The sequence below is a fragment of the Cyclospora cayetanensis genome, unplaced genomic scaffold (genome assembly GCF_002999335.1).
Source record: "Cyclospora cayetanensis isolate NF1_C8 unplaced genomic scaffold, CcayRef3 CcayRef3_contig_166, whole genome shotgun sequence".
Lineage (NCBI taxonomy): Eukaryota > Apicomplexa > Conoidasida > Eucoccidiorida > Eimeriidae > Cyclospora > Cyclospora cayetanensis.
Window position 1 is genome coordinate 15,839 of NW_020312110.1, and position 66,583 is coordinate 82,421.

The following is a 66,583-nucleotide window of genomic DNA, read 5'->3' on the forward strand; positions in this document are numbered from 1 at the left end:
AGGCAGCAGTTGAGGAGCCACCAAAATCGAAGGCAGTACGTGACGGGGAGCTTGGAAGGAGCGCAGTGCGCTGGTAGCAGCAACGGCTGCGGTCGTTGAGGCTGCAGCAGAAAACTGTATTCTAAAGACCGCTCCCCGTACAGCGGCTGACCAACAGCCTAGCCTCAACGGCTCAGTCCCCTATAGCCACAGTTTGGATATTACGCTTCTATTCGCAGCAGTTGCAGAGACTACTGTGGTCGCTGCTGGTACTGCAGGGATGGCCAACACCCCCAGGCCTCTTACTGACACACCACTCTCCATTCCAGTGCAGGGGGAGCATACACCCCGTCCTACCACCCCCCGCGTACCCCCCCCGCAGCAGCAACTGGCTCTGCTAGAGCGGCTGCAAAGGCGCAACAAGGATGAGGGGCAGTGCGCAGCACGCGATGGCGTGCGTGCCTGAAAGCTACGAACGAGGGGGCTCTAATCGCCAGGCCAAACAATAGCACTCCCCGCAAACCTCACACCCGCCATACCAGCGCCGCGAAAACTGTCTTTTGTTCGCTTGGCTGCCGAATCGGCTACTGGTGCACCACATGCAACGAACTGAAGGGATTCGCAGTCTCCAGAGATACGCTTCGGAAGTCTAGCCTGGCTGCTGCACGCCAGCAGACCGCAAGGCTCTTCTCCTCCGGCTCGCTTGGTCACTGCATCCGCTTCCGCTGCTGGTGCGGCTGCCTACTTGCGACACAGCCCAAGGAGGCCCCTCTTAACGCTTGGCTCGGCAAAGCGTAATTGCGAAACCGGCACTCCCCGCTGCGTCATGGATGGGCATGTTTCGCTCATTCGGAAAGCAGTGCGCCAACGTCTGCCCTCCCCTCTTTCGGTGGCACCGCAACTCTTAGCAAAGCCCAGGAAAGGACGAAATGCCAGTAAAATGCAGTGTGTCGCTCTAAGACCAAACTCCTCGAGAAACTACATGGTCTAAGCTGTATTAGAAAAAGAAACAGTTGAATAGGCTCACTCTGCAGTCCCTGTTTCGAAGCGTACGAGCGTCGTCCTACGAGGAAATAACCCTAGCAGTGAACCTACTACGGCAATATCTAGCCCACTGCCAAACGCCTAGAGGGACGGCGGAGTATGCTAAACTAGAAAAAAGTGCAATTCGAGTCGCAGCAGGTGCGACGGCCTTACAGATCTACTCAGCAACATACTCTAAAATTTGATAATTCTAGTGAACGCCCACAGAATGCTCGAGCGGCATCACGCAAACGCAAACAAGGATCGCCAAAAAAAGTTTTTTCTAGAAAAGCCTCTCTATCCTCATTTTGTGTTGCCTCCCCACTACCCAGCCAGCATCTCAAGAAAAACGCTGCACGCATGCATGCAAGGCGTAGTTAGGCACAAGAGGCCTCTGTCAAATCTTCTCGAGAACTAACGGGCTCCTCCCGTAATGCACAGTGCGCCGCCAAGCGTCCCGCTGCCTCTGTGTTGGCTTTGCTGCTGCTGCGGGAAGCTGCCAAGACGTTTCGCAACACTGCTAGCGGCGCTGCTGTGATTGAGAGAACGCTGCTTTCCCTGTCCGTCAGCATCCGCATTGCTTGCGAGACCACGTAACAGACCCTGCAGCAGCAGCAGCAGCAGCAGCAGCAGCAGCAGCTGACGTCAGAACCGCTGCCATCGATCGAGCACGTTTCGAAGCATGCAAGCAAATAGCACCAACACCAGCAATCTGTTGTTGCGGACAGAAAGGAGCCCGCCGCACTGGCGAGTCCGCAAAGGCAGGTGACTAGTGCGCGCATAAGTAGCCTTCAAAAACGGAAGTCTACGAGGCGATTTTCACAAAAACGAGGCGCCAGCAGCCGCTGCACACAGACTGACCATGATCCGTAAAGATCCTCTCCTCCCTAGCGTCCTTCACAGGCACAGCGGCCTCGCCAATCGAAAGGGCGGAGACAGACACCGCAGAAGCAGCTGCAGCAAGAAACAAGAGAGAGCGCAACAGCAAAGCCACTGCCACCCCTCACAGGCACTGAGAAGCTTCACCATAAAAGAGCAGTAGCAGCAGCAGCAGGAGTACTAGCAGCAGTAGTAGCAGTAGTAGTAGTAGCAGTAGCAGTAGTAGCAGTAGCAGTAGTAGCAGCAGTAGTAGTAGCAGCAGTAGCAGTAGTAGCAGCAGTAGTAGTAGTAGCAAGAAACAAGAGAGACCGCCACAGCAAAGCCACTGCCACCCCTCACAGGCACTGAGAAGCTTCACCATAAAAGAGCAGTAGTAGTAGTAGTAGTAGTAGTAGTAGTAGTAGTAGTAGTAGTAGCAGCAGCAGTAGTAGTAGTAGTAGCAGCAGAAGCAGTAGTAGCAGCAGTAGTAGTAGCAGCAGTAGCAGTAGCAGCTGCAGCAAGAAACAAGAGAGACCGCCACAGCAAAGCCACTGCCACCCCTCACAGGCACTGAGAAGCTTCACCATAAAAGAGCAGCAGCAGCAGCAGTAGTAGCAGACGCGCAAGCCTCTCCCCGTGTCTTAGGAGGAGGGGGCAGACTTGAGTGTGCCAAGCTACAGCAGAGCGAAAAAATAGCAGCACCAACAACAACACACTACCTGGAGAGGCTTTAAGTTCTGCTTGCCAGACGGCGATTTGTTGTGCCTCGCTGTCGTTGAAAATGTCTCTGCAGACACAAGCACGGTGCCGAATCGCAGCCTTCTACCTCAGCCCCCTCCATACACACAGCATGCCCTCTCTGCCGCTGCTGAGAAGTCGCATGCAGACAGCGCTCAAGCGGCAGCAGCAGTAGCCGTTGCAGGAACCCCTCAGAAAAAGCAGAGCCAACAAATGCGCAGTTACACTTGCCGGTGTCTGTACGCCAACTGGAAAAGCTGCTCGACTGACGCGCGTGCCCATGGTATCTACAGGCAAAACAAGGAGGCAAAAAGACTCGAAAAAACTCAAAGACACGCGCACAACAACTCTGCAACGGCAGGAGGTTTTCTCAGGCCAGAGACTCCGCAACAACAACCGACCCAGCGCTTAAAAGATATCCCCCTATCCACCTCCGTATCCACGCCAATCTAAATATAAAGCCTCTAAGCTGCTGTGCTGTAGACTCTAGAGGCAGCGCACCGTGCGAAACGAAAAAACTGTGGAGAGCGCATCAAGAAAGAAGCACTTGCTAAGCACCAAGAGCGACTGCCTCCTGTATGACGCATGCACCCACAGACACATACACGTGCACATACACACACACACACACACACACACACACACACACACACACACACACACAGACACACACACACACACAGACACACACACACACATACATACACAGACACACATCCGATGCCGTTTGCATCCGAATCTACTTCCTTCACGCACAATTAGAGTCACAAGCAACCTGCAGCTGCAGCAGAATCTTTCTCTCTCCCTCCCTCAAGTCCGCTGCAACGTTCAATCAAAGCGACTCAAAGGATTGCGAATTCTGCGGGGTTAAGGAAAGGAAACGCTGCTGTACCCCGTAGGCATAGGCCATGCCTCTTCTGCTCCTTCTGCTTCTACAGACGCTTCACAGGCACCATCGGCTACTGCTCCTTCTGCTTCTCCAGACACTTCAGAGGAAGCAGCACCATCGGCTACTGCTCCTTCTGCTTCTCCAGACACTTCAGAGGAAGCAGCACCATCGGCTACTGCTCCTTCTGCTTCTCCAGACACTTCAGAGAAAGCAGCACCATCGGCTACTGCTCCTTCTGCTTTTACAGACGCTTCAGAGGAAGCAGCACCATCGGCTACTGCTCCTTCTGCTTGGTTAGCGCCTTGAGCTGTGCTCGAATCTGACAGAGCACAATTGGCTGATGAGGCTGCTTGGTCTGCAGGAGCGCTTGAGGATTCTGTCCTCTCGATTTTGAGCGGAAAGAGCCTCGCATCGCTGCTGCGAAGGCTACGTTCTGCACAAGGGGGTGTTGCTTCTGCACAGTGCTGCTGCTGCTGCTGTAGCGGCTGCTCCCCCTGCGGCTGCTCTGGCAGCCTGGGGTGTTTTGGAAATCTGTCGTCTTCTGCGTCCATGTCTTCCTCTTCCTCTTCGTCGAAGTCATCGTCTTCTTCATCCTCCTCTTCGTCTTGCTGCTGCTGCTGCTGCTGCAGCTGCAGCAGCAGGTTCCGCAGCTCCGCAACGGCAGCGTTAAACTCGAAGGCGTCATCGGTCTGCAATTGTGGATGTATTACGCAGCGGATTCGAATGAGCTGCAGCAACTTCACTGTTTCAGCACTCAGTTGGACTGCACTGGAGCTGTGCTTGCTGCTGCCGGCTCCTAAGAAGGAATCCTCCCCAGAAGCATGCGTTGCAGCGGCAGCAGCAGCAGCAACAGCCGCTGATTGCTGCTGAGAGGCTGCTAGTTCAGCTCGCATCAGAGCAGAAGCAGCTGCTCCAGCAACATCCGCCGCAGCGGCTGCATTCGCACGAGACTGCAGCATTCCTCTTGCGCTGTTGCTGCAGTTGCTGCAGTTTCTGCAGTTGCTGCAGTTGCTGCTCGTGAGAGAAGGAAAGGCGGATGCGGCGAGCTGCTCCTGAATGCGATGCTGCTGGTGCTGCTTTCTAGCCTCTGCGAGGCGTCTGAAGGCTTCTGCCTTCTCGCCTTCTCGCTGCTCGTGCTGCTGCAGCAAGGGCATAACTCGCGTCTTGAAGAGCATCGACACAGCCTGCCTTCCCTGCGGATCTGTGTAAGCGAAGTCTGAAGAAGCAGCGGCTAGCAACGCAGACACGAACGGACGCCAGTTGCTGCAGCAGAAGTAAGCCTCCCACATCTGATGTAACAGCCGCACAGCTTTGCCGAATTTGCTCTTATTTCGAAAGTGCTTTTCCATGAGATCCTTTAGAGCAGTCTCAAGAGACAGGGGACCGCTCTTTGCTGCTGCTGCTGCTGCCTTCTGCTGCTGCAGCTGCTGCTGCTGCTTCTGCTTTTCCCTCTCCGACGGAAGGCGAATCAGCAGACGCTGCCGAGCTGCGCGTTCCTCAGGCAGCAGAATTTCACGCCGTTGCTGCTGCAGCATCTGTCGTCTCCGCTTTCGCAGTTGGAGGCGCTGACGGGCGTACACCCCATCCAGCAGCCTCTCTGCACGGGAGCGGCCTAGCAGCTGCGCTGAGTTGCTGTCTTGCAAAACGCGCGTAGACATCTTCAGAATCTAAAGCCGTAAGGGATCTTTTTCTGCCCATGCGCGTGATATACGACGAGGAGGGAGAAGGAGAAAAAAATCGCTTCTCAAAAAACGCAGAGGACTGACCCATGAAGCGGCTGCGTGTCTGATGGCGCTGACTGTAGGCTAGGGGAAGCAGCGACTGCAGCCAATCTTGCATAGAATGCAGAGGCGTAGCAGGAAAGGAGGGAGCGCTCGTATGCGCGTGCAGAAGAGACATGCAGGGGGGGGTGGGGGGGGGATACACAGCCGATGAAATGGTACCCGCTATGAAAGAAACGCTTCCCAGCACTTCTCTGCGGAGGGAGAAAGGCTTCGTTTGCCATTCAGACTTGGCAGCTGAGTCCTCTTTTACTGCGCATCTACAGCACACGCGCATGCTCCTCGTGAGAAGGTGTTGGTGCCAGTTATCACCGATCAGCGGCAGTGCATGCTTTTGCGCGCTGATGGCGACGGCAGCGAAGACTTGGAGGCTCCGATCTTCCAATATAAGCGCTTCTGCTCATTCTGCCCTGAGAATTCTCTTTTTTGGGAATATTTCTTGAAACTCAGCGACATCTGCGGCGGAAGGCGCGAGTGCGAGGCTCCTGAAAAAGCCCCACACGGAAGGCGTAGCAGCAGCGGCGGCTGCATGAGCAGGAGCAGTCGCCGCGTATAGGAGGGATTTTTAAGCGGATTTTTTTGCTGATAAATCGCAGATGCAGAGAGGCGACGGGAGCTGCTAGGTCCTAGCTGGCCACGCCGTCGCTACGTTGCCTCAGCTGTGTCGAGGCGGCGCGAGGTAGAGAGGCAGGCCCTCCCCGCGGAGTGTATGTACATATAACATTGGAAGATGGCGAAAAAGGTGAAAAGCCGGTCGAAGGGCTTTCGGGGGAAGCGGAAGAAGGGCGGAGGCATGTCTCTGCTGAGTCGGTACGAGGCTGCAGTGGAGTTGCAGCAGCAGCAGCAGGCACAGCAGAAGCAGCTCAAGAAGGAGCGCAAGAAGCAGGAGAAGGAGCAGCAGAAGCTGGAGCGGAAGCGACTGAAGAGGCAGCTGAAGGATCTTGAGCTGCAGCAGGAGCTGCTGCGGCGCCAACAGAAGAAACAGCAGCGGGAGGTTATTGCTCTGACCAAGCAGCAGCCGCAAGCGCGACTGCAAAGGCTGCTGCAGGTGATGTCTGCTGCCCCTTCAGGAGGAGGCTCTGCAGCAGCCTTCGCTGCTGCTGCCAAAGCGGCAGCTGCAGGAATTTGCGCTTCGGAATTTACGGCGCCAAGAGAGGAGCTGCTTAGCGACGCAAGCGAGTACGAGACACGTCAGAGTCTTGCCTCCGAAGAACAAGAAGAAGAACAAGAAGAACCCGATGGCGAAGATGAAGAGGACGCCAGTGATGCAGATGCGTCTAGATCGGAGGGAGGAAGAAGAACGATGGCGGCTGGAGAAGAGGCTCCAGCGTGTGTTTATGTTGATCCGCCTCAAGAAGAAGAGCCGGCAGGAGGCTGCGACACTTTCTCGGATGTGTCTGCAGAAGATCTTGGAGCAAAAGAAGACGATGCTGCAGCTGCTGCCGAACAAGCACCCAGAAGACGCAAGACGCAATCCTGGTTCGACATGGAGTCTTTTGGCCTTGCAGTGGCTGCAACTCGCCTCGCAGCTACAACGGGAGCAGCAGCAGCTGCTGCTTCTGCCGCTGCAGCCTCGTTGCTTCCGCCTTTCGACTTTGCCTGCACGTTCGATGAGGCTGTAGACGACGAAGTCGCCACAGCAGCCCGTAGGCTGTTTATCCAGCAGAAGCGCAGCGCTGCTGCGCGAAACAAAGGCAAAGGATCTGCGCCGAGCGATGGCAACAGCAGCAGCCTAAAAGACAGCACGAACGGCGCTGGATTGAGCCATTTAGATGCATGCATTGAAAGCCTCGCGGGAACGGCCTTTTGCCCCGTGTCTCTACGGCAGCAGCAACAGCAGAATCAAGTACAGCAGCAGCTTGAGGAAGTCACGTTGCAGCCTCCAGGCTGCGCATCATACTTCGTTCGCCTTTCCCGCATTACCCCCCGACCAGCTCTTGCGATGCCTGCTGCCTCTGCTGCCTCTGCTGCTTCTGCTGGTTCTGCTGCTGCCATACCTGGCGCACGCAGCACCAACAGCAGCACCAACAGCAGCACCACCAACAGCAGCACCACCAACAGCAGCAGCAACAGCAGCAATCACACCGCAAGCGGCAGCAAGACGTTCCTGGAAGGCGTTCTCGAACGGCAGTTCCCCACCGACCCTCTTGCGGTGTATGGACACCTTGGCTCCTTCCCAGTCGATGCCTATGGGGCTCCTGCATGCGTGGCAAGGGGCCTTCGGCGTTGTTTGGAGGCTGTGAGATCTCCTTTGTCAGAAGCAGACTTCCCGAGTTTGAGGATGGAGTGTGCAGATGGTCGCTGGAGCCTGCCACAGAGCTTGGCTTCGCTGTACCACTTGCTGCACAGCTACGCGGATGTGTGCTTCCCGCACGAGAACTGCTTCGCCACGCCGCAAGTGCGCTGTCTGCTCGCGGCGCATGCGATGCAGCACCTCCTGAAGGCCAGAGGCAGAGCGGCTGCTGCAGCGAGGCTTGCTGCAGTGCTCGGCGCCTTGCCGGATGCCTCGTCGAGGCAAGCGAGCCTCACCAGGGCAGCCTGCAAGGCCTCTTTCGACGATCTCCTGCTGCAGCACGACAAGCAGCAGCTGCAGCAGCAGCTGCAGACGCGCGAGTCACCCGTCCTAGCAGAAGGCGCCACAGCCGATGCAGCAGACACCTCGGAGGGAGACGCAAGCCTCGCTGCGGCTGCAGGCACTGCAGACGAACCCAGCAGCGCTGCCACAACAGAAGCAGCAGCAGCAGCAGGGGAGGAGCAGCAGCAGCCTCTGAGCGAGGCTGTCTGTGAGCAGTGGCTAGCAGAAATACAACAGGATAGCGGCTACACTCGGCCTCGTGTGCTCCTGCTTGCCCCCTTCCGATCCGCCGCAAAACAAGTCGTGGATGCTCTGTTACAAATGCTGCCAGAAAACTTCCAGGTTAGCAGAGCAGCAGCAAAAAATCAATTCTCGATGTTCATGAAAAAACGAGAAAAAGGGGGGTTGTTGCTGCTGCTTGCTTGCTCTCAAGAAGAGAGATGCGGCCCGCTGGGAAAATCTCTCAGTGCTGCATCCATGCGGCATCATCGCTGCTGCAGCGATGATGCTGCGCAACACTCTTTGCGTCTTTGATGGACCGTTTCTTCTTGGCAGTGATGCGCTTACGCTCTTGGCAGTGATGCGCTTACGCTCTTGGCAGTGATGCACTTACGCTCTTGGCAAGGATATGCTTACTCTCTTGGCGAGGATATACTTACTCTCTTGGCAGTGATGCACCTACTCTCTTGGCAGCGATGCACTTTCTCTCTTGGCAGTGATGCACTTCCTCTCTTGGCAGTGATGCACTTACGCTCTTGGCAAGGATATGCTTACTCTCTTGGCAATGATGCACTTTCTCTCTTGGCAGTGATGCACTTACGCTCTTGGCAAGGATGCACTTCCTCTCTTGGCAGCGATGCAGTACGGCTGGTGAGCGTGCGACTGCAGGTGCTCAATCGAAAGAGGTATACTGACGAATTCGGCGCAGCCGCTGGCGAGACAATACAGCAGCAACAACACACCTTCGCTAAAGCCCGTCGACCTCGCGATTTCATCGAAACTTTCAAAGGGGATAGCAGCGACAGTTTCCGTCTGGGTTTGCGGCTCTCAAACAAGGCGCTTGCCTTGTATTCTCCGTTGATTGAAAGTGACCTCATCGTGGCATCGCCTCTTGGCTTGCGTACTCTGACTGGCGCGAAGGTGGGGAGCCGTGTGTGGAGAGTGGTCATCTTCATTGCTGTGGAATTCCATGCTGCCCCCTCTTGAGGTGTTCGTGCTGTTGCGCTGTTGTGGGATTTATTTGGTGTGGACCCTGACCTTTGCGTGCTGTGTGACGCGCTGCTTCTGAGTTGACTCTTGCTTGCTTTTGTGTGTATGGCAGCGGGGGGAGAAAGGGGGAAATAAAAAAGCCTCTCGCTTGCGTTCCCGTGGCTGGAGTTCGGCTTTTGTGTAGAAATATTTGATGTTCGTCCTAGCCATGGAGTTGCCTATACATGGCCTTTGCGGAGTGTATGTATGTTTAGTGTGTGTGTATATATGTATACATAATTACAGGGGTGTGTGTTTGCGTATATATATATATATATGTGAGTGTGCGTGCGTATCTGTGCGCTTTAGGGAGAAAGCAACCGGAATTTCGACTTTTTGTCGTCTCTTGAGGTAGTGATGATTGACAGAGCCGATATCATCGCTCTGCAGAATTGGCAACTCCTTAAAGAACTTCTCGAGGTCAGCAAGTGATCCTGGTGCTTCCGAAATTCCTTAAGAAGCTGCGCACGCTGTTTTCCCTCTGTTGTGTATGTGCTTAGTGTGTGTGTATGTATACGTGCTTAGTGTGTGTGTGTATGTGTATGTATGTATATGTGCTTAATATGTGTGTGTATGTATATGTGCTCAATATGTGTGTGTATGTATATGTGCTCAATATGTGTGTATATGTATATGTGCTCAATATGTGTATGTATGTATATGTGCTCAATATGTGTGTGTATGTATATGTGCTCAATATGTGTGTGTATGTATATGTGCTCAATATGTGTGTGTATGTATATGTGCTCAATATGTGTGTATATGTATATGTGCTCAATATGTGTGTGTATGTATATGTGCTCAATATGTGTGTGTATGTATATGTGCTCAATATGTGTGTGTATGTATATGTGCTTAATATGTGTGTGTACGTATGTATGTATGTGTGTATGTGCTTAATATGTGTGTGTGCATGTATGTGTGTGCATGTGCCTCGTTTGTTGGTTTTGATGCTGTATGTTGATTGTTTAGGTCGCGAATTTGCCGCCTCAGGACTATACGTCCTTCGACATTCGGCGATTGCGGCCCTCAATGGCTGCCGCGTTGGGCTGTACAGACCGTCAGTTGGTGATATGCAGCAGCGGCAGAAGCCCGCGTTTGGGGGCTTTGCTGCATGCCTTCTCGTCGAATCGGCGAGGACGCATTGAGCTCTTTGATCCGCGACTTGCTGCTGCGTGCATGCCTTTGGATATCCCTTCCGCGGACTGTGTGGCTGCTGCAGCAGCAGCGGCAGCAGCAGCGCAGGAGGGCAAGCAGGGAGCAGCGTGGAAGGCAGCCGTCGCTGCTCTTGATGCTGCAGCAGCTGCTGCGTTGGAAGTTGCGAAAGCAGAAGCAGCCAAGGGGAAGCCGCGCGGCCTGGTGCCAGCAACGTTGCGTTGTAGCAGGGCAGGCGTCCAGCAGCTCTTCTGCCGCGTTGCATGCAGGGAATTCAAGCACGTGCAGCGTGTGAGACTCTTTGCGCATTTTCCCTTCTGACTTCTGCTCCTTCTAAGGACGTGTCTCTTAGCCGCTGCGTTCAGAGGCTTCTGCTTGGCTGAGCGCTTCCGTGCAAAAAAACTCTGTTTATGCCGGAAAAGTCTCTGACGATGGCAGGGGGAAGCGGGGGGAAGCGGGAAGGGAGGGTCGATCATGTGCGGTAGGAGCCCCCTTCCCCCAGCCTTCTGAGTCGAGGAAACAGGTTTGTCGAGTTGTTCACCGGAAGCTGCACGTCACAGGAGCTGCGGTTTGGACGTGGGGGTGTTTTGCATTCAGGCACTGATAGAGTACTTCTCAACTCAGGTTCTACCTGCCCTTGGAGGGGCCTCACGCCTTCTTATTGTGGTCCCTACCTTCTTGGAGCTCTGCAGGTAAGGATCTCGCGTTTGCGATTCGCGGAATGTTTGTTGAGCTGTTCTTTCCCCACTTGCATTGACGATTTGGGAACGCTCGCTGGCTCCTTTTCCCCCATTCTCCGTGATCTTTTGCAGTAGTGTTTATCAGCGGCGGGTGTGGCTGCCTATGCCGAGACGTTCCAGGGGAAGTTCCCATCGCCGCAGTAGGCATTAGCAGCTCGCGCAAGCTGCTAATGCCTACTCTCGGTGATGACGCAGCCTCAGTTCTACTGTCCATCCTCAAATGTGTGCGCAGACTGCGGGTGGCTCTGAAGGAGCAACGCGTCAGTTACAGCGTCTGCCACGAATATACGGCGAATGCCAAGCTTTCACGCGCACGCCAGCAGTTCCTCAAAGGTGCAGCAATCCGCTGGCGATGCTGCTGCTGCTTATGCTGCTGCTGTGCCGATGCTTGGAAGGCGAGCAGAATGAGGGACCAGACGGTGGACGAGGCACAATACCTCGCGTTGTCTAAGGGTAGCATGGAGATGCAAGACACAGCAAGGAGTGTACGCCGTTCAGATGCGCTGTGATGGTGATGGTGCTTCTGCTGCCGCTGCTTGTGCTGCAGGAGACGTGCCCCTGCTGCTGACAACAAGCCGCTTCTGCTTTTATCGGCGCTATCGCCTCTCCGGATGCCAGCGCATCATCTTTGTGGGGCCTCCATGCAGCCCTGAGGTGTACCTGCACCTGCTGACTGAGTCGTTACCGGCTGCCACTGAGGCTGCAGGAGCAGCGGCAGGTGCGACCAGCCTAGACTGCTCGGCGGAGAGACGCGTGGATGGCTCGGCATTGTGTTACTTCACCGGCTTTCAGCTGCAAGCGCTCGAAAGCCTCATGCCTATGCGTCAAGCTCTACAACTGCTGCAGGCCCCCCAAGGCCGAGTCGTATCTCTTTGCTAAGAAGCAAGCCAATGCAGCTCTTCGCGCACACATAGTCTGATTCTAGGCGTGTCGTCAGTCACCAGCTGAGCTGAGTGGTGCCACGTTCTGAGACACTTTTTTATGCGCTTGGTGGCTGTCGTGTCGCGAGCGGCAGCAGAGCATTCTCGCTGCCGTCAGGTGTTCAGAAGGACTTTTGATTGTTATTTGGAGTAGCTGTATTATCTGAGGTCGCCTCCCTCGGCAAGAGCGGAGGGTTTGCCTCTTCTGCTACAGTTCGTGCAGTCTTTTGCAGTGCAGCCGCAACGGGGAGGGGCGCCTCTTTACGAGGTGCCGCCTGCCGGGTTTGTTCGCTAGTGCGCTTTCTTCTAGGGGTAGTAGTCCTGATACGCTCGCTGTCCACACAGTGTAGCATCTTTTTCGCGCATGAGGCGGAGCTGCTGTTTGAGAGTTTTGCTGAGCTGCTGCAACTGCTTGTAGGAGGAAACTGCGTGTCGCCTCCAGGCTGCAGCCCGCCCCTGCCACCAGGCAGCATCTGCGTCCGCAAAGGCTTTCGTGCTGTTACTGCTGCTGCGATCGCCGCTGCTGCTACTCGCTGCTGTTGAAACTGATGGCTCGCTGTGACACTCCAGCAGCAGCTCCTGCTGCTGCTGCTCCTGGCCTGGTTGTAGGTGCTTCCACTCCTGCTGGAAGATCGTCTCCTCGGGATGCGCCTGCACCTCTGCTTTAGAAGATGCAGCTTGACATGATGGCGCCAGCATCTCCCACAGCAGGTCATCAACAGCGAAGCTGTGCTGCCTGAGTTGCGGCATCTGCATCGGCTGCTGCCCTTGCTTATAAGGCTGCGTCAACTCTTGTTGCTGCACCTGTTGGCTGGCACTTCGTGTTGGGTTCGGTGCCACGGAGTAAGCACACGCCGCATCAATTCTTGCTGCAGCAGATCCTCTAGCCGCCACTGACCTGCCGGCAGCAGCAGCACCTGCTGCTGCCTCGATGGAGGCACATGTCCTAAGGAGGCCCCTTCTGCTGCAGGGGAGCAACGAAGAAGTCGAAGCACTGCCGCTTTCGATGTTGCACGTCTGGCCGCGGTTGCGGTTGCCGCTGTACTCAGCGCACTCAGGCTCGTTTTCTGAAGTCATGTTGCTGCAGCTGCCGCAAGCTGCCCAGCAGTAGCAACATGCACAAGAACAAGTTCGTGGTTGTGCACTGGTAGGCTTCTCGAGACCGCAACTGCGTGGCTGTACCCCAACAACAGGGCTGCCACACCTGGAAACCTCTGGCGTACAGCAGCTGCAACAGGTGCTGCAAAGGCATAGGGTGCTGCGCCTCACTTCGCAGCAGCAGCAGCTTACACGGCTGCAGTTGCACTGCAAGGGTGCACTGGCGCTGCAACGGCATATTTGGAGGTTGCTGCGTGGGCGTGCTGCTGCTGGAGGTTCTTGGCGGTCATCTTTGTCTCTGGAGGGTCTTTTGGGGTGCTTGTTTAGCCGTGCAGCCTTTGCAGCTGCAGCAGCTCTGGTTGCTGCAGCTGCTGCCTGACGTGCCGTTGCTACTGCCGCCGATCTTGCTTCTGCTGCCGCCGCTGCACTAGCGTTACCACTGCTGACTAGGTGGGTTTTAAACTTTGTTTGTTCGACTCTCACTTTGGGCTGCCCTCTGCTCACGAGCGCCCTTTTGGCTGTTGTCTGCGGCCTCCTCCCGCAGCATCTACTGCTTTCCCTGCTGCACGCTGCTCCGCAGTGGTCCTTGCACTGTCTACGTTCCATGGTGTCAGTATCATAGAGGGGCATTTGGTGGTGTATCTGCACCTCCCTCTGTGGCAAGGCCCAAACTCATTAAGTGTAAAATACTACTGGCGCTTCTAGTGTCACAGCTAGCTTTTCACCGCCCATACACCTGAAGCAAATGCTACTGAACTCGCTTCTGCATTACCCCCGTCTTGTTAAAACAGTAGCCCCATACGCCGCTTCGACAGTGGCCTGTGCTACACAGCAGCACTGATGTCGTCTATTCAAGACCGCTATGTTAGTCAACTGCCAATGAGGATTTCAGGATGTCTCTTGTGCTTTCGGTGATTCTGGTTCTGCGGATGCGGCAACGGAAACTGATGGAATCCGTGCAGTCCAGCATGCACGCAAGCAAGACCTGCGTGGGGAGGCTTCTCGTTAAGAGTAGGAGCCAGGGAATATTCAACAATGTATGCGTATGTACCTCTCTGAGACTTTGGTAGAGTCTGGGCTTCAGGGCATTCTGCTACCTAGGGGGGAGCGGCAGTAACAACAACGCGCAGTGATGGAGGACGCAACAACAGGTTCTGTAGTATGTCGCGCTGGATCCACTTAAATATGAATATTTTGACTAGTTTTGAGCATACATATGATGTCTAATATAGATTGAGAGACGGAGCCACAAGGCCGACAATAGAAGCAGGATTAATAGTAGCACAGCCACACCGGCCCTCCAGCCACGGTGACCTGAGCAGCAGTAGCAGCACCCATAGAGCCTTATCAGCAGCGCTTAGAGGAAGTCGAAAATTCACAGATCATAAGGTCTGCTTAGGCAACTCTCTTGTTTCGAGCGGTATTGTCCGTTCTCGATGGTGTCGAACCCGTTGGAAGAATCCAGCTGCGTGTGCCTGCAAAACGGAAGATCTCACGGCCCCAAGGAACCTAGATCACTAACAGTGCGGAAAGCCGATTAAGATCAAGACAACCATCCTTAGCGGCAGTAGCGGGGCTCCTAGGAGACTTCCATAAATATCCCGTTGAGTGCACTCAACTCATGCTGCAGTCGAGACTCGTTTTACCCAATAGCTGTTGTTGCTAGCCCGTCGGAAGATCCTAGTGCGGCTGTTGCAACTATTGTGCTGAATTCTACACTGTACATACTCCTACCACGCCGCATACATCTACAGGATATGTTAGTGGCCATGCAACACCCATAGCAGCAGCAGAAAGAACAGAGCCAGCAGGGGTATCAGAAGCACCAGGACAAACGGCATACAGGCCGATGGAAGAGGGGATTCCGCAGCTGTGCATCCCAGCGAGGAACCCCATGAAAAGAAAAAGTGTATCAGAACTATGGACAGGTCCGGGGTAGCGCAAAGCGCTTGAGGGAGAAGGCTGTGTGACAGCTCCCAAGTTTTAACGGGGGGAAAGCCAGAGACAACGCGAGAGAAAGAAGAACTGAAGTGCATGGGAAGCATCAGAGATACGAATAGGTGGGGGGCGTAGGTGTACTGTTACTTCTTAGCCAAGACACTTGAACCTAAATTCAATTCCAGCTTGTTTGGTAACGCGTGAGTCTTAAAAAAGCTCCCTCGCTTTTCCCGCAGCCATCAAAGATCCCGAGAGGGGTAGCGAGGTTTAGTATAGCTGCCCTGTTCAAGCACTCCGAGCACTAACAGCTAGTTGCACATAGAATCTAGCGCACGCGAACGCAACATTGTCTCGTGAAATCGAGCGAACAGTGCTCTGCAATAAGTAAGTATACGAGCACCCACAGCAACTAGCTAGTTTTTTTCCAATTCTTTATAAGCTATTACTAACTTAGTAGAAAGTGCTTCAAGTGCAGCCTGGCCCACTACAGTAGGGCGGCGCTGGCAACTGATAGGAGTGGGCGGGTGCAGGAAGCACTGCTAGAGCGTGCAAGGAGATGGTAGAGACGATGGCGGTGGCTGACAGTCACCAGCTGTGTTGCCGACGCAACATGCGATTTGAGGACCAGCAACCACACACATAGACCTGCAAAATTGGTGGGTAGAGTTATTGGGGGGCTGCTGCAGCAAATCCAGCAGCGGCCACAAACCTGCATGTTGATTAAAAAAGTCCTTTTCGGGTGCACTACACAGGCATACGGGGAAGGACCTATCAGATCGGCAAACAAACGGCAGAACGCGTGTTTAGCAGATAACCCGAATCAGAAGCAAGACGAACGGCAGAGTGACGGACTGAAGACGTGAGGGAGAGCCCCTGGGAGGCGAACCTCCCTGCCTTCTTGTCATTTATAGCTCGCGGTCCTTGCAGCTTGCCCGTATTATATCTGAGGCTCTCTCTGCCCCCTCCCGCACAAGCGTTTGCCTATTGAAAGACTCATTTAGGGGGAGGTGCTGGGGATCCACGGGCTGTTGGTTCCTCCATGGTTGATGGCATTAGGCCCAACATTGAGAAATCTCGTGCACAGTTCTTCATTCTGATAGATCGCCATGCACTGGCCAAAGACAAGCGCCTTCCACTCGAGCATAGCAAGGGGGTTGATAGCGGCCCACTTCAGCAAGTATAAGTTATCAGCGAGCGGCTGGAGATATCCCAGTGGATTTGTCCGACTCCAGAACCGAAGAGGTGAAGAACCCTGCTCACCTGACTCTTGGGGCTGTTTTGTTTCAGAGGCTTCTTCTACAGTATCAGTCAACCCAACCTGTTCATCAGCCTCGGCGACCCCGTCATGCTGCTCCTCTTGCTTTCCCTCTTCCTGTTGCTGCTCCTCACTCTCTTCCTGCTGCTGTTCGTCGCTCTCTTCCTGCTGCTGCTCCTCGCTCTCTTCCTGCTGCTTCTCGCCCTTTTCTTGTCTTTGGGAGTCCCCTTCAGCCTGTTGCTGCAGCTGTAGAAAATTCAGGGGGTCCAACAGCTGTGCAACTGCTGCTGCTGGCGATGGTGCTTCCAGCTTAACGTTCTTGGCGGCAGCCGCAGCAGCAAGCAAAGGATTCCCAGCTCTAAACCCATACACGGTGCTGTTAGCCACACCCTCCGCGATCGCTTCAGCGAGGGCCTCCAGCTGTGCCTGATCCATGACTGGTACGCCCCTCAGGGGAAAGCTTGTTCCCCTGCTCCCACTGCTGCTGCGGCTGTTGCTAGTTTGGCTGCCGTTGGCGTTGCCCCTGTCATCGCTACTGCCGCTTCCGTTCTTGTCTTTGTTGGTCCTGCCTGTGCTACCGCTGGATGTTTCGGCGCGCTGCTCAAGAAACGCGGTGACGAGGCGGGGGAGGGCTTGAGCTTCTTGCGGAGACGTGCCGAAGGGCGAGAGGAAGAAGGCATGTGACATTTCTGCATGTTCATGCTGTTCTGGAGTTAGTTGTTGCCACCTCTCTGGGTTAAGGGATGCCAGGGAGGCGAGCGATTCTCCACCTGTAACTAGCATGTGCGGGATGTCAGCCGCTGCGGTGACCACTGACCCCCCCATATCATCCAACAGTCCTGCACCGAGGGTCATATCCCCGAGAGTACTCAGGAATTCGGCTGACTCCGCATAGTGAAGAGCCAGAGAGGGGCACACTGCCAAGACTGCTACCACACGAACTGCCCGAGACATCTTCGCTTCTACTACTGGTTCTGGCCTGCTGGTTTACCCGCTAGCGATTGCAACTGAGTACGAGGAAAGTACCCACTCAGTCGCTCCTACTGGATGAACCGGTGTAAGTAGATCAGGCCCTCAGAGGCAGACAGTGAAACCAACCGCAAGAGACAGAGGGCGCGTGAAAATCCGCAGAGAACGCTACCTGGACGAAGGAAACTTACCCTAACCCAGACCCTCGCTACTTGCGAGAATCGAAGCACAGATGGTACCTGCTGCAACCTAAAGAAGAGGTAGTTCTGTCGCACACAATCCAAATCTGCAAACAGCTTGATAGGCTCATGGTTACCTGACCTATCGTGAGGGGCGAGTCCGATGCCGCCTACAGTCACTGCTATTGCGGACTTCCTGCTGTGCCCACTTCTTTTCGACTCAGCTATAGACAAAAATCGTTCTTTTTAAAGCGGAATTTTATCGGTCACTGCAGAAAGGAAAGAGAGAAGGGCACTCTGTTTCTGCTTAGTGCTATGTTTGGGAAGGACCACCCATTGGCACGCTGAACAGCTGTCCATCTACATTTTACTCGCAGGCTCTGTCTAACTAAACTCAGTATAAGAATGCTCTGTTCACTTATATAAAGCTTATGGGGAGAGACTCTGCTTCAGATCTCTTCTCTAGATACATAGAGGTGCAGGTTCTAGGGTAGCCTGAGGTGGATCTCTCGCGAAGAGTTCGTCGCATAGCGCCATGTTGGCATTTAGAACAAAAAAAAGTACCACCGTCGGTTCAGGCCAACAAAGGTTTTTTGGCCCTTGTTTTATTGTTTTGCTGTCACCTTCTCCAACCCCGCCGCGTGTCTCCCATGTCCACCACCCCTTGCGGTTCCTGCGATCTATAGGGAGGGAGCTTCCACAGTGTGGGGCAAGCTTTCTCCAAGTGCAGCCGCACAATTAAACCTTTTAAAGCTTATTGGATAGTCGCGGGAACTGAAGATCTCCGTGTTGGTCTGTGCTGTGAGGCAAAAGCAGTTCCGCAGGCAGCAGCTGCACACGCCGTTGAGAGGAGCGACACAGCTCTGTGTTGAAAAAAGGCGTCTTTCCTCTCCAAGTTGCATACAGTTACCTAAACTAGGATTTAAATTACTTCTAGACCAATAACCGTGGAGTATGTACCTGCTTTCACTGCAAATGCATGTGAGGGGGACGTTGCACAATTGAAGTAACTCTGTCCATGCTAGTGCCTTTTCCTCCGACATTTCGGCATCTTTAAGTCAAAGTATCAGTCAAAATACTCAAAGCCTTTCAATCCAGGGATCCTGCAGAAAGTGGCCGTCGGCACTCCAGCGGAGATAGCGGACGAAGGGGAAGTGACCCTTGGGAACGTGCAGCAGCACGAGAGCGTTCACACTCTGTAATTCATCATGGCGTGTGGGGTAGTTCGGTTCCAAAATTGGTTAAAGAAAACTGCATGCGCTAAAATGCAAATGCATTTCTAGGCTCTTGCGTGTATCTGGCAATGTGCTTTGGGTCGGGGAAAGTTTACGGTGAAGACCTAGGCAGGAACGATCCCCGACAATGCGGGTGCACGGCTTGTCTGTTCTTCATACTTTGGAAAGATTCTTATTTTTTTTAGTAAATATGTAGAATGACTTTATGCCTCCAACACCTAACCAGATGATAGACTGCCGAGTTTATAGGGCAGGTAATACCGGCATATGCTTACTGCGAGGTGACTGGCACGCTGCCATTGCAGAAGTACATCATGTTGCTGCAAGCGCTTCAATTCACTTTTTCATTAAATCAGGTAAAAGTCTCTCTGCTCTCAGATTCGAGGTAATATCTTGTAAACTGGTATCTAAGCCCCCTTTAAGAGTCTATAATAAGGAAATCCTGAGCAAATTCCAATGTCGCCTCCGTCAGCTATACTCTTTGCTGCAGCTCTCTCTGCTGCAGCAGCAGCAAACGCCTTTACCCAATCACCCCTCCTCCAACTTCCAAACTTTCTGACTGGCCAACCGGAGCCGCCGCAACAGCATCCACCTAAGCAGGAACCTGAACAGCAAAGCCTACAGGATGTCGTCACACGCCAGCTGCCACAACAGCTACAACAGCTGCCGCAACAGCTGCAACAGCTACAACAGCTGCCGCAACAACTACAACAGCTGCCGCAACAACTACAACAGCTGACGCAACAGCTGCAGCGGCTTCCTGGCCCATTGCAAGAGCTGAGGCTTGGGCAGTTACCGACGCTGCCACACTCTATCCCTGGCGTGAACTTGGGCAACTTGCAGCAGCTGCAGCAAATTCCTCAGCAGCTGAGAGAGGTTCCTCAGCAGCTGCAGGAGATTCCTCAGCAGCTGCAACAAATTCCTCAGCAGCTACAAAAGATTCCTCAGCAACTGCGAGAGGTTCCTCAGCAACTGCAGGATATTCCTCAGCAGCTGCAACAGATTCCTCAGCAGCTGAGAGAGGTTCCTCAGCAAGTGCAGGATATTCCTCAGCAGCTGCAACAGATTCCTCAGCAGCTGAGAGATATTCCTCAGCAACTGCAGGATATTCCTCAGCAGCTGCAACAGATTCCTCAGCAACTGCAACAGATTCCTCAGCACCTGAGAGATATTCCTCAGCACCTGCAACAGATTCCTCAGCAACTGCAGGATATTCCTCAACAGCTGCAACAGATTCCTCAGCACCTGAGAGACATTCCTCAGCACCTGCAACAGATTCCTCAGCACCTGCAACAGATTCCTCAGCACCTGCAACAGATTCCTCAGCACCTGCAACAGATTCCTCAACAGCTGCAACAGATTCCTCAGCACCTGAGAGACATTCCTCAGCACCTGCAACAGATTCCTCAGCAGCTGCAACAGATTCCTCAGCAGCTGCAACAGATTCCTCAACAGCTAGCCGGTACCGCGCTGCAGCCGCGGAACCAGAAGCCTCAGGATACGGATGCGAACTCGCTGCAGCGGCTTCCTCTGGACCTGGATCTTCTTCCACCACTGGAGGCGATTCCTCAACAAGTGCAGCAGATGGCTACGCAGCTAGAGCAACTTGCTCAGCAAACGCAGCAAACTCCTCTGCAACCTCAGCAAAATCCTCAGCAGGCAGACCAAGCTCCTCAACAGGTGGAGCAAAATCCTCAGCAGGTAGACCAAGCTCCTCAACAGGTGGAGCAAAATCCTCAGCAGGTAGACCAAGCTCCTCAACAGGTGGAGCAAAATCCTCAGCGGGTAGATCAAGCTCCTCAACAGGTGGAGCAAAATCCTCAGCAGGTAGATCAAGCTCCTCAACAGGTGGAGCAGAATCCTCAGCAGTCACAGAGAATGATGTTTGTCCCATTCGAGCCGCTGCAGCTGCCACTGCCCCTCACCAATCTCGACATTAATCAGTTGCCTAGTTTCATGAACCCTATATCTCTTGCTGGAGGCGCAGTAGGTCTTCGATCGGACGCTCAAGACCATGGCTCTTTGCTAGGAGCACTAGGGCTTCCTGATAGTGCTGAAAAGCTTACAGGCTTCCTGTCGCCAAGGGATGGTTCCGCAGAAGGTTCTGCAAAAGATTTTGCAGAAGAAGATGGACAAAGGCCTCCAGCTTCGCCAGAAGAATCGCCGGAAGCGCTGGCCGTTAGAGGTATCGTACCCTTCTTCCCCGAAGAGACGGCAGAACAGCTGGCCAGCGCATTTATGCTGGGATGGCCACTAAGTATTGCCAAGACTGCACTGATGCTGAAGCAGGCAGCAGAAACAGCAGCGATATCAGCAGTAGCAACAGCGGCAACAACAGCGGCACAGGGATTTCCCGCTGTGCCTTTTTTTCCTGAAGAAGTTAGGCAGTTACCTCAGATAATAGCTTTTTTGTCTCCTAGTGCTTCTTCTGGTGCTTCACAGGAAACTCCGACGACTGACTCCGGGCAAGCCTCTACAGACGACCCCGTAGACAACACTGTGGATGACCCTGACGATGCAGTGGATGATGGAATAGACGACATTATTGATGATGCAGAGTCGGCTATTGACGACATAGTAGACGACGTTACTGATGTCGTAGAATCGATCACTGATACCGCAGAATCGGCTGTTGACGACATAGTAGACGACGTTACTGATGTCGTAGAATCGATCACTGATACAGCAGAATCGGCTATTGACGACATAGTAGACACCGCTACCGACGCCTTGGAATCAGTCACTGATGCTGCAGAATCAGCCACTGACGGCATAGTTGATGCCGCAACCGATGCTGCAGACACCGTTACCGATACGGCAGAGTCGGCTATTGGAGGTATAGTAGACGCTGCAACTGATGCCGCAGACACCGCTACCGATACGGCAGATTCGGCTATTGGAGGTATAGTAGACGCTGCAACTGATGCCGCAGACACCGCTACCGATACGGCAGATTCGGCTATTGGAACTATTGTAGACGCTGCAACTGATGCCGCAGACACCGTTACCGATACGGCAGATTCGGCTATTGGAGGTATAGTAGACGCTGCAACTGATGCCGCAGACACCATTACCGACACGGCAGATTCGGCTATTGGAAGTATTGTAGACGCTGCAACTGATGCCGCAGACACCATTACCGATACGGCAGATTCGGCTATTGGAACTGTTGTAGACCCTACAACTGATGCCGCAGACACCGCTACCGATACGGCAGATTCGGCTACTGGAACTGTTGTAGACGCTGCAACTGATGCCGCAGACACCGCTACCGATACGGCAGATTCGGCTATTGGAAGTATTGTGGACGCTGCAACTGATGCCGTAGACACCATTACCGATACGGCAGAGTCGGCTATTGGAGGCATAGTAGGCGGAATTACTGGTATTCCGTAGAATTGTCTGCAAAAGGCCCTTCCCGGGATACGGGGGATGCACGCAGTACCCTTCCTCCCTCTGATGCCACTGAGGCATCAGTCATGCAGCTTAGCATTAAAACTGTGGGCCCTATTCTGAACGCTATATATTCAGGCGAATATATGAATGTTGGCTTATGCTCTGCAGCACAGCCAGGACGGGAAGAGTCCCCGCCTGTAGCAGCTCGAGTGTCCGTCTGTGTTTTCGGTGTGATTTTTGCTGCTGATCTTGCTGCTGCTTCCATTGTGCTTAAGCCCTTGGGCGTGTATTTCTACACTCCGAAGCAGAATCAGTCAAACTCTATCCTTTTGGGTTTAAAGGCTGTTGGGTACTCTGATGGAAGAGCTTGCGAAAATTCGTGTATATCGCTTCTGCTGCTCCTGTTGTTTAACTGTGTTGAGCATGTCACTTCTGCTATGGGGAGCTTCTGGGCTTTTGCCTTTGCTTTCTCTTTGTCTTCCTTGCTTTGGCCTGAGCCTACGCAAGGAGGGCAGTCCACAGAATCGTGCCTTAGACTGTAGACCCTCGACCGTGGACTCCCACCAAGGGAGTTGAACTGGCGAGACGTCCCCCGACGGAGGACTAGAGATGTAGAAAGAGCGACTGGCGGAGAGCCACAAGACTGCCAAGCAACCGGAAAGGAGGAGTGGATAAGCGCGAGAGGTAATAAAGCTTCTGAGTGTCCTTACATTCAGCCTGGCTTCCTCCTGTGTGCGTTTCGCGTCGATTAGCAAAAATTCCATGTGATGGCAAAGGCTCCTGTGTGCAGCACACCCCTTAGTCCCGAACAGACAGACTCGTTGCAAAGGCTCTGCCCCTCCTAGCACTGTGTATACCGCCTAGATAGCAGCAGCAGAGAAACGGCTGGGAGTAGCAGTCCTTCAGGGCAAATCGTGCGAGGGGAGCGCATCCACACCGGTTTAGCACCTTGGTGCTGAATTTATGGCCTACTCTGCTGCCTGCAGCGTGTTGAGAGGCACCCCCGCCTCTCGAGCAGCGTATATTACTTCCTGAGGTAGCGAGAAAAGATTGGCAGGCAAACAGAAAGAGTGCCGACGAGGCTAAAATGACCCTGGAGGGCACGACGCGCATCATGGATCCGAACAGAAGAGAGCAGGATCAAGCAAACGCGATAGTAGTAGAGAGAGGCGAGAAACACATACGAGTTCAGAATACGAAACAGACGCAGGAAAAGGGAAATCAAGAGGTCTCAGGAGGGAGGCTTCGGTCCCAGCTCAAGACGAACAACAGGAAGAGAGACTGGTCAGAACATGTATAAATATTTCAGAAAATGTAAGCAACGGCTCCCCAGCGCTCTACCCTGCTTCTCTCTAGCCCTATGCGCCACCGTTCGTACCTGTAAGGTGAGAAGCTGACTTTCAAAGAACTCTGTTGCTGCTGTTTCGAAAGCTACAGCCATGGGGAACGCACAGAAGATGGGAGATGCCCTGCAGTCTGTCCAGTTGGTGAAGCCCCTCAGAGGCTCCAGGGGCACACAGAGTTCTTGCAAGAGGCTGCAACAGCGCGGCAGCGCACAAAGTTGCGCAGTGCATTAGCTGCAGCTTGTTACACTGGTGGAGTAGCCGCAGGGGATGTGAACTTTTCATAGGCATCCAGTGCTCACATCGTCAGTAGCAAGTGCAGGAAAAAACTATAAAGCTGCTGCTGAGGAGCGGTGCTGCAGGCTGCGACAGCAGCAGGTTAGTCACAAGAGGAGATCAAGCAGGAAGAATGCATACATGTGGCGTGCCGCTCTGGAGGCCTCTGCTGCCGCCTCCTCCAGCAGTTCCGGCTCTGAACTGATGGCTCGAGTCTCCTCCCAAGATAGGCACAGCCTCCTGCCCATTTCGAGTAGCACACCACAGCAGTTGCCGAAGCTGTCTAGACCTCACGCACAGCAGCAGCACCACCATCTGAACCAGCACCAACGGACCAAACAAGCTGCACTGCTAGGGCAGCATGGACGAAGCAGGGAAGGCACTGCTGCGACGACAGTAGCACAAACCAACAGAAGATAGGACCCTGGCCTTACTCATAAAAAGAAGGCTCAGGGCATTCATTGGAGCGCCGGAGACACCGCAGAAGGTCTTTAAGGTTTTTCTCAGCTACCAGCAAACGGCGGCAATGCTGCAGCTGCTGCATTAGTGTACTATTGCAGCATGCCGCAACCCCCTCGATAACCAAGCTTGCCAGCTCATCCATCAACTGAGAATCATCCTGCAAGTCCAGCTGCAGCATATGCTGCGGGTCATGCTTGTTTGAGGGTTCTCCTGTTTCGGGAGGCAGCTCATTTTCCTCGCGCTGCCCTCCTTCGCCCTCCAGCGGTTTAGAAAGCCTGTCTGGCTTCAATTTGAGTGCGGCGTCCTCCTGCACATCCTGTGGATTCTCTTGTTGTCGCTGGTGCTGCTTCTCTGCCTCCTGAATTGCACCAACAAGCGCTCCATTTCGCTGATCAAGTGATGCTTTAAAGCCCCCACAGCAGCCAAAAGTCTGCGGAAGCCAAAGATGCTCTACTACTCACAACTAGTTTTAGAATCCTCCTGATTTGTGCCTCAATGGCGAGCCTCTTTGTCTCAGTTTTCAATAGCTTTCCCAAGCGGCAGTCCAAGGGGTAGTCCTCTGTATCTCGTGCAGCCTGATACAGGGCGAGTGAAGCATCACAGTGTGACGGGCAGCAGCCAGGCCCGAAAATGCTGAACTGAGCTTTACGAGGACCAGCTAGCACCCGCGTAGCCCCCTCACAACGGCAGCAGCAGTAGCAGTAGATGAAAGAGCACAACTAGCAAGGTGCGGCACCACCGCAGCAATCTACACCACACGATCCACCAACTCGCTGTCATATACCTGCTGGAGTGCCTCGAGAGACCGCTCTTCCAAGGCAGCTAGCAATCGCTTTTCTGCTGCTAGAGATGCTCGTTGGGCGACGTTGCACCTGTGTGCGGGGGCGGCAGATATGACAGCAGTAGATGCAGCAATCACTGCAATTACAGTTAAGTGCTACAAGGAGCAACTAAAGGGGCTCCGGGATATGGCGTCTCCGGGCTTTTTAACGTGATTGACATTCGCTGAGAGAAGCCTCAACGTATGGTAGCAGGCTAGGCTTCAAGGCTTGGCCTTCGGAAATGGGCTTTGACTTGCCAGGTGACGAGCTGCTCGCACTCAGTGGCTTCTGGGGAAGTATATACCCAAAAGTGTTGCACTGCTTCCTGCAGCTCGGAGCAAGACAGCAGCTTCAATAATTTTGGGTCGTTTCGGAGTGAGTTGAATGCGCGGTTCAGTGTACTGCTGAAGCCATTTGCACAGAGATATCTAAAGCCTTGTAGGCGTCTTCAGGTCTCTCTGCCACTGGATCTACAGGGCATAGGAATTGTTGGGCTCTTCACCTTGGAGTAGAAGTCTAGGGTGAAAGAGCAAAAGAATCGGGGGTGCCTAGAAGAGAAGGCGATGCCTGTGAGCGGACAACTCTCGGCCGCTGTTGCTGCATCCAGCAATGCGCGGCAGTCTTCTTCCTGCAGTCAGAGCCGCAGATACAAAGCACGCAGCCCTCGTTCGCAGCATGTGCGGATGGCCTTCTGTCGGCAAGCTTTTGTAGCAGCAGCACCCTGACCAGCAGCAGACACTGCTAATGACAGTGCAACTGATGGCATGAAAAACGGCCGAGTTCCTTGAGGACCCTCGTAGGTGGGCCGTAGCAGCAAATTCAGCAGCAACAGCGGCAGCAGAAGCAGCTCAACTGACAGCAGCAATAGCTGCTGCAGTATGGCCTCTAGCATTCCTTTTTTCGACTGGGATCCCGAGACTGAGCACCGCCTTTACCATCTCCAGAGAGCCGCCAGCAGCAGCTGCAGCAGCAGAGAAAGCAGGCACCGCAGAGATGCACTGCCACTATCGTTTCTTGTGTGCCGTCTTTTAATGGCGCATGCACCCAGTACCAATCGTGCAAGTAAGGAAAGCAGCAAGCACAGCAGACAGCAGACCCTGATGCAGCACCGTGTTGCCTAATGAGTCCATCACGTGGGGAGAAAATCCGGCCTTAAGCAGAACATGAAAGATGCGCGTCGCTCCCTTATAGGCAGCCCAATGCCTGCAGCGGCCAAACCAAGCTTTAAGCCGCGAATGCGAAGCCACCAGTATCCTGAATTCACGCTAGGAACGTGTCAATAAACAGTGGAGGGGTTGCGTACTTGCGCTCTGAACCGAGCCTGCCTACTGCGGCACTGTGCCGTTAAGGTTAAAAATCTTACAGCGGGGAATACTTTCTCGTTGCCTGCAGAATTGGCAGAGGTTGCTCTTTGGAGTCTGCCGAGGCTTCCTTAGTTGCTATCACGTCGCTTAATGCCGAGGGTGCCGGCAGGGGCTCCAGCTCAAGAGGCTGGGCCGCTTGGTGCGGCTCTGCCTCCTGCTGCTGTTGCTGGGGAGCAGCAGCTTCTGTAGCTGCAAGGGACTGTGCTGCTGGCCTTTCTACAGCACCTCCCTCAGTAGTGGCACCATCAACGGGTGTTACGCGGGTTGGAGAAGAGGTGTTTTCCTGGGGAAGTTCTGCGGAGGAATATTTCCCTTGGTATTTCTCAGACTGACTGCGGTGTTGCTCTTGCAGCAGGCGTTGCTGCAGCTGCGGCAGAACTTGCCAAGGCAGCGCCTCAACAGGCGGCTGTTGCTGCTGCTGCTCCTGTAGAAGCAGTGGTGCTGCTGCTCCATACCGCAACAATTCCCGGATGAGTTCCTCGTTGCCATGGAGGACAGCCCACTGCAGGGCGCTCCACTGACCGGCGTCCTACAACTCACACAGTCGACGCCCGAGGTATGAACTGAGGCTCTACTGTATAAACAAGGCTGGCGGCTCAGAGAGCTAGAGTGTGCAGCGCTGCATAAACCAACAGTCTGCCCTTAGGCTTCAAATTTGCCGGAAAGCTGAAGTGTGACTGTGATGGCTCCGGGTTGTGGGATGGATGCACCTCTGCTGTAGGGTCAGCTTCATCCTTCAGAAGTGTGAGAACTCTTTGTGTGTTGTTTGCCTCGGCGGCTTCGAGGAGACGCCGTGCGGCTCTTGCGCGCTTCTCGGTTCGCGTCAGCAGCCGCTCCTCCAGACCCCCAATATCTGGGACACATATCAGGTCGTCCATTGTATTCCCTCAACCACCTGCTGGACGGTGAGATTAGAGGGCGTCAGCAGTTGTCGGAGTTTTTTTTTCCCAGTGCTGGCCCTATTAGGGGTCTCTCCTCCGTGACGTGACAGGGCAACTGCGCCTACGGGACCGTGGCCCCTGTGGGGAACCTCTTCTTTTGCTAGGAAGAAGGGCGCTTCCAGGAAAGTGCTTTTTAGTTTGTGGCGATTCAACACATTCCTGTGACTCTTCCCATTCTCTCTCTAGATTTTCTACTGCGCCGTTTCCTTTCTCGCAGTAGCTGTCACGTGGCCTTTGCGAAAAAAACACTTCCTGCCCCCCTCAAGCTGCCCTGGCCTTTGTCCTTCTATGTTCCTGCCCCTCTTCGTAGCTCGGGTGGCTCGCACGGAGCCGGCCTAGCGCCTGTTTCCCTGTGTTTCCAACTGTACGGCAACCACCGGTGCAGAGAGGGCCCCTAGTAAAGAGCTTGTCTGCCGCCTGCCCCCCTTGTGGCCAGCTATTCGATGGCTGGCTGGCGGCGGCTTCTTAGGAAGCGGCGAGCCACCAGGGCTAAATCGTGCCGGACATGGAGTGACGGAACAAGCGCAGTGTGCCCAGCAGCAGTCCCGTATCCTTGCGGGAATGAAGGCTTGTGGAGCATGTATTCACCCCTTCTCGCTTGAGTGTGCGTATTTCAGCGGCTCCTAGCTACTGAGATGCAGACTTTGACAACATCGATTGCGGCCGGAATGTAGCAACAGCAATACGACGTCGGGGACCTACAGCAGTCTGGTGCCGGCGACCCTCGACAAGCACTACAGGTTGAGCCCAATAGGCCGAACTCAGAGAGCGACAAACGCATTATTTTTATCTTTAAGGTATTTATGAAGCTCGGATGGAGGCAGCCTACCTCTGCAGGGTGCAGGGATTAGGCGTTTCACGCTGTCGACAGCCGCAGCAGCATGTGCAGCCCATGCGGCCTCAAGCAGGGATCGTGCCTTCTGGGAGTTTCAGCTCTACACAGAGGCCCTCGACCTATACCCTCGCTTTTTAAACACGAGCTGAAGTGTGAAATTCGACAACGATTACGCAAAGGATATCTCGTGAAAAGGCGGTGGTGCTGTGCAGGGTCACCTGGTGGGCTCTTACGCAGATCGAGAGACATCGCTGGCTTCCTGCCGCAGCGGCTGCTGCTGCCGATGCTGATGAGGGTGTTAGGCAGCTACAACCGTCACACCTTCGATCAACCGTACCACCTTCTCCGTTGGTGTTCCTTGGATTCGAGCGGCTGCTGAGTCACTAGCCGTGAACTCGACGGAATCCCACGTCCAAACACCCGTGGCACCAGCTAGCGACGCCCGGAAGAAACACGACGTAACCAGGTAACCAACCGTTTTTCCTTGTCGCCCCTAGAATTCAGAGTGTATGATGTTCCGCTCGGGGAGTGAGGCCAAACGCTTCGGGTCGTAAGGCCGGAACCTTGTCTTCCTTGTGCACGAGTCGGCTGAGGGGATTCCCAGCACTCCAGGGCCCTGCAGTGGCATACGAGACCAGGTGCCCTCGAGCTCTGTGTCTGTGTGCGCAGCCGCGGTTTTTCATTAGCATGTAGGTGTACTGGAGGCCTGACAATCGCCAACGCCTGCAACATCTCCCGTACCAGGAGCCCAAGGAGCAGCCAGTCCAAGGATTAGAGCACCGGCATCCTCCTCCTCCGCAGCAACAGCAGCAGCATATCACAGAGAGAGAGAATCAGGATGACTGAAATGACCACTGAAGGCACTCGCCAGGCGGCTGCCTTAAGTTGTGAGGCGGCCGAATGGCTGTACGCGCTTAGAAGACTTCATCGCGGTGTTCAAAGAAACCAAAGCAAAATCCAAGAGCTCCATACCGCCGTCAGAACAATCAGGCAAAAATTCGGAACCTCATTTCCTAATCCCTGGCCGTTTTTAATGTAGAGTGTGCAGAAGAAGGTCGTCTGGCCTTGCGCTCGCAGTCAGCACCCAAAGCGCCATTCGGGCCCCTGCAGTGCTCGGAGCTTCCCTACTACACTTGGGCTTCGAAATTCTGCCTTTGTTTACGCTCAGAAATGAGCTGACGGCGAGCATCGATGAATGCCAGTCCCTTGATTCGCACTCAAGCGCTGGGAGGAACGAAATCGATAGGCTCTCGGCAATCCTCGCCGAAGGTAAGGAACAATGCACCCAAAATTCCACGCCCTTCAGTCTGGGCCACACCGATCAGGGTGCGATGGCTTCTGGATACGCTAAAATATAATGCTAAGGCAGTCCGGAATGCGCTGTGAGCTTTGCGAATTTCCCCCAGAGCAACGGGAAAAGCAGGAGGCAGAGACTCGCGTCATTCTGGCAAAGCGCCACAGGGATAAATTGTAAGGCATTTTAAATCGCGAAATGCGCACTAGGAACAGCGGCAAAATTGAGGGCAGCAGAGCAGTGAGGGTGTATATAGCTCGCATCAAAAGGCAGGGATTTCTCCAACTCCCCATGTGATTCGCCCCGCCCGTATATCTCTTCTTGTTGCAACCCCCTTTCCGTGGAATGCAGCTGCTGTTTACCATGCCGCTTTGGGCGGTGCCTTTTTTGAGTTGTTCAGACGGAAACACAACACTCTTGTTGTTAAAGAAATCGAAAGCCTCGGCGCTGCCACCAGACACATTGTAGGTCTTAGACATCGAACTCTCAAAGTTATCTCAAGATCCTGGTTGTGAGATTGCTCTCTTCTTTGAAATTGTTCAGCCTCTGTTTGCAGTCCCCTAAAGCTCACATCCTTGCAGCCTGCAGGCTGCGTAGGCCCTCGGGGAGGCTACAAGTTATTTGATCGAATTGAGCGTCCATATGGTTCCTCTGCAGCGCGCGGACGTGGCCAAGAGACGCGTATCCTGGGAGGTGAATGGCGCTATCTGTATCGGCCGCAACAACTCCAGCAGCAACGACAGCACAAGAATGCTCTTTCCCTATGTGCATGTGTGCTTGTGCAGCTGGCAACATTAGAGACCAGCAAGCTCATTCTTGAGAAAGAGTGGTTTCTCAGAGAACGAAGCCTCCTAGAGGTGAGTGGTGGCATCCCTGTCTGTCGTGGGATTCTATTTGGTGATTGAGAGGGTGGCATTGAGGCATAAAGGGAGGCAAGGCCGAAAGGTCTTGGCTGCCGTTTTCTGCTCCTGCCTCCACTGTTTACGACTATCAAACCCGAGCTCGTCCCATTGTTGCTATTGTTACTTCTCTTCTCGCGCTGTGCGTAGAGGTCAACACAAACGGAAATCCAAAACATCCTGCAGAGCAAGGCAAGGCATACACCCTGAGTAAAGCCCTAAAATGTCAAAAATATTGCGTGCTACACTTCGACTCCCTGAAGGGATGCTGTCTAGCTGCTGGACACGCCGCCAGGCTGCGATTGTTGTGCCTGCATCAGAATGTGCTGGATCAGATGCTTGCAAATGTTCAGAAGGCGCGCGATGCATCGAAAGTAAGCCCACCAACCTGCCCCCGCCCCTGCTTCTGCTGCACAGACCTATGGTGCCGCTACCCCTGATCTTCATAATGAGGGGTGGTCCTGCTGTCCTTGTCGCGTCGTTTACCCCTCCCAACCCTCTGCTTTACATTCGTTGTCGTGATTTCTACTTGCTGCTGCAGCGTGCTAGCCAGATCCGCATCGAGAGGCCCCGCCCAGGGGACGCTGAGTGGTTTAAAGCCCGCACACGCAGGAGGCGTCTCCACAGCCAGCAGGGCGCAGTCAGCAACCCTTCCTTCGACTAACTAGCTGCACCGCCTTCAAACAGGCACAGTAGCTAGCTAAGCATCCAGCCAAGCAGACAACTATGTAGCAGCGACTAGGACGTGACAGAGGAAAGGGTAAGATGCCGCCTTCTCTCCCCTCAGAGCTGGCCACCAGCAGACTGCCGGGCAAGCTAGCTGGCTAGCCACGGTGCTGAACGCAATGCCGACGCACTAGCCAGGAGCAGGCCTAGGCAGTCTGCTGGCAAGCTTTCTGGCTAATTAGCTGGTGCTGGCCAGCGCATGCACTTCGCATGGACAAAGCTTTTTAAAGATTTGATTTCGCGTGAGCAGGGTTTCGCGGTGGGAGCATGAACCCGGACACGTTTGGCCGCATGAATAGAATGGAAGAATACACACTGCGTGTTCGCCCCACAGCCACCACACTAAACGCACGTGGTACTGGTGCCCCTTGTGGCGCTTTTGGCGCTCCAGTGGGTACGTCTCGCCTCTCTATTGTTAAAATCCAGACGCCGCATCCCACAGTGCCGTTACTGGGGGCTGGCTGCTGCTCTGACCGAGCCGCATGAAAGACTAAGGACCTTACGTTGATGGCAGCAGCAGCAGCTGGAATTGGGAAACGGCTGCTGCTGCATGCGAGTGGGCAGCCGCTCAGGGGCTCCAGGCCTTAAGGCTTGCACCAAAGGACGGCGAGACTGCGCAACAACATGGCGAGGGGAGGCCTCTTGCTTGGGGGGAGGGGTGCTCCAGGAGGGCACGTAGCCAAGACACGGGCCTGATTCTGCTGCAGCCGCTTAAGGCATGTGTCTGTTGCCGCTGCAACTGCTGCTGCGAGCCTTGCTGCTTCCGATGCACTTGCTGCTGCTGCGGTGGGGCGGGTAGTACCATCGGATTCGGAGTCACTGACGACTCCTGAGGCCCGTAGCCTCCACACAGGGAGGCACTCTGACGTTGCTAATGCTGCTGGTGCTGCTCGGGCTTGAGCTGCTGCGAATGCTGGTGCTGGAGGCTCTATTGCTGGGGATGCTAGCACTGCTCTCCCGAAGGCGCCATCCGCAAGGGGAGTAAAGAGCTGCTGCTGCTGCGGCTGTCGATGCTCGGGAAGACGGCACGCCATGCTCGCTGGTGTACCAACGCTCCGACAGGGCCCCCAAGCTGCGAGGTCTCTTGCTCTTGCTGTTGCTGCCGCTGTTGTGGCTGCGGGTTACTTTAGCTATTGCAGCGACTGCTAACGCAGGTGCAGATGCATTGCTGCTATTGTTATTACTAGAGTAACTGCTTTTACGCCCAAGGCTGGTGTGCGTGCTGCTGTGCGGCATCGCACGGTGTGGCCTGGCCCCACTGGCTTCGCCAACAACATTGGAAGCTTCAACGCATAGAGGCTCAGGTTTTCAAAAAAAAATATTCCGCATGACCCCAACAGCTAAGCAAGAAAAAACGGGGTGTAGAAGCCGACGACGGGGCTCGAACCCGCGACCACGAGGTTAAGAGCCTCGCGCTCTACCGACTGAGCTACATCGGCTGGGGCGGTGCCCGGAAAATGTAAATGTGAAGATAGATTTCTTTATTTGCATATCTATTTGAAATCACTGGCAAACTTAAGGCTATTCCTTCACATGGGAGGGCACTTCAACACTATTAGACACGAAGTACTTCAATATTCCCATACTTCTTCGATGCTACAATGGCTCCTGAGGTACAGCCTTCGCAGATGGTGGTGCAGTGGACTGTACTCGCACACCAGTCCACTTTCCCCGCCGCTTATAGGTAAATTAAATAGTACTTTAGCTGCTTTCTGCAGCACTCTAACGTACATCTGCTCTCCTATGTTGACACCTTTCTGCGCCATCCTATCTCCCTGGGACGGTACCTCGAGCAATGTTCGGTGGCACTTTCTGCACATACCAGACGAGATCTACTCTCCAGGACATACGCTTCAGTGGCATCCTCTATAGGGCTCAAAGAGACGGAGCTGGCCCTTAATCCCAAAGCTCCGTAGTTTTGGTTCGCTCCGCAGAAGGGCGGATTCGGGGGCCTTCAACCAGCTAAGACTTTTAACAGTCGCAGTGTCGCAAGGCTTGATATAGCGTCAAAGCACTAAATACTTATTTTATGCTTGCTGAAGTGCCCTTTTCGGTGTACCTTCGCTGCGCGCAGCACGGAGGTGCCTGCGGGGACCTTCGAGCAGCACAAGGTGTAACGCGCGTTCTGTCCTCGAGTGCCATAAGCTTTGAAGCGCCATGTGAGTCGAAGATTCACAATGTAGAAAGACACTAGTGCTGCATATTGATAGATCAAATTGAAAGTCGCCGACGACAGGCTATATGTCTTCGCGACTAGCAGCGTGCAGTCCTAGGCGCAATAATCTACAAACACACGGTTGGGTCGCCTGTACTGACATAACGTTCCACCTGAGTTCTCATTCGCAGAAAATTAATCACAGACTCAACCCAAGGTTAGTTGGGTTTTCTTGCAGGCTTTTCAAAAGAGCTCTCTCTCCACCTGTCCGCACCCCTCAGTGTTCTGACATGCATAGAAACATACAGGTAGGGTTGGTGTTGCTGCACTCTCTAGGCTTACCAAGCACTCGCAACTAGCTACGCATTCCATCTAGTGCACGCAACCACCCACAAACACACACATTTTTTGTGTCCTTTTCCATCGGGCCCACAGTACCCTACGACAAGAAGTTGGACTAACAAGCAAACCAGTTTGTCAACTCCTCACCGATCAAAAAAAATACAGCGTGTCATAGTCTGAGTGTAACGAAGCCCTATACAACTGCGGCAAATGCGGCTTTTGCTTTTCCAGTTGAAGCACTGCCACGGCCACACGAGCCGCTGTTTGCGCTTACACCACTGCCACTTCCTATCGTAGCAACAGCGACAAAGGGTAGCTAGGCTGCTAGAAGCAGGCAAAACGACAGAAGCGCTCACCCGAGCGGCACCATATAGAGATACTCAAAAGCAAAACACCCGGTGGCATACCGCAACTAATGGCATTAAAAGGAGCAGGTGCTGTTGCTACCAAAAGGTGAAAAAAGGAGCAGCAACAGCCGATGCAAGCGCTTAGAAGTGAGCGTCACCCCGCCTTCATGGCAAGCTACTGGAAGCCCTCTGCAAGAGAGCAGAGAGCCGGCACTGCAAATGCTGCACCGTCCAGCTGTTGCTGACCCTCTGAAGGTTCGCAAAAAGGCGTGGCTTAGCGACGAGCAACACGGCAAAAATAAAGCCCCGCATGCGCCAACAGCAACTTTTAGGAGCGCGCTTGGCGCTTGACCTCCCATATTTGCCGTCGATCTCGCCACCCTGCACCTCTGCCCTCGGTCTTATGGGCTAGTTGCATGCATCTTGTACACGCACGCGTGCTGAGCGCGCGGTGGGCTGTGGCTGGCTGGCTTCGGGGGAGGGGGTGGCTTGGAGCCTACTAAGCTAGCTACGCGAAAAACTGACTAGGGAAACTGCGTAGCACAAGAGGCGCAGGTAGGCACGTACAGTGGGATTGTCTAATACAGCTGTTTGCACGATATAATTGCGGAAAGAAGACCAGAGGCCCCTACGAACCCCTCACTGAGGTTTCGGTGGAATAGGACGGCGGGAAGGCCAGTCATGTTGATGGCAGCGGGCATATCACCTGCAGCATCCGAAGCACACGAAGAGAGCCGCGACGGATGAAGGCAGCAGCACAGGGGACGCCAAAAGGAGATGGGGGAGCACAAGGGGCGGCGCAAGGTGGAGGAGCCAGCGGCGATGCGGGGAGGCGAAGACACACAGGCAGCGCGCAAGGCCCTTTATAGAAACGGACAGGCCATATCCCAAAGCGTGCAGAGGCGAGCAGACTTTTTCGCGAGGCAAGGAGGGCCTTACAGCATTGCTTTATTAGATTCAGGCGCGCAGTCTTGTGGGCTTGCTGCTGCTGCAGCTGAGCTGCCGTTGTCTCCTTTAAATCCTCAACCTCGCCTTCTTTCTTGAGGCGTTCCGCAGCAACTGCTGCCTCGTGCCGCAGCCGCAGCACTTCGCACCAAACCCCCGCTAACAAAGCCACCAACCTGCAGCAACGACAGTAGAGGCAGGCTTCATCACACGAGCAGCTGCAGCTGCAGCGCGGCAAGCGCTAGCCAAGATGGCATCGATGTCAACGGCAGCAAGCATCTGCAGAGGCGTAGACGCCACCCCAAACACTAGGCAGCACCCCGCTCACCAGCAGAATCCCGAGAGTCTGGTGAGCTTCTGCTGACTGTGATTCATAACTTTGAGTTTCGTGAGAATAAACGCATTGTCCGCAAGCCAGTAGCACAAGAAAGCGGCCCGACATATCCCCTGAAGCACCTAAACCACCAGAGTGCGCATCAACTCCACACAGCCAAAGTCTGATAAAACAAACTCCCCAGCACACCCATCCTTCCTGAAGGCCCTATATTTGCAGCGAGCTCTTCTCTCCAGAGACAGGAAAATTTTATCAGGCTTGAGGCGTACATGGATCTTCTTGTCGATGTCTGCTTCTGGAGTCTTTGCAGCTGCCAGTCTAAGGAGAGCTGCATACTCGTTGATGAATTTACCGAGACGAAACACCTTGCGGCTATCGGCACTCGCACCTGCAGCATATATACATACATATATACATACATATATATATATGTGTAAATACACATGCACATATACATATATATATATAAACGCTTATATATATACATATACACATACATATGCATATACATATACACATACATATGCATATACATATACACATACATATGCATATACATATACACATACATATGCATATACATGTTCACACGGGACTGCCTTCTGCGGCTTAGGTGGCACACTACTCTCAGCCCCTTTACATTTCTCCACTAAAAAAAAAGGCCCTTTGCCCTAAAGATCTTCCCTGCACGCCATGCCATAGGCTCCAGAGGAATTCAACCCCACAACCCCACAACCTTCCCCCTCTCCCCACGATTCTTTCGAGCTTTGCCAACACAGGCTTACGGTAAACGGCAGTAAATTTGGAGGCTGCCTTCGAGTTACTGACGGCCCAAGCAAGGAAGCGGCAGCCGTACTGCAGCGCCTTTGTGACTTTGTCCCTTCCCTCTGCAGAAAAAGCGGCACTAAAAGCAACGCCAGCAATCGCAACAGCCTTTTCTAGAAATTCCGATGCTCGTAACATGCAAGAAGGTGGTGCAGCTGCAGCAACATAAAGAGCTGCGCGAACAGGCTGCCACACCCAGCAGCCGAACCAGAAAGGGCATTGCCAGTGCGTGAGTGAGTAAGCGGTTACAACTTTTGACAAGCCCACAACGGATGCAGGACCAGCAGCAAAGACAGCAACAAAGACAGCAACAAAGACAGCACCTGTCTTGTTGAGGAAAGCAACAATTTTGTCTGCCTCGGCGAGGCGGCTGCTATGCAGATGCGTCAGCTGAAGATTCATGGTTCGCTTGTTGTGGTACAGCTGCAGGGGCAGCTAGCTGTGGCGTCTGCCGGTGCTCTGGGAGACTCTGAGATGTATCGGACGCGCCGAGGCTACGATGCAGCGTGGTGTATGCGTTGTCTTCTCGTTCCTCCTGAGAAGGCAGTGGTAGAAGCCAACTCCACGAGCCCTCCTGCAGCGGAGAATCAATGAATCTCGGTGTTACCAAGAGCGCTCATGGAGGGAGAAAGCAACGCCTTCGACTTGCGTTGCATTAATGCTGCTTCTTCCCGTGCTGGTGTTAGTTACTGTTGCAGGAGCTGCAGTTGAACAGCCCCTCGCGGCTGCTGGTACTACTATTCCTGTTGCTGCCAGTGCCGTTGCGGCTGCTGTAAAAGCCGCGGCACACACTGCGAATAGAGTTGTCTCTGAGATAAGCTGTTCGGCTGCATGCATTAGAAGGGAGCAGCAGAGCTGACGCAATCTGAAGCAGCTGCGTGCCAACGAGAGTCAGCGAGAGTCAGCGAGACACAGGCGACGTAGCAGTAACAGCAGCAGCAGCAGCAGCAGCAGCAGCAGCAGCAGCAGCAGGACAGCAGCAGCAGCAGCAGCAGCTGCTGCTGTCCTATTAAAGGGGCTGGTGTGGGTTGTTGGCGGCGCCTGTTTACGTGCAGCGACAGCAGGGTGGCGTGATTTTAATGTTTTGCCTCTTTCTAAAACGTATTTTCTGCTACGGACTCGGGTGCTGGCGTGTTGCTGCTGGCGATTCTGCGGCTGCAGCTAACGTTCCCGCAAGCGGGCTGCTGCTGCTACAGCAGCCCCTCCAGCAGCCGCAGCAGCGTTTGGCGGTGTAGCGGCATTTTTTAATTGCTGTTTTAGCGTCTGACTGCTGCTGAGGGACCCTTGCAATCGTATTGCTGCGCGGCGCATCACCCGCCAAGAGCGGCGGCAGCCCCCTCGTTCAGCAGCAGGAAATCCTCTCCCCTCCCCCTCCGTCCCTACGCCGACGTGCAGGAGCAGCAGTAGCTAGTCATAGGCCCTCGAATTGCACGGGAGGGCACATAAAGAAGAATCCGGTCCCGGATCTGTTCTCGGATCTCCCTCCGCTGCCGCTGCCTCCCGCTGCTGCCGCTGCCTCCCTCCGCTGCCGCTGCCTCCCGCTGCTGCTGCCGCTACAGCTGCACGGCCAGCAGCAACCTGTTGCACAATGGGCCGTTCGCACTCCCCCCCCTCGCGCCGCCGGCGGCACTCGAGGAGCCCTGGAGGCAACGACAGACACCGGCGGCACAGACACAGGCGGCGCAGTGTGAGCAGCAGCAGGAGCAGCAGCAGCAGCAGCAGCAGACGCCACCCCCGACGACGGAGCGGCGTTTCGGCCATTCAACAGACAGCAGCAGCAGCACGAGATGGCAGCAGCAGCAGCAGGAGGAGACACTACAGGCGCCGCAGCAGAAGCGGCAGCCGGAGTGTGGGACGTCCAGCCCCCCGCCGCTCGCCCTCCCCAGTGCAGCAGCATCAGCAGCAGCAGCATCCGCACCCTTACAGAGGAGGAGGAGGGGGGCCCCTTGGCAGCAGCAGCAGCAGCAGCGCCGCCACGCCCAGCAGCAGTCGATACGCAGGCGGTGGGAACCCCCCGCTCCCTCACGCTCCCGTGTCGGTGTCGTACAGTCATGGAGGAGGACGACGTGGAGAGCCACCAAGTCTTTTGCCCCCTCTGCCTCCCCACGCAGGCTCGGGGATCGGACCGCGGAGTGCGGGGTGGGGGAGCCCTTGGGGGCCCCCCTCCTCCGGGGTGGGGGGGGCCCCCTGGGGGAACGGCGGCAGTCCGTGGAGCAGGCGAACTCCGATACACCCCAGCGATCCAAGAGCTTCTCAGGGGGGGGAAGCGGGGGGGAAGTGGTGGCGAGCGGCCTCTCCACCTCCCGAATTCTTCGCAGATCGCTTGAAGATACGAAGGGACATGGAGAGGGCGCAACAGGAGAAATTGCTGCGCAAGGAGCAGAAAAAAGGTCGGGAATAACCCGCGATTAGGTGCTTGGGGATGTGCGCGAGTCACATGCACGAAAGAGGGGTCCATTAGTAGAGGGCACCCCAGAAAGAGAAGGCAAAGAGGGAGACAGACAGGCAAAGAGGGAGACAGACAGGCAAAGAGGGAGAGACAGGCAAAGAGAGAGGCAGGCAAAGAGGGAGACAGGCAAAGAGAGAGAGACAGGCAAAGAGAGAGACAGGCAAAGAGGGAGAGACAGGCAAAGAGGGAGAGACAGGCAAAGAGGGAGACAGACAGAGACAGAACTATGGGCTTCGTATGGGGAGTAGTCATGGGGAATAGTCATGGAGAGTGATCCTGAAGAAGAGGCATGGGGAGTAGTCGTGGGTGGTTATGGAGCTTTGTGAGCACGTTGGGGTGGTGTATTGGATGCTTGTGCATATGTTACATGAGAGCATTATTTGTAGGCTTTTTGAGGCTAGGCGGATGGTGTTGAGGTCCTGCAAGAGTTGGTGTGAAACTTTTTCTTGCGTGTGTTTGTGGGGTGCAGCTTTCCGTCGCATGCAGGTGGCACAGGTCAATAGGCGGGACCAGCCGCCCTTCTTGTTGAGAGTGTTTTGCCGCTTGGATTCTCAGCATGCGCTGGAGGAGTTCAGAGTTCGGGGGCAGGAGCCTGTGCAAGACGAATTGCAGGTGCAGTTTTGGAAGGCAGTTGGACTTGGGCGGTTCATTTCGGCGACTGAAGCCATGGGGGAGTTGGCAGGGTGTCTTTAAGGGTTTTTTTGGAGTTGAGAGCGAGGGAGGGAAGTGAGTGATTAGCGGGGGGGGGGGGAAATGGGTGGTCATAAGACGCGACGCTCGGGAGCCAGGGTCTGTGTGCCTCAGGTGTACGCGTGGATGGATACGCGGCTTCGGGAGATTTGTCATTTGATTAAGGATGTTTGCGCAGAAGCTCGCGATAGAAAGGCCGTGTGGCATTTCAGACTTTGTTATCCAGGTATACATATACATATATATGTATATTAGATTATGCATTCTATAGATATAGAAGGTGAACGTTGGAAGGGCGTTATACAAGGGGCTGGCAGCGGTGAGGCACATCTCTGGAGTGCGAGGTGTGTAGGGTTATGTTTGTACAGACAAGGAGGGACAGAATGTCTTCGCCGATGTGGGCATGCTGCACTCTATTATTCCAGACCCTAAGGAAGACTCGCGCACCCTTGCTGTAAGAAGTCGCCTTTGCTATTGAACTGGCAGGCGCTCTAGAGTTCGCCGCATGCGGATTCTATTTTTCTTTGCATGTTACCTTCTCTAGAGGGGCCTCAGGCGTAGCTTTGGAAGGTATGAGTGAGTTGTATGTTTGAGGGTGCCTACGTTTTTGCAGGACGTAAAGTTTCAGGTAGGGGATTTCTTGCTGCTTTCCATCATGCGGAAGCGGCAGCAAAGCAACAAGCGGCTGGCACCGCATCCAGATCCGAAACTGAAGATGCAGGAGGGGTGGGAATATCAACCGAGGCCTACTATCCTACACCAGCTCAGCTACACCCCTGTTGCTGCTGATGGGAGCGCAAGTAAGAGCACAAGTAGCGTTGCGGCTGCCCCCGCTCATGCGGCACTGCCTGGCGACACAGTCGCTGCAGACTCGGAGGAAGAACCAGGAGAGGCGGAGATGCAGAGAAGGGAAGGCACTTCAATGAGCGTCGATGGAGTGCATGCTCTTCCTTCAGCTGTAGCCACTGCTGCTGCTGCGGCTGCTGTGGAGAGCAGCAGCAAGACGGCGGCACTGCCAGAAGGAGAGGAGGAGGCAGCAGCGGCTGCGGATGACGCCAATAAGGAGCAGCTCGAATTGGCGGGCGAAGGGGACTTGGGTGTACAGACACTGCAGCAAGAGCAGCAGCAAGAGAAAGCTGAGACGGAAGAGGCACAGAGGGATGAAAAAGCCGGCAGCAGCAGCAGCAGCAGCAGCAGCAGCAGCAGCGCCGGTGGCGATGGAGGTGTAGTAGGTGAACGCCACGGAGATGCAAAGTATGTATAGTGTGGTTGTCTGCCGAGACAACGGGGGAGGGAGGGAGGAGGCACTGCGCTCACCGCGTTGGCAGGACTAAGGGCAAAAGGAGCTGCAGCACGCGTTAAAGAAGGTTTCTTCTGTCTTATCTTCCAGTGCCGTTGTGTGTGTGTATGTGTATCTGCGCAGTAGGGAGGCCGAGGAGGAGGAGGCAGAACCAGCATCCAAGTCGAGCCGGAAAGGCAGCAGCAAGAAGAGCAAGACAGCAAGTGCTGCTGACAGCAGCAGCAGCAGCAAAAAGACGGCGGATGGAAAGGGAGAGGAGGCCTCCGTCAAGAGGCGCTCTGCCCGACTTGCGAAAGAGAAAAAGTAGCAGCAGCAGTCAGACGCCGCTGGCCGTGCTTTTTTGCTGTAATTGCTACAGCAGCATTTGAGTTAGTGGCTCGCCAGCGATAGACACAGCTCTTGGGGCGAAGGTGCACGGGAGTACTACAATATATATGTTTCCATATATAGTATTGCAGCGCAAACTTCGTGTCGTCTTCACTTCGAGCTGTGCGGCTTTTCCATTTACTTCTCCCTGCTGACAGACACATTGTTGTCGTAGGATTTGTGTCTTGTGGTTCTGCATATGCTGCTGCTGCAACTATGGCCACTTCAGTCGTTGCTCGCCTTGTAGTATTGTAGTTCGTGAGCGAGTTGTCCGTGCACGGAAGCTGCAACAAAGGGGGCACATGGAGACAGCTCAATCTGCACTTCCCTTTGCCCGCTGCCCCCACAGTCGGGTAACAGCATGCTGCGCTTGCACTACCTGTTGCTGCAGTAGCCATACACACACGGTTTGTGCTTTGTAACAGCCAACAGCGACCAGCTTGGTGCAGCAGCCCTTGCTAGGTGCATCTGCTGAGGCGTAACGCCGTGTGCTGCACACCAGCGGGCTCGCCATCCCTTCTTCAGCCTGTAGGGGGTGGGTGGGGGCGTTACACATCAAGAGGCCTTCGGAGTCGCGAGTTTGCTACCTGGGGGTGTTATTCAGTAGGAGTAAACAGCAACATCGGTTCCTCAGACAGGAAGTACGCACAAAGGACTTCCCGTCTGTACTGCCGGTGAGGGAAGAAAAGTCCATGCTGTCAGTATTTTGATTAGGTGGTATGGCATGGGGGAAGAGCGTCACGGTTTAAACTGGGGGCGTTCTAGCGCACGGGGGAAAAGTTCATGGCGGCGAGGGCAGGAAAGAATTCCGTCCGACGTTACAGGGGAGTTGTGTCTCAAGTAGCTGTATGTCGGCTGCCGTATGGAGGCGTTATCCTTTGCAAAGCAAAGGAAGAGGGCATATGGCCATTCACACATCGTGGGTCGCTTTCTGTCATGATGGGAGCGCGGTACGCTTCCAGGAGGGAATGCAGGCTCTTTGCAACCACATGGTCATCCTTATTCCAAAAAAAGCGACGGGCTGTTTGCACGCATAGCGTAATCAAGAGTGACAAACGCAAGACAGGTTGGCTGGGGCGTAGCTTGCTCTGATACGGAGATTCTTCATGCTGCAACCCGATTGTCTCGAAGGCTCTTGCTCCTTGTTTATCGCCCTCCCTTACTTTCCTCGGCGAGCAGCAGATAGCTACACCTCCGAGAGCCTCTGGTGTGAGCTGCTCTCCACGATCACCTAAGGTCTTCATAGGAAGACAGTTTACTACTGGCTCAATACGAACTTACTAAGAAACTATGGAGTGCCTCTCAGAGGGGCTCTTTCCTGTGTCTGCCTGCGCCCCTCAAGATTCCCGAAATCACGGAAGAAGGGCAGCTAGGGAACACAGCTGCACCCTGTATGCAGTCCGAGAGTTCACAGCTAGTTGCACATAGCGTCTAGCAAAAATGCAAACATAATTGACTTTTCTTGTATCGACCGAACAGTATTCCAAATTAAAAAAGATATACGGACGGGCAAACCAGTCAGCCACATCTGCACTAATTGTTAGTTTAGTACGCCCAGTGTAGCAGTAGATTAGGTATGGCTTTTTTCACGTTATTATCCCCCAGCCCCCACTCATTTCAAAATACTAACTCCCGTGTTTCTCGTGTACCTGTCAAGTCCAAATGCATACAAGACAGCAGAAGAGTTCTCGCCCGATCGCCACTCCGCATGGAGCTAGAAACGCGGAAAGTGGTGCAATCAAGAAGAGCGTAGTATGGACCAACCGGCACATATACCTCGATAAGGAGGAAGACACACACATCAGCCAATAATGAACGAGCGACCAAGCCAATGAAAGCACGGAGGCGCGATGGCCCGCTGTCATCAGAGCGCGCCCGCTGTCATCAGAGCGCAGAAGTATGTGAGCCTCTTGCTACTACAAAAAACAGCACAGCAAAATGTGTGAATGGGATCAAAACACGCACTATTTTAAGAGAGCCTTTCCTCCCCCTGAAGCAGTTTCTGCATGCAGAAACAGTGGTTGCATCAAGCAGAGTCGGTTTCGAACCCCCCGAACAGACCCATAAGGAAGAATGTAGGAAGAAACGGTTGCGAGTGCCTACGCATAATCCGCATGTAATGAACAGCCTAGCAACATTAGCCGAAAATGTTTCAAGCAAAACCCATGAATATAGCTGTTTAAGGCAAGGCTTGCGTTGGGGAAGGGCAAATACCAACATGCAAGATGGACATTGTCCATGGTAACTAGCCGTCTTCTAACAGCGCAGCCACAAAATTCTGTTGTATGCAACGAAGCCGACATCCTGCAATAACTACTGAGGCTTGCACTCCAGAACACAATTATCAAACACCTCCCGCCTTGTCTGTCTTCAGCTGCCAATGGTCCTAAAATTGAGTACTTCTACGGATCCCTGTGGATCCTTCACCCCTTTTGGGGTAGTTTTTAAGCGCAGCCAAGTCTGCAAATAATTTGGGACGCTCCAACACTTCTCCAAGAGCCTAACAATGATTGTCATGTGGTACCTCCAACTTTTAAAGATTTCGATAGTGTAGGAGAAAGTACTGATTTGAGAGAGGCTGGAAAGTGGTCCTAGCCACCTGGCGGTAAACTTCTGAGTGTGGGCGCCTCTTGGCGCACCTCGTACAGATTGCCGATTTGCCAGGATCAAGGCTCCAAGCTCGAAACACAGAGCTGACCGCCGCCTATCGATTAAACGTGCTTATCTCTCTTGAGCTTTGCGCATACCATTGCGTGCAGAAACCACCTGCATGTTGACTTCTTTGCTTCTCAAAGTGGCTGCTGATCTTTGACCAATAGGTGCAGGCCTCGATTGGAGAAGGGCGCAGCAGTGTGGACCAGGAGTGTGGGAGAATAAAAGGCAGTCGAGTCTGTTGTTGTATTATGAATCCAGTCGTCACACGGAAGAAATCAAGCCTAGCAATTTATGGTCCTGTAGTCACAAATCCTGAGGGTGCAAGCTGTCTGTTCATTTGCCTCTGGGCAATTCGTAGTGGCCATATCGTGATCTGTGGATAGGAGTGGCATACAGACACGACAGAGCACACTAACGAACTTCAAATCTCAACCCGTGAAAATACTTCTAGAAACTCCATGAATCCTTTAATCATAAGTTAAAGCTGACTGGATGACTGCCTGATCCGTGACACAGCCGAAGCAAGGGAAGAAACGGCATAAATTTCTGGTTCCGTCGACCACTGCGTAGATGCTTTCGTGACGATATCCGGCACCCCAACTCTAGAGTTCAACATCAAATCGGTTCAAATTCTTTCGAGAAGAGGACGGCTTTGCAGGAGGCTGTGTTGACAAGATTTGAGCGGTTTCACCTACTGACAAAATGGGCATGAGAGTACCGCCACGCGGCGCAACCACAGCCACCGGAGAGACCATCAGGGCCTTTCCACTGCAGTTTGCATGAAACGAGGGCCATAATCATTACAACCAAATGCACTGCACAAATCAACACTGCGATGCGGATTTTGGGATTATAAATGGCAGAGTCCAAGCGTTTTTTTTGACAATGCCAGGCCAAGACTAAGGTTTTGTCGTTGCGGCTTTGGGTAATAGTAGCATATCTCTTAGTGTCGAAAGCATGGAAGTTTTAATGTATACGGTAAGAACTCACAAACACGAGCAAATGTGCTTTACACTAGTGAATCACTGGGGCGTCGTAAGAGCGCGTTGGCAACCACTTGCGTGATGCCTGTGCTCAAACCACTGAAAAGCTGTAAGGTTGTCAGAGTCACAAAGCTCTTAGTAAGGTAAAGTACAGGACTATGGTCCATCTGAACAGTACAGTGACGCAAACACAAATACCGCTGAATCTTTAACGCCGATAACACCGTTTATTGTTCCGTTTCCCGCATTGTATACCGCTGCTCGCATTCGGTGATGTGCTGAAGCGAGGAGGTAATAGCTTAGTGCTTTGGAGACCATATGAACTGTTAATAATGATACCACAAACCCTTGATCACTACCATCGGCTGGTATATCTAAATGACGCTCATCTTGGGGCAGCACGAGTAGCAGAGCTGTAAGGCGGCCGGTATGCATCCTGCTGCTACATCCATCGCCTCTAGCCAAGTCACACTCTGCTTTTGCTTACGTAGATCAGTCAAAAAAGCAGCGAGCGGAGCGAATGTAGGAATGAAGTATCTGAACTAAGCTAGGTGCCAGTACAATTCAGTAGCGTCCCTGCAGCAGCGTAAAGGTAAAGGTCACGTCTTGAGTACCTCAGTTTATGCTGAATCTGGCTCAATTTCTTTGACCAAAACCCCCTTTTCGGCATATATAACTATTCACATGAAATACGAACACTCGCATGTCTTCACATAACACAGCTTTCCTGCAACAGCTGACGCTCACTCCGTAGGTACATGAGGTGCCTTTAGATGTTTCTGCTGAAGAGCACGGCACCGTTCGTATCGACACCCATCTAAATCTCCTTTGATATGCACAGAAAGCTCCCATGTAACTCTCCAATGCAGTTCACGTGGATTATTAACAAGCCTTGAAGGCATACAGCTATGCTCGAGCTCACGAATGTGAATGTGGACCGCTGTTTTGCGTCCGTCATCAGGGCGAACGAAGATTTGTGTAGAAAGCGACGGTAAAGACAAATGCCGAGTAGACCGCGGATACGTGTAATTTGTGATTTGCTGCTAAAAGACACTGGAAACTTCCGCTTCACAGTAGTTTGATTCAAGGGGTCAAAGTTGCAAAGCCTTCTGTTCTGCTACCAGTCAGTAAGTTTAAATGTTAGGCACTAAGCTAGCGAGTGACCAGGCCTATTGCATTCTTGCGTTGTTTCCTCGAGTAGCCGATCCACTGGACACCTAGTTTCAAGCACCGAAATCAATCCTCTACAACTACTGTGTGCTTTTAGAAACGCGAAATTGCCCCATGCTGAGTCTCAGCTGAGGATCTATCCTCCGTAACCCTTTATAATGTGCCACTGGCTGGGAGGGAGACTTGCAGTTTCTTTGATGCGTCTGATTTACTTGCAAAGCACTCTGCTTCCGCTGGCTCAGTCCCGTTGTTCAAATTATGTGGATTTTTGCATGTGCTTGCCGTTCTAGATGAGTTGACCCTATTTTTCAAAATAAAACTAAGTGCAATGTTGAGGGGCTGTGAGTGGTTGCCCATAGGCGCTGGGTCCTTCTGGCTTTGTTTTTGCGTTCGCTTTAGGCTGTAGGCTGGGGTCAATTGACATAGCCGTGGAATCCCTAGGTTTTGAATACCGCCTTGGTTTTTCTTTTTTAGCGGGAGGCGCAGAATCTGCCTTCGTTTGTTCATAAATCCTCGAGCAGAGCATCATCTGCAGAAGTCCCGCCGTGGGGTGTTTAACTAATCGCTAATTGCTACCTCTCCCCTGACCACCAGCGTGACACTTCAGGTAGACCCGAGATAAGCCACTGGTAGAGCAACTGGTTTCCCACGTTGTGACTTTGCAAGACAATGTTTCGGATTCCTAGCACTGCCGATCTACTGAAAGATGTCTCTGCGTAAGCTTTCTAAGCTCTCGCAGTGCCGGCAGCTAAGCTGATTTCGGCATGAACCGATGCTTCACCACTTGCGTAAAGGCTGAAGCAGTTCTAGTTCCTGCACACTAGCGCCTTCCTCTGCACGAGTGCAGTTATCGTTGAAAAGCTTCTTCCTCAAATTACCACGCCGCGAGGCGTATTTGTTTCTCTTCATTTGAGGTCATCTGAAGGTTATAAAGCAAGGAACATCTCCGAACCGCTCATGAAATCTGTAAGTGATTGCCCATCCTTACGTGTGGCATTCTCTTCTGGTCGCCAATACCGCATCCACGCATCCCGAACCTTCTAGTATCTGAAAAATCATGGCGTTTTACCAGCTGGGGGCCACACTGCATTTACCTCAGCTTGTAGGCCACCTTTGCCACCCGAAAATGCGTTGTGTAGTCTGACAGTTGGAGACTTTCCCTCCTCCGTTCTGCTGATGGAAACCAACTTATAGAATTGCGTAATGTTTCGATCGAGACTGAGCTGTTTTGGGCCACTGCATCCACAGCCAGTGGATGGGCGAGTAACCGCTACACCGCTTTATGCATTGTTTCCACCTGTAGGCTCCCATCTAATTCTTTAGTAGACACTCTAAGCTCCAGGCTAAGTACAAGCCTAATAAAAAGCGGTTCATGGTTTTTCTCGAAGGATGGCTCACTACCCCTTCCTGCCTCCCTCAGCACTTCCGACATGAGGCGGAGAGGGGCAGATAGGATACACGTAGCTGCATTCTCTAAGCGGTCCTAGCATTCACAACTGGTTGCACGTAGCATCTAACGCACACGCTCATCACATTGTGTCTTGTAGTGCCGAGCTGAACCCCCACGAGCAAATACAAGATAGGAACAGCCAATCCATGGAACCATTTGTCTATCAGTTCTAGCTAAACTGTAATTAGTGTAGTGGAAACTGCCAAAGTGTAGTTTCGCCCGCTACAGAGAAACTTGAGACTGCACTACACTCACGTCCTCCGGGCCGTAGCCGCACAGCACTCGTGGTTGCACCCATGTACGAAGCAGCCGCATCAACAAGAGTGGTACTGTTAGCAGAAGGAGCAACTTGCAGGAAGAGGTAACAAGAACAGCAGCAGTAGCAGCAGCAGCAGCACCTCTGCATTTCTCGTGGTCTGTGTCTGGTAGTGGACCTTCATTGGCGCGATCCGCCGAATAGTCCAGACCAGCCTGTCGGGGCTTTCGTCTTCTGAGAGGATGACACTTGATACGAGGCGCATGCACACGACACTGAAGATTTAGGTTCAAGAAGGGTGAGGGGTGTTGGTGGCCGCGGAGGAGTGAAACCGCGATTTGGATCTTGCCTGACGGCGCAGCACAGTAGTGGGTGTCTCATGAACGCGGGGGAGCATAAAGGGTTCATTGCCAGTGCAGAGCGATCTCGAACAAAAATGCAGCATTCCGTGACGAGAAAGGCGGAAGGAAGCGGCGGGAAATCCAGCAGCTTCGCGCCGCTACCTGCGCTCTGCCGAGCAGCCACGGTTGCAGCTGCTGCAGCGCTGCCCCTTGACAGAGGTTTACGGTTTGGAGTTATCTTTACTTTTTAATGAATTACAAGTGGTTTCAGCAGGCTTGGAGTAGCTGCTGCTTCAGGGCAACAAGCCACCGTCCGTTGACATGCGGCGGCAAAGGTGGAGCTGGGGTCTCCCTCTGTCTGTCGAAACCCTGTCTGCTGCTTCGCCGTTGCGCCTTTGTCTTCGCGTGTATATTTGGCAACAGCAACAGCGCCAATAACCGCAGTTGGAGCAGCGGACTCAAAGGTTTCCTCCAGACGCTCTGGTGCTGCGCGGCTCTTGAACGCTGGTGTACTGTGGCTGCGGATGCAGCAGCAGCAGCAATGCCGCGGCCAAAGTAACACTGCAGGGGCCGCTGCCCTCCGAGCAGCAGAAGTTGCAGCGCCTGCCGTCGCGTCTGCCACTCCCGCTGCAGGCAGCAGCTCCGCAGGTGTAGCTACAGCGGCACCACGTGTCTTCGCGATCTCTAGAGCGGCAGGGGCTGCAACCACCGCAGCGACGGCAAGATGTGGCGGATGGCTGCACTTCTAGGCGCAGGAGCCTCTACAGAGCCTCCCCATCAAAGTCGCCTGGCCCCTCTCTCGCTGCCCCCCTCTGCAGCTGCCGACTGCAGTGCGTCGACCCTTCCCCTGCTCCAGAGAGATTTGCTTCTGCAGTGCAGCCGAGGCACGCGCAAAGGCGAGCTTTACGTTCTGCAGCGCAACACGTCTCTGGCGGTAACAGCTGCTGCGGCTGCAACACCAACTCCAGCTGCTGCGGCTGCGCCTCCTCCAGAGAGGCATGCCGAGTCTGGGAAGCAGCAGCGAGGGGCCGAAGGAGCAGCTGATGCTGGTGCTGATGCGGCTATGACATCGTACGATGCTTCGAAAACGACCTCAAAACTTGAGCAGCCACAACAAGCGATAGGGCTTCCGCCAGAGGGAGGTATGCTACGCTGCACACCGCCGACTCCTGCTGCCCCTGTTGCTTTTGTGATCACTTAGCGGGTTTAATGGCAGCTGTTGCTGCAGCCACACTGCCCTGCCTGCCTGCCTGCCTGTGTATGTATGTATTTGTGCCTGCATGTGTTTATGCCTGCATGTGTTTATGCCTGCGTGTGTTTGTGCGTGTATGTGTCTGTCTGCCTGCCTGTCTGTGTGTGTCTTGATTCTGCAATACGAGTATTGGTGCTTTTGTTGCCGCTGCTTCTTCTCTTGCGCCGCAGTTTTGTGGCTTGAAGTCCGAGGCGATCGAGCTACTCCGATTGCTCCCTCCCTGGTGGGGGTTGCTGCCGTTACCATCCCTGCAACGCAAGCAGGCAGGCGTGAGCGGCTCGTGCAGTGCCTCGAACTGCGGGGTGCTCCCCGGTTGGTTCTGGAGATGGAAGAAGCCTCCGCTGGCGGCAACAACGGCAGAGATTTGCTGCTGGAGTTTCTTGAAGTCTACGGGCTGCTGCACCTCGCCGCTCCCATCCGCAGCAAGCTGCAGCAGCAGCTGCAGCTGCGAGGCTGCTGCTGCAGGAGGGGCCGTCTACAGCAGATGCTGCGGAATAGACAGCGACTCCAGGGGGTCCGCGCAGTCGTAGGAGGAGAGCTGCTGCCAGCACTTGCTCCAACAGAAGCACTTGCTGCAGCAGAAGCAACGGCCTCGAAAGCAGAGGCATCCGCTGCTTCAGAGGCACTCGCTGCAGCGGAGGCTTTCGCTGCAGCAGAGGCATCCGCTGCTTCAGAGGCACTCGCTGCAGCGGAGGCTTTCGCTGCAGCAGAGGCAACGGCCTCGAAAGCAGAGGCAGGGGTTGCACAATTCCCTCTTGGAGGAGCAGCTGAAGGGGTGGCTGCAGGGGCAGCTGTAGCGCAGAACGGCAGTGCACACCATGGCAACAGCTCGAACGTGGGAAGCCTAAGCAGCACTTGCATCTCCACTATCACGGCATTGGAAGAAGCTACAGCCTGCGAAGCGGCAGCGGCAGCCTTAGTAGCATCAGGAGGTGTCGCTGCTGCAGAGGTGCGCGTCTGTGCGTTGCTTTCCTCGGGTGGAGTCGATAATTCTAGCCTTAGCAACAGCGGCTGCCTCAATGGCGACTGCAGGAGGCCAGAGACTGCTGCTGCAGGCGCTTTAGAAGCCGCTAGCAGTCCTTCGCATAGTCCATCAGCAGAGCAAGTCGAGTATTCCGTGCCGGAGGTGAGCAGCAGGGGGAATGGAAAGGCGAGCAACTGTGGCGACTGTTGCGACTGGTGCTTGGCGCATCCTTTGGAGTGCTTGTACGGCTTGGGGGCTGAGCATTTTCTTGCGCCTCATCATAGCAAGGCGCAGCCGCAGGCGATTCTCCAGCAGCCTCAGAAGACGAACGATTTTCGTCGGCCTCGTCAACCCTCAGTCCTTAGTCCCCTTGTGCTTCCCCCGCCTAGCAGCAGCAACGGCAGCGTTAGTGGCACTAATGGTCACAGTGGCATCAATGGGAGCAGTGGCAGCAGAGTCAGCGCGCGTCAAGATGACGCAGTTGAAGTGAGCGCAGAAGACTGGCTGCGATGGCGTTTGGCCTGCAGCGAGATGAGCTCGTTTCTACCCTCCGAGACAAAAGGCAGACGACTCCTTCTCAAGAACGCGACAACGCAAGAAGTGCTTGCGGCTGTTTCTTGGGCAGGTCTTTGCATTCTGTCTGCGGCTGGTGGTAGCAGCAGTAGCAGCAGCAGCGCTGCACGCTGCACAGTGCCTCCTCCTCTGAGGATGTCGCTTTCTCGACGGCCTCCTGCGGTGCTACCCACGCATAACCCCCATCAAGGAGCGGCACCAGCAGCCACGAAGAAGCTGCTGAGGACGCCCATAGACACGCGGAGAGGCTCGAATGAGGCTGCTTGTGCTGCCGCTGCTGGAGGCAGCAGCAGCACAAGCAGCCTCAGTGGCAGCTTGGGGGGGGGGGGGGTTCCTTTGCCCCTGCATCCTTCGGCTCCTGCGATGATTGGTGCTAGCAGCGCTTCCATGGGCCCCTTCGCTCGTCGTGCAGGGAGTAGTGCTCTTCGAAGCGGACGAAATTTCTGCAGAGACTTTGGCAGCCGCAGCAACGCGCGGGCATCCTTCTGCGGCAGCAGTCTTGCCAGCAGCAGCACTTTGTGGGGGGAGCAACGCACTCTGCGATCGCCTGCTGCGGGAGCACCGCTAGACCACGGATGGGTGCATATCAAAAGGCACTGCATGCAGCAACAGCAGCAGGAGCGGCAGGAAGACAGGCTAGAACCGACAGAGCCTGTTGTTGCTGCTGCTGGTGCCGTTGTTGCTGCTGCTGCTGTTCAGCGGCAGTTCGCCTCATCTCCCTCTCTCTGCACCCGCACAAGCCATCTGCAGCAGCCTGAGCACTGGAGCAGCAACACAGGGCTGCTGCATCTTGGCGCATTGACAAGCAGGGATTGTCTCTCGTATTCGCAGCACCAGCAGGAACCGCCTTGGCAAGACGAACAGCGCCTGCAAGATGCTTATGCGCAGAGGAGTTGCGAAACTTCTTCATCCGACGCAGGCACCTTGAAGCCATTGGATTCTCCCGCAGCACACCAGCTGCAGCAGGAGGAGACAGTGCAGCGGCAGCAACAGGAGCCGCAGCTGCAGCAGGAGGAAACAGTGCAGCAGCAGCAACAGGAGCACCAGCGAGATACAGTCAATCACCAGCTGCAGGAGCAGCAGCAGGGGGAAACTTTGAAGCCACAGCCGCAGCAGCAGCAACAAGATACACTCAATCACCAGCCAGAGAAGACACTACTGAAAGAACAGCTGCATCACCAGCAAGGCTTCCCCGCTGACTGCACCTCTGCTGTTGCTCCTGCTTCAGCTGGGTCTAGTAGAGAGGACCTTCTAGAATTGTTGACTTGCAGCAGGAGGCTCACTAGGGTGGCTGTTGCTGAGGGTGACAACCACATGCAGCAGCGTTTAGGACCTCGTCTTTTCAAAGAGTCTGCTTTTCACTGCAGCGCTGCAGCAGAAACTGACAGAGTTGAAGTCGCGACAGCGAAGGATGCAGCAGTAGGAGTCCTTTCAACGGATTCTCCTCGTGGAGGCAGCGATGCCTCCGATGAACACCCTTCTTTTTGCTTGCTGTCGACGGCGCCATCAGCAACAAAGATGACGCTCTCGTCGACAAGCGTCCTAACAGTAGAGGAGGAGGGCATGTTTTATGCTTATGCAGCTGCTCCTGCTGCCAGCATCGAGTCGGCACGTGGCGTCGAAGCCGCCGCAGAAGCTGGTAAATTTGCTGATGAGGCTTCTGCCGCTTCTTCCAAGGTGACAGAGCTCTCAGAATGTGATGTGCTGGACAGAGGCGGTGAGGAGTTCGTAGAAGATGTGGCAACTGCTGCCTTCCCTACACCACCAAGACCCCTCGCGAACGGAGCGCGCGTTCCGCCTCCACTTGACGGTGATGCGCGAATGTCATTAACAGTTCTGAGTCATTCCGAAGGCTTCCCAGTGGTGCCTCTGCATGCACATGCAGCGCCTGCAGGCATGACATGTGCCGCATCGAGTGCTGCAGCTGCATGCAACGAGCACCTGGGACCAGCAGTAGCAACACTGGAAGAGGCAGCACTCATATCCCGATCGCCTTCCCCCTCTCCTTTGCAGTTCACTTGCACAGAGAAGCTTTCCCAGCTCTCGGCGGACGCAGTGACTTCAGCACAGGCAGCAGCAGACTCTCTCTCGACAGCAGCAGACTCTCTCTCGACAGCAGCAGATTCTCTCTCGACAGCAGCAGATTCTCTCTCGACAGCAGCAGATTCTTCCTCGACGGCAGCAGAAAAAACGGCCGCTATAGTCCCCTCCTCCATCTCCTTCGCTGCAGCACAGGCCCCAGAGAAGGGCCCTGCAACAGCTGCTGCAGCTGAGGCATCTCCTTTAAAGGCTGAAACAGCAATAAGAGACACTGCACGGACTCCAACATCAACATGTATTCTTTCCAGCAAAGAAACTTCCCTAGCAACACCAACCCCACCAGGACCACCCAAGGTCGCACCAAATGCAGTAGCAGAAAACACGCCGGAACGGATTTTGGGCTTCTTCTCTCCGTTTGGCAGTGATGCTGCCCTTCCAGCTGCATCCTCGGATACCATGCCTTTCGTAGCCTCCCCTGTCACCGTCTCTGCCACACGGCGATCTCCTGGTGTGGATGCAGTGGAGCACTATCCGGCCGATTCACTCGAGCACCAGCTGCAGCAGCATAAGCAGCAGCAGCAGCAGCGTCGGTCCGTCACGAGGACAGTCGCATCCGCCCTTGCGACAATTGGCACGGTGCCACAGGAGCAGCAGCTGCAGCAGCAGCTGCAGCAGCAGCAGCCGCAGCAGCAGCAGCATGCATATAGGACAGTGCAGAAGGCTGGAGAACTTGTAGAGGGGACAGCAGAGGTGGCAGCAGGAGGAGCCGCATCGCCTCGTGTTGTTAGTGCTCACAGCAGCTTTTTCTCCGGAACGTTCACTCAAGGAGAAAACAGCAGTGCCAACAACGTCAGCTTTGCGAGAAGAAGCAATGCCAGCAGCAACCGGCAGCAGCTCCGCTGGGCTTCTCTTGGCGTTCGCGAGTTGCGGAGGCGCATAGGAATCGAGGATAACAGCAGTGACAGCAGCAGCAGCAGCAGCGATGAGGACGGCGCTGCAGCCAAGGGCAGTTGTCGGAAGTCTTGGGATGTGCGACTGCAGCAAGCCCGTGACCTTTTACTGCAGGAGCAGCAGCTGCAACAGCATCCCCAGCTGCACCATCAGCAGCGTGGATGTGTCGTACTGCCAGGGGAGTTCCCTCCACTGCTAGTCGAATTCAGTGGCGGCGTGTATCATATTCGACTGCAACAGCAGCAACAACAGCAGCAACAACAGCAGCAGCAGCAACTGCAGCAACAACAACATTTGGGACCGTCTACCGACGCTGCGACGGCAGCTCCTGGATCGACCGTAGAAGTAAATTACGTTGTATTCTGCAAAAGGAGCGACTCTACGGCTAGCCACGCCGCCGCAAAGGGCGTCAATGCTAGTAGTGCGAGCCATGTGGAGCCTCCTGCCGCACTGCTGCAGATTCCCCTTTGGTCGTCTCAGCGCGCTCGCTCCGGCGACCGCCTCTATGTAAATGGCTGCATTTGGGAGGTAAATCGATTTGCTGCAGCAGCTGCAAGGCGGCAGGGGTTTAGGGCTTCTATGGAGGATGAGGAGTTGCTTTTGGACTGCCTTCCCGTGGGGGAACGGCTCAGCGCGTCCTTTTACGGAGTCTACGATGGCCATGGTGGGCGCGACTGCGCGCGCTTCGTGCAGCAACGCTTGCATCAGCAGCTGCAGCAGCAGCTGCAGCATCGGTGTGGCAGCTTGGATCTTTCGCCGAGTGTCTTTGTGGATGTGCAAGCGTCGTTGGTGCGCGCGTTTCTGTCTACGGACCGGCAATTTTTGCGAGAGGCACACCCTTTTCAGCTCAGTGGCTGCGCCGCAGTGACGGTGGTGCTCATGGAAGGTTTGCTTTTTTGCGCTAACTGCGGTGACAGCAGAGCGTGTCTGTCTCGCGGGGGCATCGCTGTCGACCTCTCGCGAGACCATAAGCCAGATCGAGCAGACGAGCTAGCCAGGATTCTGGCTGCAGGAGGCCACGTGAAGCAAAGAAGAGTGTTAGGCCGTCTGGCCGTCTCCAGAGCCCTCGGCGATAGGCACTACAAGAACGATTGGGCAGCCGCTTGCAACGGGTGCAGCAGCAGCGGTAGCGCTAGCTCGAGCAGCAGCAGCAGCAGTAAACAGCTCGTGATCGCCGAACCAGAAGTTCGCGTTCTTGCACTGAGCTCTGAAGACGAATTTCTTCTTATCGCTTGCGACGGCCTCTTCGATGTCATGTCAAGCCAGGAGGCTATCTCTTTTGTGCGCGGCAAGCTGCAGGTGGAGCGGCAGGACGGGGGGTGCTGCAGCAGCAGCACTCTGGAAGACGTCGCCAATGCATTGATTGCAGAAGCAATCGACAATCGTCGGACGAGAGACAATGTCACATGTGTTATTGTTGACCTCAGGGCTCCTCTGCAGCCTCCGTCAGAACAACAAAAAGTACAGCAGCTACAGCAGGGATCTTTTGGAGTGTCTACCGAAGTTTCCACGAGAGACTATCAAGAAGAGGGACCTTTCGGCGCCTTTGACAACAGGCCCAGCAGCTAGCAATTCCAACTCCAGCAACAGCGGCACCCCTTGCGCCTTATCCAGACAAGGCGCAGATATATATATATATATATATCTGTATAAGTACCACATTTTTAGGGTCTTTGGCATCTCGCTTTGATTAGGAGAGAGACCGAGGCCACCGAAAGGGAATGCCAACCACGTATCATCAAACGTTTCAGCTTCTTCTCTAGCCCACATTTAAGGGCACGACTTTTTTGTTCATGCCTGCCTATATCTTGCTTCCTTGGATATGTTCTCGGATTTCGGTTGCAGTCGGATACTCATATATTCCATCGTAAATGTACGCAAGTGCCACCATAGGAAGGCGCTCTCTCTACTTCTACATAACGCCACACTGTTCATATGCAGCTGTGATGTGCTGCATCATTCCTCACACCGTCTTAGTGCGCTGCCGCGTGCTGCAAGCGATGGCGTTCAAGTTGCCTTGTGACTTTCGTAACACACAAAATGGCAATGGCAGCCAGCTATCGCCGCTCTGACGCCATCATCCGTGTAACGCTCATCAAGGGTCTTCCTAATAAGGCATATTATTGATACGGCGGGCTAAGCTACGCTTACACAATTTGTACTCCACAAGTTACATTTAGTTTTTAGCAAGCAGCAAAAAATTGATTGCGTAGTTTGGCTGTTCGTATGTCGGAGCTACTGACACATAGTATCGAACACAACAGGCACGCAGTACTCTTGCCGCTTTGAGTTAACGCTGTATTTGCAGATAATGTGGATGCTAGCAACACGCGCACTACCCGTAGCGTGCTCAGCTACACTATCTCGTTGTATTGGACTAGTTATATTAAACTAAGATGAGCGAAGAATCAATTAGCTCCTTTGTCAGTTGATACATCTTTATTGCCGAGTACTATTTGCTCGATGCACGAAGACTTAATGATGTGCGCGAGTGCGCTCGATGCTATGCGCAACAAGGAACTCTTTGAGAAGTACTCAGTTTCTTCACGCAAAGCTTGTGTCGTGTATGGTGTTTAGGGTCTCCCGACGGATTCTTTATCTGGATCGCTAAAGCTGGTAAAAACGCGTGATTCGACATAGCAGTTCCATTCATTCTCTAGCGTTAAGCGCAGTAGTTTGTCATGATCTCTATACTAGCAGTCTTGTTTTGATTGAGTCATTCCCCAACTCAATGATCTGTTTTTCTTCCATCCGATCTGGGAAAAAAAGCGCCTTGATGGCGGTGGAATCACATGGCTCCACAACGCCTTCTATGGCGACAAAGGCCGGCTCCAAGCTTATTTGAAAGCCATTAGGACCACAGCTGGTAGCAACAGCAAGATGTTTTGGGGCGATAGAAGGTTTCGGGATGCGTGGGTGCGCTGATGGCGAACAGGAAAAAGTGACATACGTAAAGATGCCAAGCACTCAGATTTTATGAGCTGTTTGGAGAGGTTCCTCACTTTTTAGCCCTCGAATAAAACTCCAATACGCCTTGCAGTATTGTAATTTCGAAGAGCAGCCATTCAATGACAACTGTAGTCATACAGAGGAAGGCGCAATCGTGCAGGAAGTAAAACTGCTTCAGCCTTTCTATCAAGTCGTGGTGCATTAGTTCATGTCAAAATTAGCTCAGCTGCAGGCACCGCGAGAGCTGAGAAAGCTTACGCAGAGATATCTAGCAGGAGTTCGGTATAGCTAGGAATGTGAAGCATTGTTCTGCAAAAATTACAGCGCGGAGAAGTAGTTGCTTTACCAGTGGACTATCTCGTGTCTGCCCGAAGTGTTATGCCGATGGTCCGGGGAGAGTTGGCGACTGAGCGATCATTTAAATACCCCACTATTGAGTCTTCTGCACATGCTGAAACGCTCGAGGATTCTCGAGCAAATGAAGGCAACTCCAACATCTTTGGTGTTAAATAAAAACCTAAGGCGGTAAGTGAAAAATAGGGACACCACGGCTGTGTCAGTCGTTCCCAGTCTACAGTTTAAATAAGCGGACGAGAAACGCAAGGCGGAAAGAGCCAGCGCCTATGGGCAGCCCCACACAGCGCCCCCACATTGCACCTGCTTCTACTGTGAAAAATTGGGTCAGCTTATGTGGAACGGCAAGCACATGCAAAAGCCACATAATTTGAACAATGGGACTGAGCCCAGCGAGAGCAAAGTGCTTTGCAAGCAAAACAGACGCATCAAAAAACTTCAAGTCCCTCTCACAGCCAGCGGCGCAGTGAAGAGGGCTGCAGAGTATTGATCCACAGTTGGGACTCAGATGGGTTAATTTTGCGCTGTTAAAAGCACACAGTAACTGGAGAGACTTGCTATCGGTACTTTAAACAGGGTGTGTGCGTCTTTTGATACGCCTTTTTTAATGCAGGGTCTTGGTAGCTCGGCGCAAAAAGTGCGCTAGATGCTAGGTGAAACTAGCTGTGAATGCTTAGAGTGCTTACATCGTGCACTCAGGCATGCCCTAACTGCGCCTCTCACCCCTCGGGAACCCTGAAGGGCGCAGGCAAAGGGAGGAGGGAGATCTATTGTGAAGCACTCATTAACTTGCGTTTGAGTATTTTATTGAATCTGAAGTAAAATGTTTTCCTACGGTGGTTTTCGATGGAACGTGACACCTAGGCCCCCTATAAATAGAAAGTCATTGAATGAATTTCGAGAAGAGCTTCCCCCATTCCCTGTTCTTGCCTCTAGGAGTTTCGATGTGAGGGAAAGGAAGGGAAAAGTCAGGGTGCATGTGTGTAGCTGAACTTTTGAACACTTGGACCTTTCACAGCTACTTGCACATAGCAACATCCACGAAGCATACAAAAGCACCACACTGGCTCTTGTTGTATTGAGCTATCTCTATTCTGCAGCAAATGACATATACGAACGGCAGACCGAATGGCCAATTCGGGACTAATTCTTGATTCAATATGACGAACACATCGTGGAAAGAGCTGAAGTGCAGCTTGGGCCGCTTTATTCCGACCACAGAAGGCCCCTGTAAACGGCGAGATGCTTTAAGAAATATGTCTCGTTCATTCTAACCCCTCAATGACCTCGTGTGCACAGTTTAATTCCTAGCCAGATTCCTGTGGCGGTGTGGCGTTGAGGTGTAGGGAACAGAAGTTGCGGTCCAACGTGGCAGCCACACCCAGGGGAGAGTAGGGGGATGAAGTGGTTTTCTCCAGAAGCTTCTCACATGTGTCCCAGGCTGGGGTGCGGCTTGCATATTTACTATGTTACTTCAGCGCAGTCGATATCACGTTTGGGTGTGCATGGACAGACCGCGGTCTATACTACAATCATAGCTAGCCTTCAAATGTCCGGTACCTAAAACAAAGAGGTAGATACCCCTTTGGTCGCACTTGATTTTGAATATACAACAAGCTAAGATGAGCGTCTGGGGCGTCCTTTTTCTCAACCAAACGGAGACATGTGGACGCTGTTTCTCTCAGCATCTTATGTACCAGGCGATTCCGGCACGGCACGAAGTGCAGGAACTGTCTCGCAACCTACAGCCGTTAGCAGCGTAAGCCTCTTATTATTTATGCGTGATTATGGTGCTGTTTGATGCAATAGAGAGTTGTTATTGCGGCCGCAGCCAGCTCTGATACTGCTGCTGCTGCTGCTGCTGCTGTTGCAGGTGACCCACGGTCGATCTCCTGGGGTGTCCATGCTTCCTACCTTCAGTTCTCTGGAGCAGCCTAAATACCATTCTTTTGCTTCGAATGCATTAAAGGCCTTGCTCTAGGCATAGCGGTTGACGGCAGCAGCAATATTCTGTCCACCTTTTCAGCGGCAGGAGTGGGAGATCCGGGAGCAGCGCCAGCAGCTGCAATGCAGCAAGACGTGTAGGTGATGGACAGTTGTCGGGATCGTCTTGCTTCTGGCAGCGGCCTCTCAGCTGCCGCCAAGGATGGTGCGATCCCACAAAAGGACGGGGAGGCGGAGGAGGAAGTCTCTTTACCCCTAGGCTTTCCCAAGGTGGCTGTGCGGGCCTACACACAAACGAGCAAGAGCTGCTCTGCCAGCATCCGGAAGTATGAAGGGCCGCTTCTTGGCGACTGCAGCGACGATGCCAAACCCGTAGACCAGCCTTACATGGCGCGCAACACAAGTAGCACCAGCAGCAGCAGTACGTGGATCGAAAGACGTTTATCGTATGGCACCAAAGGCAGTACTCAGGGGGTAGCTCTCCGTGCTGCCTCTTTCGGGGGAGATTCGGGACGCCCTCCGCAAGCTTCTCCGTCAGAGTTTCACCCTGCATCCTCGCGACAGCAGGTGCCGGCATCCGCCCGATTGCAGCCACGAAAAAGTACTTGCGTATCTCCCGATTGCATAGAGCAGCCAGATAGAAACACTCTCCAGCCACACTGCACGAAGCCGCACTGCGTGGTCTGCGGCGTGTTTTCTCCTAAAGAAGGTCCCCACATCCCGTACCTGCAGCAGCAGCTGCATCCGGACGGCAGCTTCGCAAAGATTCCCCATGATTCTCTCTGCGCTTCCTCCCCCTCGCCGGAAAATGCAACCCTCGGAGTGCCAGCAGCATTGCTGCCACCCCTAGAGGAAGACAATCCGAATGCTAAGGAGCAGGACGTGGAAGCAGAATGCTGTGGCGCCCCCCAGTCGGTGATGCTCGCGATGATGCTTTTCGTCTCCCTACAAATCGTTTTCAATGTAGACAATGGAATCGTTCCAGCAGTGCTGCCTCAGCTGTGGGAAGAGTATCATATTGCGGATTCACAACAAGGTGCGAGGACCTTTTGTCTTGAGCCAGGTTTTTAAGGGAGTTCAGAGTTCTGCCGCTCGGCCCGCGGTGATCCTCTCACTCTTCCTTTAGACCGATGCTAAAAGCTTTTCCATATGTACATATATGTATACATCTACATATGTATATATATATCAATGTATATGTATTTACATGTATACACACATAGGCACAACTACTACGCCCAGATGTGCTGTGTCTTTCTTCGTTTTCTTGTGCGGCCGGAGCCCTTTGCCCCCTTCTCTTTTGCCAGTCCATCTGTGCCTGTCCTGTCTGCCGCTGTCTCCTGCGTTCCTTCCTGTTTTTTGCACCTCCCAGCCATCACATGTACCTGCTTTCACTATTTGTGTGTATCTGAGCGGCGGTTAGCTCTCGCTGTATGCCTTCCTTTCTCGCCGTTCTCGGCAGGCCTTCAGTTTCCTTCTTTTCGCAGTGACACAGCCTCCTTCCCTCCCTCTGATGCCGCCCCCGACCTGTGCGTCTGCCTTGCACGCCATCTTGTAGACGCGCTGTGTCTGTCTGGTGCACGACTTCATGCACCTGTGTTGCCGCCACAGTCCGTGTGCGTCTTTCCGCCGCTTTTTTTTGTCCGCCCTTGGCATGCAGGCCTCTTAGGAGCATTGCCGTACGTTGGCACGGCCCTCATGTCGCCCCTCAACTCCCGACTCCTCAACGCTCTGCTCCCCAAGTGTTTCCTCTGCATCTGTCTCTGCTGCAACACAGCAGCCTGCTGCCTCTTCGCTATGGCTCCGGGAGGCCCTTGGCTGCTGACTGCGCGGCTCCTGGTAGGGGCCACCCAGGCACCCTTCTTCATCTATGCACCCGTCTGGATCGATGCCTTCGCTCCTCAGCAGCAGCTCACCTTATGGCTAGGCTTCTTGCAGGGGGCCGTTGTGCTCGGCATTATGGTAAGCAGCAGACGCCCCTCACGTATACAGACCAGGGCCACCTAAAAAAAGGAGGCAACATGCTCATAAAAGACGCCTAAACAGCTCTAAGGGCCAAAAGCGAAGTCTGCTAAGGCATGCACCGCTAGATGCACGCACGTCATAGGTAGAGCGAGATGGACAGAGCGGCGCAACTAAGAGGGAGCTCCATAAATACTGTAACGCGCACTTTGTGGGTGCTTATTTTGATACTGCAGCTGGGATATTTGGCTGCCGGTTTTCTTCGTAGCCAGGGGAAAGACTGGCGCATTGCAGTGTACGGGCAACTCGTTCTGCTGTTGTTGTTGCTGCTGCTGCTCTCCTTCGTGCCGCCCAAGCTCCTCGATACTGCAGCACAACACGAAAAGCAGCGGGTTCGGCTGGAGCAACAAAAGCAGCAGCAGCCAGCGCAAGAGAAACACGAGGAAGACGATGAACAAGAGGCACGAGGAGGAGGGAAAGAGCAATCCTCCGCAGGGCTCTGCTCGCATCACGAGGAGGACGCAGAGGCGGAGCGGCAGCAACAGCATCCTCAGGAAGTCGAAGAAGGAGCCGAAGAGACCCCAACAAAAGAGAGGCTGCCTTCTTGCACTATTCCGCTGGCGTGCATGCCTCGCGGATTAGAACCACTGACCGTTGTGGACAGTGGAGGAAGGATAAATCCTGCACCTCCTGCTACGAGGCTAGCAGCAGCCAAGGGCGGCTCATTTTCCAGCCAAACTCCGAAAGGCTGCCTGTGCACCGTTGCTGTCGGGACGGATGGCAGCCCTAGCACAATCCAACACACACAACCCCCCCATCAGCACTTCGTTTCAAGTAGCACCCCTTCCAATCTAATGAGCAAGAGCTTTCTGGGGAACAGTTTGGTGTATCCGCTGATGCCTTCGCTCACAACGTACGCCCTCAGAGGACCCTCCGAAAAACCCCCGGCTTCTGGAGTGCTGCCCAAGGCGACAGCCTCTGAGGGTGGCCAAAGCAGCAACAGCTGCTGCAGCTGCAGCAGTGGCAGCTGCAGCAGTGGCAGCTGCAGCAGCACCACGCCACCGGAAAACAGCAGACGAAGGCTGCAGAGGCACTTCAGTGCACCCCCAAAGACCTTCGCCACCGCTGCAAGTCTTCCACCCGAAGTGCCTTCGAGAGTTTGTCGGACATGCAGTGTGCTCCAAGAACCCCAGAGAGTTGCCCAAACACCCACTGTAGGCTCCACCCCACAGCTACCGAAGCAGGAGGCAGAACGGCAGCACTGGCAGAAGCCAGCGGGGCGGAGTGCTTCGCTCTATACACGGATGCTGGAGGAAAGGAGGCTTGTTGTTGCCCAGCAGACGCCGGCAAGTGCAGCTGGGCCCGTAGGTGCAAGCAGCGCCGCAAAGAGTTTCTGCCACCGCTGTTCAGCGAGTCCATCACATGCCTCCCCTCTGGCCCCAGCAGTCTCGCAACGCCAACATCAAGAGCCGAACGCACACCAGCGGACCGGCTGCAGCGTCCCTCTCTCTCAGCCGTTGACTGTGCTTGAGGCAGAAGCTTTTGCTGTAGCGCCAGCAGCAGCCTATGCGCCTTCTGGAGATGCTGCCCATGCGGAAAGTTGCTCCCCCTTTGCCCGACCAAAAAGCCTTCTAGATATGCCACAATCTCCCCAAAGGCGCCATTGCCCGGCTAATGCAACAGGATTTGTAGCATACACAGCAGCACTAGCAGCAAAAACAACGCGCTTCTCGCTTGTGACCTTGCCAGAAAACCAGTGGCAGCAGGAGCCAGCGCAGCACCACCAACACCACTGCCATCAGCAGCACTGCTATGTACAGTCTATGCCCCATTCAGATACCCGAAATTCACTCCATGAGTCCCAAAACGTCGTCCTGGTGGAGAAAGCGTCCAGCAACAGCGGCTCGCTTGGCGGTTCCTTACGACCCCCCCGAAACTCGAGCAGCGGCGATTGCGATGAGCACCGCAGCAGCTGTGCTAAGAAGGGGGAGGCCCTCCAGAAATGGCTCTTCTTTCACGCCAAAGTGCTCGTGCGTAAGGCAGCGCTTGGAGTTGAACTGCTTCAGTACGTCTCAGCACGTGCACTTGCTTCCAGACTGCTTTGGTACTGCTGTGACGTTTGCACAGCGGAAACCCCAGCAGCCACAGTTGAGACTTTTGCAGGTGCTGGTGCTGCTGCTGCCGCCAACAAGCTGTGGTAGCTGAGGCACGGGTGGCAAAACTTTTAAAAGGGCTAGGGAGCCAGCAGCAGCCAGCAGTCGTGCTGCTGTCGCTGGTGCTGGTGCTGCAGGAATCCCCTTTACGGGCTAATGGTTGCGGGCCTATGCTCCTTATTTCTTGAAGTTACGGCTATCCAGTTCTGGTCGACGAAGTACTTTGAGCAAGTGTTACACGTCAGTCAACCTTGCTGCCATTGATGCTGCCATTGCTGCCTCTATATTAGGCCTGCTTTGCGCCACGCTTGACCTTACTGCTGTAGCCGTCACCCTTGCTGCGGCGCTCTCTGTGTCCGTTGCATTCGTTTCCTGCAGGTCCCAACAGCCACTGTTTTGCTGTGTTTTTCGCTGACTGCTGTAACAGCTCCCCTTCTAGGGATCCTGCTCGGCGGCCTCTTGGTCGATTTGGCGGGAGGCTATAGAGAGGGTTCTCGTCCATTCTTCTCGCTGTTGCTGTTGTCTGCTCTTGCTGCTGGGTGTGTGCTGTGTGGCGCGGTGGCAGCAGCAACCAGGTCGTTTGCTGCAGCGCTTACCGCAATATGGCTAATCCTTTTCTTAGGGGGAGGCATTCTCCCTCCGGCAACGGGCCTCGTTCTAGCGTGCGTTCCTCCGGAGAGGAGGACCGATGCATCCGGCTTCGCGATCTTCGTGTATACTGTTTTTGGATATATGCTGGGCTCCTTCTTGCCCGGTGTTCTCAACGACCTTTTAGGCCTCGCGGCAGGCATGCGGGTCAGCTCGATCACGGAGTCAATAGCGCCACGGTTGCAGTTTTTCCGCTCTTGCCGCAAAACCCCCTAGTGCCCTGCCGGCACTGCGAAGGCTCTAGCTGTCGGGGCGGCATGGACCGCCTCCTTAGGCTGCTGATCTGCTGTGCTGCCTCAGATCTCCTTGCTTTGGTCTGTATTCGGTTTCTTCACTTTCGTGGCGGCCACGGTTTTTACTTGGAGGCAACAGAGTGCCTTCCTCGAGGGGCCCCTGGAGAGGCCCGCGGAGGGGCCCTCAGAGGATATTGCGGAGGAAGCGGCGGAGAACCCGCCACCGACTTCCTGAGTCAAACTTTGAAGGCGAGCGCCCTCTGCAGGCGGAGGGACTTTTCTCGTGAGGCCGTTTTTCACGCAATTTTCACACAAGGCCGAAGCCCCACGGGGCCCTTCGCAGGGGAACCCCTGGAGGGTTATTACCCGTCATGGCCTTGTGCAGGGATGCGTGTACAGTGTAAGTAAATATCGCTAAAAGCCGCTACATGCTTAGCCTACGCACCCGCCAACACCGATAGAATGAGGAAGCGGTAGCTGTAGAGACTGCAGCGAAGGATGCCTGCAGAACCTGGGAGGGCCTTTGCGCCCGAGCACTTTTAGGGGTGTTCTTAGGAATAAGGAGCGAGAAGGCAGCCTCTAACGCCTTGGAAAGCAAGCGTATAAGGCCAACACAAAGGCCGAAGGCGCTAGCGCACAGGCCCTTAGCTGCTGGAACCACGCAGACCTATTATTGCTAGCAAGCCCTATTACTGTGGCGGCGGCTACGGCGGCTACGGCAGGTGCGGCTGCGTATTCTGTCAGTGCATACAGCCGCGCTTTCGCCCAGTGCAGCAGAGATTCTCAGTGCAGAGACACTGGAGAGAGTAGACCGTGGAGTTGACTCATGCTGCTTGTGGTGGCCAACTGGGATGGCCCGTCCTGCTATAAAGGCACTAAAAAGGTCCCTAAAGCTGCAAAGTTAAAAGAATCTTGGGCGATTTTCGTTCCTTCCTACCGCAAGTGCTGTGAATCCTTAGATGCCCATGCCCGATCTCCTGTCCGACCGGCGCGCGTCCAGTGACTCAATGCACTCCCCCGTGCTGTCTGCGCCCGTGTCTGCGGTGCCCTGGAAAAGATCTCTGAAATTGAATTCGAGCTTTTAAAAGGCAGTCGCAAGGACTACCAACTTCATCAGACTTGCGAGCAAATCACGAAACAGCGCAAGGGGCCCCCCATCAGGGGCCCGAGGACGTTCGGTGAGCCCTAGCCGCCTGCAAAGTCTCCGCTGCCAACAGCCCTCTGTAGGCTTCCGAAGGTTTTTTTCCTCAGATCCCAAAAGAATACCCTCAGTTAGGCCCGAGATACACTTGGTCGCTCAGGCGCGACACACTGGCAAGCCTGAGCCAGCGTACGGGAGGCCTCACATCAGTCGGCGGCAGCTGCATCGCCGGCAGCGGCGGCGGCAGCAGTGGATGCAAGCGGAGTGGATTCTTGGAGGAACAAATCTGCGTCGTAGAAGACACCTCCTTCCTGCAGGAAGCACAGCAGCACTCTTGTCGTTGTGCTTCTCGCGAGCACGCCCGCCCGCTGACAGTCTGCCACCCTGCAGCTTGCGGCGACTCCAAAGCTTCTTCAGGCGAAAAAGCATCCAGGGCCCCGAGGCGGCCTCGTTGCCAATGCGCTTCACCTACGAGGCAGCCGCACAGAGCGGAGGGACGTGGCTTGCAGTAATTCCATAGCAGCAGCCAGCGGCGAGCAGAATCGATTCAAACTTGGATGGCCCCAGCAACAGCAGAGCGCAGGGAGGCAGGGACCGTCGAGGTTCCTGCCTCCCCAATGCAGACGAGCCGCGGATTGCGGCTGCATATTCGTGGCTTACTCGGGTTTCTCTTGCCGGTGCTCCCCTGCCTCGCCCTTGCGTATTTGTGTCTAGCCCCCGTAGGGACTTGCGGCGGCGCTACAGAGCATGTATCCTCCTCGGGAAGTGCGCATCTGGAAGCCTCGGCCGAAGCCTCCGCAACGCTGCACGTGCACCCTGCGAGCGAGGCCCCTGCTGCATCCTTCGCGACCGTCGGTGCGACCCGCTTGGAGTACCAGAAGGGATCATCGGCGCCTCCAATGTGTCGGCACGCTGGCTGCCGCGAGGGATCCACAAACTCTTTCTTTTCGCAGGAAAAAGGCAGCTGCTTCTCCATTGTCACCTGCTCGTCCTGCCCGCGTCATCCGGAGGGGCGACCTAGGATTTGCAACCTCCTAGGCCACCGGAAGGGCTACCAGCGGCTCATGCAAAACATCCTAATCCCTGGAGCGCCGCCCTCTTCGTTTGCTTATAGGAAAGCGACGGAGGAGGAAATTCTGCGCACTCTCCCAAAGCCGACGCCTTTGAGCGGCCCCAAGGGGGGCGCCGGGCAGACTGCCAGCACACGGCCAGCGTCGCCGTCGGGAGCTCAGGAAGAGGAGGCTGAGGCCTTTGGGAGCGAAGCAGAAGAAGATTTCGACAGCGACGGCGCGTTCATAGAGGTTTCAGAGGGCCCCTACAGTATCGAACGTGCTAATACTGCCAGCGACAATGGCGGTGTCGATGCCACAGCGAGCACCACTGGCCATCACGGCACCAAAGCACGCGCTAGCTTCTTAGAATCGATGCCAGGATTCGATACATATGAGGTAGAAGAAAGTGATTCTTTGGAAGGACCCGATTATGAAGCCAACGTGGGTGGATCGGGTATGTTGCTCGGCACTGGAGTGGGTGCTGGCGGCCCCAGGGGGCTCATTGTGGGACATAACGAGAAACGCATTTTTTCGTTGGCGCCCTCTGGAGTGGTGGGAGATGTGTCGAACTGTCACGTGGATCACAAGGGCTACACGCGCATTCAAGTTGGGGTGGTGGTCTCTTGGAAGGACTCGCAATTGCCGCAGCCATTTGTTTTTGGTACCTTTGGTCCAGAAGCGGGCAGGGGGAGCTCACGCTTTTCGGAGAAAGGCGAATACGAAGCGGAGGGCGACGCCGCGTTAGAAGACTGGGGAGGTGATGGTCAAGGCGGATTTGTTGAGATCGCATCTGCGTCCGGTGATGGTGGAGGTGGTGGTGGG

At 54.3% G+C, this 66,583-nt stretch overlaps 9 protein-coding genes and 1 non-coding gene across 10 annotated transcripts in view; 5 read left to right on the forward strand and 5 right to left on the reverse strand.

Annotated features, from left to right (window-relative positions):
* The first annotated feature begins 661 nt into the window (after positions 1-661).
* LOC34619688 lies at positions 662-11,865 on the forward strand. The gene is made up of 10 exons (XM_026337124.1): positions 662-710; positions 4,392-4,429; positions 5,999-7,939; positions 7,979-8,185; positions 8,732-8,983; positions 9,401-9,511; positions 10,064-10,537; positions 10,844-10,938; positions 11,219-11,319; positions 11,534-11,865. Exons 3-10 carry the CDS (start codon positions 5,999-6,001, stop codon positions 11,863-11,865), a joined length of 3,513 nt encoding a protein of 1,170 aa, XP_026192909.1. The 5' UTR covers positions 662-710; positions 4,392-4,429.
* Positions 11,866-15,939: 4,074 nt separating this feature from the next.
* LOC34619690 (histone H3.v1) lies at positions 15,940-17,151 on the reverse strand. Its single transcript, XM_022732969.2, has one exon. It carries the CDS (start codon positions 17,149-17,151, stop codon positions 15,940-15,942), a length of 1,212 nt encoding a protein of 403 aa, XP_022587273.2.
* A 1,634-nt stretch (positions 17,152-18,785) lies between these two features.
* On the forward strand, positions 18,786-20,520 carry LOC34619691 (ice nucleation protein InaA). Its single transcript, XM_026337125.1, has 4 exons — positions 18,786-18,936; positions 19,017-19,196; positions 19,583-19,774; positions 20,003-20,520. The coding sequence occupies exons 1-4, from the start codon at positions 18,786-18,788 to the stop codon at positions 20,518-20,520; spliced, it is 1,041 nt and encodes a 346-aa protein (XP_026192910.1).
* Positions 20,521-23,702: 3,182 nt separating this feature from the next.
* Positions 23,703-27,120, reverse strand: LOC34624238. The gene is made up of 9 exons (XM_026337126.1): positions 26,953-27,120; positions 26,278-26,771; positions 25,975-26,081; positions 25,736-25,839; positions 25,136-25,203; positions 24,842-24,929; positions 24,498-24,632; positions 24,030-24,445; positions 23,703-23,835 (listed from the first exon to the last, which is right to left on the reverse strand). The coding sequence occupies exons 1-9, from the start codon at positions 27,118-27,120 to the stop codon at positions 23,703-23,705; spliced, it is 1,713 nt and encodes a 570-aa protein (XP_026192911.1).
* Positions 27,121-32,303: 5,183 nt separating this feature from the next.
* On the reverse strand, positions 32,304-32,376 carry Trnak-cuu. The gene has a single exon. It is a non-coding gene; the product is annotated as a tRNA-Lys (tRNA).
* Positions 32,377-35,696: 3,320 nt separating this feature from the next.
* Positions 35,697-36,287, reverse strand: LOC34624236. The gene has a single exon (XM_026337128.1). The coding sequence runs from the start codon at positions 36,285-36,287 to the stop codon at positions 35,697-35,699; it is 591 nt and encodes a 196-aa protein (XP_026192913.1).
* A 1,186-nt stretch (positions 36,288-37,473) lies between these two features.
* Positions 37,474-40,631, forward strand: LOC34624421. Its single transcript, XM_026337129.1, has 9 exons — positions 37,474-37,480; positions 37,587-37,641; positions 37,935-38,275; positions 38,804-38,946; positions 39,139-39,250; positions 39,393-39,478; positions 39,638-40,159; positions 40,201-40,229; positions 40,451-40,631. Exons 1-9 carry the CDS (start codon positions 37,474-37,476, stop codon positions 40,629-40,631), a joined length of 1,476 nt encoding a protein of 491 aa, XP_026192914.1.
* Positions 40,632-46,553: 5,922 nt separating this feature from the next.
* LOC113147237 (ice-structuring glycoprotein-like) lies at positions 46,554-50,025 on the reverse strand. The gene is made up of 8 exons (XM_026337130.1): positions 49,919-50,025; positions 49,671-49,794; positions 49,320-49,502; positions 48,892-49,092; positions 47,822-48,290; positions 47,315-47,580; positions 47,017-47,170; positions 46,554-46,768 (listed from the first exon to the last, which is right to left on the reverse strand). Exons 1-8 carry the CDS (start codon positions 50,023-50,025, stop codon positions 46,554-46,556), a joined length of 1,719 nt encoding a protein of 572 aa, XP_026192915.1.
* Positions 50,026-58,716: 8,691 nt separating this feature from the next.
* Positions 58,717-60,579, forward strand: LOC113147238. Its single transcript, XM_026337131.1, has 2 exons — positions 58,717-59,608; positions 60,233-60,579. The coding sequence occupies exons 1-2, from the start codon at positions 58,717-58,719 to the stop codon at positions 60,577-60,579; spliced, it is 1,239 nt and encodes a 412-aa protein (XP_026192916.1).
* A 110-nt stretch (positions 60,580-60,689) lies between these two features.
* Positions 60,690-66,583, forward strand: part of LOC34624425 — a 9,613-nt gene continuing 3,719 nt past the window's right edge. Inside the window, exons 1-10 of the mRNA XM_026337132.1 lie at positions 60,690-60,731; positions 60,948-61,527; positions 61,720-62,290; positions 62,394-62,508; positions 62,878-63,065; positions 63,463-63,572; positions 63,708-63,968; positions 65,085-65,207; positions 65,424-65,564; positions 65,799-66,583. The exon at positions 65,799-66,583 is cut by the window's right edge and continues 112 nt beyond it. Coding sequence (XP_026192917.1) covers positions 60,690-60,731; positions 60,948-61,527; positions 61,720-62,290; positions 62,394-62,508; positions 62,878-63,065; positions 63,463-63,572; positions 63,708-63,968; positions 65,085-65,207; positions 65,424-65,564; positions 65,799-66,583 — 2,916 coding nt within the window. The remainder of the gene's footprint in view (positions 60,732-60,947; positions 61,528-61,719; positions 62,291-62,393; positions 62,509-62,877; positions 63,066-63,462; positions 63,573-63,707; positions 63,969-65,084; positions 65,208-65,423; positions 65,565-65,798) is intronic.

Bases quoted from the DNA above. Each gene is read 5' to 3' on its own strand.
- LOC34624421 (XM_026337129.1), top strand. The intron at 37,642-37,934 runs GCCATTCAACAG...GGTGTCGTACAG, and splicing joins GACGACGGAGCGGCGTTTCG to TCATGGAGGAGGACGACGTG. The intron at 40,230-40,450 runs GCGCCGGTGGCG...TCTGCGCAGTAG, and splicing joins CAGCAGCAGCAGCAGCAGCA to GGAGGCCGAGGAGGAGGAGG.
- LOC34619690 (XM_022732969.2), bottom strand. From the start codon at position 17,151: ATGTCTCGGGCAGTTCGTGTGGTAGCAGTCTTGGCAGTGTGCCCCTCT.
- LOC113147238 (XM_026337131.1), top strand. From the start codon at position 58,717: ATGGACAGTTGTCGGGATCGTCTTGCTTCTGGCAGCGGCCTCTCAGCT. The intron at 59,609-60,232 runs GTGCGAGGACCT...CTTGGCATGCAG, and splicing joins TATTGCGGATTCACAACAAG to GCCTCTTAGGAGCATTGCCG.
- LOC113147237 (XM_026337130.1), bottom strand. From the start codon at position 50,025: ATGCTCAGCCCCCAAGCCGTACAAGCACTCCAAAGGATGCGCCAAGCA. The intron at 49,093-49,319 runs GCGCGGACCCCC...AGCACCCCGCAG, and splicing joins GCAGCTCTCCTCCTACGACT to TTCGAGGCACTGCACGAGCC. The intron at 46,769-47,016 runs GTTAGATGCTAC...AAAGCGGTGTAG, and splicing joins ACAATGTGATGAGCGTGTGC to CGGTTACTCGCCCATCCACT.
- LOC34624238 (XM_026337126.1), bottom strand. From the start codon at position 27,120: ATGGACGACCTGATATGTGTCCCAGATATTGGGGGTCTGGAGGAGCGG. The intron at 26,772-26,952 runs GTGCATCCATCC...TGTGAGTTGTAG, and splicing joins AAGCTGACCCTACAGCAGAG to GACGCCGGTCAGTGGAGCGC. The intron at 24,930-25,135 runs GCAAGTCAAAGC...CCCCGCACACAG, and splicing joins TGCGAGCAGCTCGTCACCTG to GTGCAACGTCGCCCAACGAG.
- LOC34624236 (XM_026337128.1), bottom strand. From the start codon at position 36,287: ATGAATCTTCAGCTGACGCATCTGCATAGCAGCCGCCTCGCCGAGGCA.
- LOC34619688 (XM_026337124.1), top strand. From the start codon at position 5,999: ATGGCGAAAAAGGTGAAAAGCCGGTCGAAGGGCTTTCGGGGGAAGCGG. The intron at 9,512-10,063 runs GTCAGCAAGTGA...TTGATTGTTTAG, and splicing joins TCCTTAAAGAACTTCTCGAG to GTCGCGAATTTGCCGCCTCA. The intron at 10,538-10,843 runs GTGAGACTCTTT...TTTTGCATTCAG, and splicing joins AATTCAAGCACGTGCAGCGT to GCACTGATAGAGTACTTCTC.
- LOC34619691 (XM_026337125.1), top strand. From the start codon at position 18,786: ATGCCTCCAACACCTAACCAGATGATAGACTGCCGAGTTTATAGGGCA. The intron at 18,937-19,016 runs GTAAAAGTCTCT...GTCTATAATAAG, and splicing joins TCACTTTTTCATTAAATCAG to GAAATCCTGAGCAAATTCCA. The intron at 19,775-20,002 runs CCTCAGCAACTG...CAGCTGCAACAG, and splicing joins CTCAGCACCTGCAACAGATT to ATTCCTCAGCAGCTGCAACA.